The sequence below is a fragment of the Cupressus sempervirens genome, chromosome 8 (genome assembly GCF_028749045.1).
Source record: "Cupressus sempervirens isolate cs-2001-9-10 chromosome 8, ASM2874904v1, whole genome shotgun sequence".
Classification (NCBI taxonomy): domain Eukaryota; kingdom Viridiplantae; phylum Streptophyta; class Pinopsida; order Cupressales; family Cupressaceae; genus Cupressus; species Cupressus sempervirens.
This window is the reverse complement of record NC_143125.1, coordinates 484,753,185-484,825,273: the sequence shown is the minus strand read 5'-3', so window position 1 is coordinate 484,825,273 and position 72,089 is coordinate 484,753,185.

The window sequence follows — 72,089 nt, the reverse complement described above, 5'->3', positions numbered from 1 at the left end:
TGGGTCAAAGGGGGTCATAGGTCACCCTATGAGCCCCTTTGACCCATATAAATGATTCAAATATGTCCCTATGGGTCCTAGGACCCCTAGGGACATATGTCATCATTTAATGGGTCAAAGGGTGTCATAAGGCACCCTATGACCCCTTTTGACCCATATGAACGATTTGAATATGTCCCTAGGAGTCTGAGGACCCCTAGGGACATATGTCATCGTTTAATGTGTCAAAGAGGGTCGTAGGTCACCCTAAGACTCCCTTTGACCCATATGAACAATTCAAATATGTCCCTATGGGTTCTAGGACCTTTAGAGACATATGTCATCGTTTAATGAGTCAAAAGGGGTCATATGCCACCTTATGACCCCCTTTGACCCATATGACCCATTCAAATATGTTCCTAAAGGTCCGAGGACCCCTAGTGACATATGTTGTCATTTAATGGGTCAAAGAGAGTCATAGGTCACCCTATGACCCCCTTTGACCTATATTACACATTCGAATATGTCCCTGGGGGTCCTAGAACCCTTAGAGACATATTTCATCATTTAATAGGTCAAAGGGGGTCATAGGTCACCATATGACCCCCTTTGACTCATATGACACATTCGAATATGTCCCTAGGGGTTCTAGGACCCCTAGAGACATATGTTATCGTTTAATTGGTCAACGAGAGTCATAGGTCACCCTATGACCCTGTTTGACCCATATTACCCATTCAAATATGTTTCTAAGGGTCTTAGAACCCCTAGGGACATATGTCATCATTTAATGGGTTGAAGAGGGTCATAAGTCACCCTATGAGCCCTTTTGACCCATATGAACGATTCAAATATGTCTCTATGGGTCCTAGGACCCCTAGGGACATATGTCATCGTTTAATGGGTCAAAGAGGGTCGTAGGTCACCCTATGACCCCTTTTGATCCATATGACCCATTCGAATATGTTCCTAGGACCCTTAGGGACATATGTCATCGTTTAATGGGTCAAAGGGGGTCATAGGGCACCCTATGACCCCCTTTTACCCATATGAACAATTCAAATATGTTCTTAAGGGTCCTAGGACTCCTAAGGACATATGTCGTCGTTTAATGGGTCAAAGGGTGTCATAGGTCACCCTATGACCCCCTTTGACCCATTCGAACGATTCGTGTCATCGTTTAATGGGTCAAAAGGAGTCATAGGTCACCCTATGTCCCCCTTTGACCCATATGAATGATTCAAATATGTCCCTAGGGGTCCTAGGACCCCTAGGGACATATGTCATCGTTTAATGGGTCAAAGGGTGTCATAGGTCACCTTATGACCCCCTTTGACCCATATAAACGATTTGAAGATGTCCCTAGGGGTTATAGGGCCCCTAGAGACATATGTCATCATTTAATGAGTCAAAAGGGGTCATAGGTCACCCTATGACCCCCTTTGACCCATATGAAGAATTCAAATATGTCTCTAGGGGTTCTAGGACCCCTAGAGACATATGTCATCCTTTTGATGGGTCAAAGGGGGTCACAGGTCACCCTATGACCCCCTTTGACCCATATGACCCATTTGAATATGTTCCTAGGGGTCCGAGGACCTCTAGCGACATATGTCATCGTTTAATGGGTCAAACCTATGACCCCCTTTGAGCCATATGAACGATTTGAATATATCCCTAGGGGTCTTAGGACCACTAGGGACATATATCATCGTTTAATGGGTCAAAGAGGGTCATAGGTCACCCTATGACCCCCTTTGACCTATATGAACAATTCGAATATGTCCGTAGGGGTTATAGGACCCCTAGAGACATATGTCATTGTTTAATGGGTCAAACGGGGTCATAGGTCACCCTATGACCCCCTTTGACCCATGTGACCTATTCGAATATGTTCTTAGGGGTCCGAGGACCTCTAATGATCTATGTCATCGTTTAATTGGTCAAAGGGGGTCATAGGTCACCCTATTAGCCCCTTTGACCCATATGAACGATTCGAATATATCCCTAGGGTTCCTAGGATGCCTAGGGACATATGTCATCGTTTAATGGATCAAAGGGTGTCATAGGTCACCCTATGACCCCCTTTGACCTATATGAACAATTCGAATATGTTTCTAGGGGTTATAGGACCCCTAGAGATATATGTCATCGTTTAATGGGTCAAAGGGGGTCATAAGTCACCCTATGACCCCCTTTGACTCATATGATCCATTTGAATATGTCCTTAAGGGTCCTAGAACCCTTAGGGACATATGTCATCATTTAATGTGTCAAAGGGGGTCATAGGTCACCCTATGACCCCCTTTGACCCATATGACTCATTTGAATATGTTCCTAGAGTTTCGAGGACCCCTAGTGACATATGTCATCGTTTAATGGGTCAAAGAGAGTTATAGGTCGCCCTATGACCCCCTTGGACTCATATTATCTGTTCGAATATGTCCCTAAGGGTCCTAGAACCCCTAGGGACATATGTTGTTGTTTAATGGGTCAAAGGGGGTCATAGGTCACCCTATGACTCCCTTTGACCCATATGAATGATTCAAATATGTCTTTATTGGTCCTAGGACCCCTAGTGACATATGTCGTCGTTTAATGGGTCAAAGAGTGTCATAAGGCACCCTATGACCCGCTTTGATGCATATGAATGATTCAAATATGTTGTTAGGGGTCTTAGGACCCTTAGGGACATATGTCATCATTTAATAGGTCAAAGGGGGTCAGAGGGTGATCTATGACACCCTTTGACTGATATGGCTCATTCGAATATGTCCCTAGGACCCTTAGGGACATATGTTATCATTTAATGGGTCAAAGGGGCTCATAAGGCACCTTATGACCCCCTTTGACCCATATGAATGATTCGAATATGTCTTTAGGGGTCCCAAGACCCCTAAGGACATATGTCATCGTTTAATGGGTCAAAGGGCGTCATAGGTCACCCTTTGACCCCCTTTGACCCATATGAACGATTCGAATATTTCTCTAGGGCTCGTAGGACCCCTAGGGACATATTCGAATCGTTCATATGGGTCAAAGGGGTATGTCATCGTTTAATGGGTCAAAGGGGATCATAAGTCACCCTATGACCCCCTTTGACCCATATGAATGATTCGAATATGTCCTTGTCCTTCTTTAATTAGTTAAAGGGTGTCATAGGTCACCTTATGACCCTCTTTGACCCATACGAACGATTCGAATATGTTCCTAGGGTTTATAGGACCCTTAGAGACATATGTCATTGTTTAATGGGTCAAAAGGGTCATAGGTCACCCTATGACCCCCTTTGATCCATATGAACAATTCGAATATGTCCCTAGGGGTGCTAGGACCCCTAAAGACATATGTCATCATTTAATGGGTCAAAGGGCTTCATAGGTCACTTATGACCCCCCTGACCCATATAAACGATTCGAATATGTCCCTAGGGGCCCTAGGACCCCTAGTTACATATTTTAATTGTTCATATGGGTCAAAACCTCCTTTGACCCATATGACCCATTCAAATATGTTCCTAGGGGTCCGAGGACCCCTACCGACATATGTTGTCGTTTAATGGGTCAAAGAGGGTGACCTATGACCGCCTTTTGACCCATATTACCCATTCGAATATGTCCCTAGGGGTTCTAGGACCCCTAGAGACATATCTTATCATTTAATTAGTCAAAGTGAGTCATAGGTCACCCTATGACACCCTTTGACCCATATTACCCATTCGAATATGTCCCTAGGGGTTTCAGAACCCCTAGGGACATATGTCATCATTTAATGGGTCAAAGGGACCTATGACCCCCTTTGACCCATATTACCCATTTGAATATGTCTCCAAGGGTCCTAGGACCCCTAGAGACATATGTCATCGTTTATTGGGTCAAACGGGGTCATAGGTCACCCTATGACCCCCTTTGACCCATATGAACGATTCAAATATGTCTCTCGGGGTCCTAGGACCCGTAGGGACATATATCGTCATTTAATCGATCAAAAGGGGTCATAGGTCACCTTATGACCTCCTTTGACCCATATTAACCATTGTAATATGTCCCTAGGGCTCTTAGGACCCCTAAGGACATATGTTGTCGTTTAATGCATCAAAGGGAGTCAATGGTTGACCTATGACCCCCTTTGACTCATATATATTAATAATATACATATCTATTAATAACATACATATTAATATAATTATATATATATATATATATATATATATATATTACATTATTATATTTAATAAAAATATTACGTTATTATATATAGATTAATAACATATATATATGTATTACTTTATTATATTTAATGAAAATATTATGTTAATATATATATATATTAATAACATATATATTAATATAATAATATATAATACGTATTATATATATATAAATTACGTTATTATATTTAGTAAAAATAATAATAATATAAATTATATTTATAGATTGTAATAAGATTAACATAATATATTAGTATATATTGTTAGATTATATCTTATATCTTTACATTATGTTATTATATATATATATAATATATTAAAATACATCTTAACATAGTAATATAAGTGAAATAATTTAGAAATAATAAGTTGTGACGTTTAAACCCAATTTTCCCTCCAAAATGGGTTGAGATTTTAAATTTACCCACATCAACATATCGAATTTTTGATTTATAATCGAATATCCGATTTGCGATCAGATATCGATTAGGCTTGGTAAATTCCAAGCCTACCCGATCAACCCAAAAGACGTGTTTGAAGAGAGTTTTAGTGATACTCAGACTTCGGGTAGCCGTCTAACAATGTTATTTTGATCGAAATTGAATAAAACAAAAAGAGTTTTTTAATATTGATCTCTAGATTCCATAAATATAATTTTTTTCAAATTCTGAGTTCGATAAGTATTTATTAGTTAATTCGATAAGTATTTATTAGTTAATTATCAATGAAGATAATTGTAAAGTGCTGATTGACATACTGATTGAAAAATAGCTATAACTTTCAAACGGTCTAACATTTTTTAAATCTAAAAGTTGCATCACATTCTATACTTTGGCTAGTATAAGAAAAAAAATAAAATTTAAATTTGGTAAAATTTTCTATTACTTAGGGTGGTCAGACACGAGACTTTTTTTTTTCGAAAAAGTTTTGGTAGAAAATTCATAGTTAATTAATTATTCGGAATAAAAATACTAAAAAATATGCGTCACATCCGAGCATGAGTCTACTTTTCATATCTATAATTATATTAAAAAAATATTATGATTTGATTTTGATTAAGGTGGTCAGACATACACCTACTTTTTATTTTCGCCCTGAAATTTTTTTAGTACTGCATTAAAATTCAAACTTTTGACCAATTAATTATTTTTTTCTCCTGATAAGGCCTGGTAGTTTAGAAACTAAATTCAATTTCTTACAGATTATTTTCTTACAACTTTTTGATATAAAGTCCATAACCACTTCAAAATTATGTGTCAAGTTGACATAAACCTGATTTTTTGATTTTTCACTGCCACTTAAGGCCATAGTTTGGTACACCATGATCCTGCACATACCTCCTTCTTGATCCTTTTTGATATGATTTGACAATGTTGTATCCTTTTATTCTTTGTTCTCCTGCAACTGATTCTACAATTCACTCTCACTGCTAAGGCACCTTGAATGTTCTTTTCACAAATTCAATCATTTACCCCTTGTTACCTCTTGTAACATGCTCTTTTTCATACTCTCTTGATTTCTCTTAATTGTTGGGGCTTCGTCTTCCTTATAAAGAATTTGGTGGCTTAGGATTAGGTATGAATATATGGATGAGATTCATTCTTTTTGCCACTTAAATGTTCCTATTTTTTGATTGGTTACATATAAAAATATAGGGATTATGCAAATAGATTCATCCTTATCTTTAAAGAATCAAAATCTAACCTTATGTTAGCTTGAACATGGTTTACATAGTTGTTTGTGAAATTAGAAACAAATATGTCCAATTTGTGTTGCTCGACACTTGAAGTTACTGATGCTTGACACATACTGTAATTATGTTTCTGACTTGGCACCTGAACTGCTCGACATCTACTATTTTCTTGGTACTTGAATCACTTAGCATGGTCTATCTACTTGGCACTTGAGGTTACTTAGCACATGAGTACGTCAACACTCATTGCAACTCGACACAGTCTTTTAAATTTATGTTATACTCGACATGTATTACTAATTCGGCATAAACTAAGTAGATGTCTTAGCTGTGTTGACACTCGATTGTCAAAACTAATTTGAGATCAACAATCTCCCCCTTTGACATGAGTGTCAAAAAAACTTAACTGTACATTATTAATCTAATCTTCTCAAGTATAATCATATTCACATCTCGACTTATATACAAGACTTTAGAAAAATCAAAATTTGGTAATAACCTATGTACCTCAAAATTTATAACTCCCCCTGAGTTAATGTACCTGATCTGTATCAAAAATTGATTCTCCATTCTGAGTAGATTTGTCTCTTGCTGATACTCTTTATCTTTAATGTATTTTCAACTTATGCTTTGTCATCTAATATGTGCTTTGCTGTGTGTTTGTCTCTATATCTATATTCTTCAAAATGTGTATCACTGTGGTCAAAAACTAATTTAGCTCCCCCTTTCAATATTCTCTTCTTTATTTTTTGTTCCTTTCCCTCTTTGCTCCCCCTTTGGTTTATCTCCCCCTTACTCTTTTCTTTCTCTCTCCCCTTTTTTTTGTTTATCTCCCCCTTTTTTGTTTAGCTCCCCCTTTTTCTTTTATCTCCCCCTTTTTGACACTTATGTCAAAGGTCTATACACTTAGAGTGTATCTATCCAAAATGGATTTGTGGACCTCCATAATTATCTTTAGAGCTACATCCCAGTTGTCACATGCAACATCTAGTGACTTGAGTTGGATTACCAGCTCAGCTGCTAGGTGAACTAGTCCATTTGATGTAGAAAGCTAAGGATCTTTCTTTAACCAAGTTTCTGCATATCATAGCTCTTTATGGAGTATTTTCATATGTGGGGTGAGGGAGGCTTGAATTTGCATCAACTTGGCTCTTATAGTAGCTTCTTTTTCTGTTAACATAGCTAGTTGACTTTTTGATTGAAGAAATGCATGAAAATCCTTCTTACTATGAGCTGGGTTTTGTGGTAGTTGCATACCTGATACATTGAGATTTCTCTCTGGACTCATAATTCTATGTCTTGTTTCTTAAGTAAAGAGTGTTGGGTCACACAATTTAATTTATAATGAGAAAATATTCTCTAGTACTTTCTTCACATCTTCAACCTTTGTGGTTAGTGCAACTTGAGTGAGTGCAATCTCTCTAGATATTTTCTTGTTTAATTATGGAATTTCTTCTCTAACCACTCAAGAAGTTTTGCACTTGTGCCAATATCTTCATTATTGACCTTCTCAACAATGTCTGACAATTGTTCTAATAGAGGCTTTATTTCTTTAGGTATAGGTAGGTTGAATGCATCTAAGAAGATTTCCTTGATGTCTTGTAATGCTTGCCTTAGCCTAAATTCCTTTCTAAGTATTTCTTGATGTTTCTTCTTTTCCAAAGCTTGTTGTAAAAAGTTTATTTGTTCTAGTGTCATTGTTGCATAATCAAATTGAGGTAGCACTATTTCTTCATCTAGAGTTACATCACCAAAGAGAGTTACCTAGTTAATTTTTGTAGAGCTTGAGCCTAGAGCTGAAATCTGTAGTGGTATTGCCTCTGTGCTCAGCGTATGAAGGAATTTTGTAGGAGTGCTTGATGTTGGTAATGTCACCAATTCTTGAATAGTTTCTTGCTCCTTCTCCTTTGGTATATCCTTTCCTTCTTTAGATTTTCTTCCATCAATCACAATGATTTGAGATGCACCTAGTGATTGTGCTGTAGGTACATATGTGTCTTTCTATCTTGTTTGATATATTTTTGTTGTTTCCTTTTCCTCTTCTTTGGTAGTCGAACCCTACTCAACTATGTCTTCTTTGATTCTTGTGTCAACCTTGATAGATGTATCTTTAGTTGTTTGAATCAAGGGTTGATCACTAGTAGCTAAAGGGATGGCAAAGGGGGTTCTTTTGTGTTCACCTTATCCCTTGTGATGTCAGCTACTACCTTCTAAAGTTCATCAACATTAACCAATACTATATTTTTACATAATCTTTCTTGTAGTGTGGATTGGTCAAGAATCTTCTTTAGATCTTCTATAGTTAAGGGATTGATGTTATAAGCTGAGCTATCAGGAACATCCTTAATAGTTATGGTTTCTGTAGGTATACTGGTATCATGAGGAGGGCTCATAGTTGGCATTTGTGTGTCTTGCACACTCTATTCTTCCTACTACTCTTTAGTTGTAGCCATGTCTTCAACTTTCTTTTGTGTCTCCTCATCAGTAGTATCCTTTTCTTTATCTTCCTCCTCCTTATCATTGTTATCATCACCATTATTTCTTCCCTCAAAGGGATCTTCTTCTCCTTGTTTGATAGCTATCAATCCATAAATCAATTTTCACATTTGAGTGGATTTCTTCATAAAATCTTCAATATTTTTCCAAAGAATGTTGTCTGCCTTGTATTTTGGTGCAAACCTTCCACCATACTTCTTGTTGGTCTTGATAATCTACCCTTTTGACAATTCTAGCATTACTAGGGCTAGTGTGGATTCTCTAATTTGTTTCTCTAGGTTCAAACAATAATGCCATTTATTTTCAACAATAGTATATAATTATTTTGGCATAGTGTTATCTAATTCAAGTGGGGTGTTCTTGAACTTAGACATCATTGCATAAATTAATTCTTCAATATAGTTCTGCTCTTCTCTACCAAGTTTTTCAAAATCAATACTTTTCAATCCAAATAAATATGCATTGTTTCTAACATTTTCATAGAGATTCTCAAGATCAAATTTTGGTGGATGACTTACCACTCTAAATTGGCCTGTATCCTCTAATTCTATCCTCTCATCATCAGTTTCTAGTTGTGTAATGTATTTCCTTATTTTCTTCTTTTTCTCTTGCCCATCTTGTTTTGTAGCCTTGGCCTTTTTTTTGGCTTTTTCTCTGGCCTTTTGTGTGGTAGCTTGTGTGCTTGCCCTGGTTGTTAGTGTTGTAGGCTTTGCTTGACTTGGCTTAGGAATCTTCTTAGCCTTTTTCTTTACCATAGGCTGTACTTTGACCTTTCTCTTCTTTGGTTTTTCCTATACTAGTGCCTCCTCTACTTCCTCAACACCTTCTACTTCTTCTTCATCCTAATCTTCTCCCAATCCTTGAGTTAGTACTAGAGGTTCTTGAGTTTTTTCATGTTCATCCTCTTCATCCTCTTCATCATCTTCTTCTTCACCTGTACCTTCACTAAATTTTTCCTTTAATTTCTTCACTAATTTGTCTTTCTTCTTCAATGTGGAGGTTGTCTTCAATTCCATCTCAACTTTGGATTTCATAACATCATAGTGTCCAAGGATTTTAGTTGATTTATCAACTTCTTTAGCTAGAAGTGTAGTGATAGCAGTTGAGGCTTCATCAACATTAATTTCATAGCCTAGGGGTTTTAGCCATCTTACCCTAGGTATTGTAGCCTATACATATGTATAGTCAATATCAACAAGAAAGCATATGTCATTGTAATACTATTCAACCAAAGAAACTGGTATTCTCATCCTTTGTTTGGTAGACTTCCTAAAGTCTTCAAAATAGCTTGTCATGATAGTCTCAAAGTTATCTCCCATCTGCTCAATATACTCATTAACTTGAACTGCTATTGATCTATTTGTATTCCGACTTACCTTGCAAAGGATGGGAATGTGTTTTGAACATAGAAAATATGAAAATTAAGATTACTCCAAACTTACACTATGCACTCTTGGTTTTTCTAATGGCACCTAGGTTTTCTATTATTTATTGTAATTGTAGTTTAGTTAGATCATATGCATGATCCTTCTTTACAATTTTATAGCCCACATCTATTGCAATGCAGGGTACACTTCTTAACCTACTTGACTGATAAAACTTGTGAGAAATTACCCTTATGGCAAAGTCCGATAAAGGATATGTGATAGTATCAATAGTCATTCCATGTTTGTTCCATTTTGCTCCTATGTTTTTCTCAACAACTTCCTTTGAGTCATTTCACAGGGTCTTTGGCCAATCTAGGGTTGGAAAACTAGTTACCGTATAAACTATTCTTTTTGAAATTTTTAATGGGACCATCTTCCAGCCATAAGCATCCATCATGTATTCTACTTAGCACTATCTTGATCCATTATGTTTTAAACATTGTAGGGAAATCTAGGGCATGAGTCAAACCCTTTCTTTCAATAATCTTGAATTTTTCTTTTAGAATGTCATTTTCACACAATTTTTCATATGCTTGCCTTATTTCCATATCTCCTATTCCATGTATCTTGCAGTTATAGCATTTTATGACATCTTGGACCATTATGACCTTTGGAGGAATTGTGGAAAGTGCACTTGACAGGTCTTGTCAATATGCAATGTCTAGAATGGCTCTCAAGTATGGTTGCTTTACTTCATTGCTAACTAATTGAACATTCAAAAATTCTTTACCCTTTACATTCCTTGAATTGGGTGCCATTTGACAAACTAGGGTTTAACAAATTTTAAACTGCATGACTCAGATTATGAAGAATACCTTGGAAATTCAATGAGCTAGAGTTGGATTGTTGTTGTAATAAGTGCAATCACTTCAAACTTGGTTTTTTAGTCACCTTCTACTCTCCTTTTAATTGCTTGAGTTTGAAATGATGACCAATGAGTGAAAATTGACCTTATACTCTCCAAAACTTTGCATTTAATGCTTAATGCTTGTATATCTATAAACTCGACATCAACATGGTTTCAATTTAACTAGACATCTATTGTCATGACCATCACTCAAAAACTACTATAGGATTGACCTCAACTAATAGCTTGGCTCTAACTAGTATTTCACTTGGCATTCACAAAGAAATTTTCATTCTTGAAAACAACATGGGAACTTGAAGATTTAATCTTAAGTTTTCTACAACTTCTTGCATCTTTATTCATGCTAATGTAATCTTTTTAATGCTAATTTCTTTTGGAACTGATGTATGATATAATAGTTTTGAATATTACTCACACATACCTTCTATTGCTTAGTTTGATGAAGTGTGACCACTTGACCTATTAGGTGAAGTGATCCCTTCTCCATTTGATGTACTTCCTCCATCTTTCTTCTTCCATGTCTTGTTCATCTCATTCCTGATGTGTTCAACATCTACCTTGCCTTTACCTTTATCAAATTCATGACTTGGTGCCTTGGACCTAGTTGTACAATGTTTATTGATATGACCAGTCTTCAAGTAGTTGAAAAATGTAGTTTGAGTCAACCACCTCTTGTAATTACCATTCATTTGAGTCCTAATGCAGTTTTTAGGTACATGTTCATATTCCTAACAATAGTGACAGCTATAGCTTTTGTTGTAATCCCAATCATAAGAGATTCTATAGCTTCTTACCTTTGTTGGCTTGCTTGATGACCATGTGGACCTGGATCTACATTCAAAGGCTCTATGTCCATATTTTTGATAGTTGTAGTAATATCCTTCAAATTTTGGTGCATGCATGTTTCTAGTTCTGCATTCATATGCCTAATGACCTTGTTTATTGAACTTAGACCATGTCGTTAGGCCTAGCATTCTAATTTTTATTCTTGCTCCTGCACACATTAAAGGTATGCCCTTTCTTTCCATAATGATGACAAGTAGGTTTGGAGTTCTTACCTTTGTTGCTCCTTTCCTCAACCACTTTAGACGATTCTCCTTCTTCAGTGCTTGTGTAGCCCAATCCTGATGTATCTCTATTGGATTTAGGGGATTTTAGTAATTTCTCAAAGTACTTGATGGCTTCATTTCACTTGTTGAACCTTTCAACAAATTTCTTTTCTCTTTTTAGGTCATTTTATAGTTTTTAAATTCTGCAACTTTAATGTAGTTATCTCAATTTCCTTGACATTCAACTCATGATGAGCATTCATCATTTGGCTTAAGGTATCCAATTGCATGTTTGAGATTTTGGATAGCTCTATTGACTTTTCTTCCAATCTATTTTCCAAAATTCTTTTGTCTTCTTTAATCATGGCCTTGTGTTCTATACCTTTCTTCTTTTGTTTAGTCACCTCACATAGTAGTATAGCTTGTGATTCATACTCCAACTTGAGATTTCTAATTTCTTTAGCTTGTGCTCTATTCTTTTCCATTAGCTCTGCAATTTTTGCATCAAATTCACTAGAGTTACCATCTACAAATAGCTTTGTGGTGTCAATCTCTTTGTATTGTGTGTCATTTTCTACTATAGCAATCTCTTTCCTTCTTTTCAGAGAACTCTTCAAAGCATCTCTGGCTTCATTGAGTTGATGTAGTATGAGATTTATTTCAATCTCCTAGTTCTCAATGGTCTTACCCAATTTGTAGACTTCCATTTCAAGATCTTTCCTCTAAGTTGCAAAGATTCTTCTTCTAAGAAGTCAGCTCAAATACCAATTGTTGGAACTAAAAATGGGAAACATATACTTCTAAGAAGGCGGGGGCAGGGGGGGGGGGGGTGTGGGTGCTGAATCAAAAGTTCAAACTTCAGCTATTAAAACTTTCACCATTTATTAGATGCATGTAATATATGAACTTAAAATAACATGAAAACTAAATGCATCTAAAACATCAAAGGAATTGAACATACACAATTAACACCAGATATGATTACCCAAAAACTCTCCAAAGAGAAAGTAAAACTAGGGTGTGGATGAGACCGATGGGGACACAACAAGAAAGGGAAAATTTTATTAACTGTAAAAATATGCTAGTACACTAGCATAAATTTGGAGATAAATTCTTCTCCCAGTACCTTCTCCCAAACTCCACTCCTAACTGCCATTTACAATGCCAGAAATGTTCTTAAATAGACCCCAGAGGGTTAAGGATTAGAAATACATTCTAGAAAGTGCTAGTTGGCATCCACCAACCAAATAGAAGGCTCTAGAAGTTGCATTAGAAGTCAGCACAAAATTAGAAGAATCCAAAAACGGTAACCGAACTTCTGAGAGGCATAACTTTTGAACCGTAGCTCCAATTGACGAATCGTTTACATTTTTGAAAATCTCTCAAAGTGCTCTATAGCCCTATGGAGGAGCTTAGCTCGTCATTTATTTTTTGGCTCTATTTTATGTTATTTAATGCCCCTAACCTAACTTTGAACCATTCTCGGGATGTCTCCAAAAACTAAAAAATTGCGATAACTTTCAAACCGTGGGGCCTTTTGACCTAATTCTTTTTCTAAAATGCTCTAAATTACAATTACATTCATCCGATCAATTTACACCTTCTAGTTCAACAAAATGATGGCTCAATTACATACTCCTTTTTTTTTTGGCATTTACACGTATCCCAAGGTGATTAAAAACTCTAACCCAGAACACTAATAGTGGAACTGTGAGAGTTGGAACCTTTATTTGATCCAAATGGGTATCCAGAAATAAAAACACATGAAACATAAACTAAGTCTAAGTACATTTTTTTGGGTGACATAGGATTGCCCTTATACCTCTGGATGCTCCTGTATCAGACACCCAGGGTAGATTGAAAAGTGACCCTGTCACTTTATGAATGATAGAGGAAATCCCAAATGGGAAACCTCAGTTGCTGATATCCAAGTGGAGTCCTCTATCGTCCATCCCTTCCACTTGACCAGATACTCTTCATACTGCCAATTTTTGGTACTCCTACCCACACAACTATCCAGAATCTCTTCTATCTCCTCCTTCTTAGAAGTAGGAATTGAACATGGCTCTAACATCGGCTCCTCATCTGCACCATCATCATGATACTCTATTAAGTTTGCAATGTTGAAAATAGGGGAAATGTGAATTCCATCTGGCAACTCCACGTCATATGCATTTCTTGAGTCATGTTTCTTCAAAATTTTGCAGGGGCTAAATTTCTTCATTTTTAGCTTGTTGTAAGTACTAGATGGAAATCTTTCTTTTCATAAGTGTACCATGACTAGTTCCCCTACATGGAATTCCTTATGTCTTCTCCTTTAATCAGCCCTAGCTTTATACTCTTGATTCATCTTGGTAATGTGTGCCTGAACCTCCTCATGTAGACGCTTGATATGTTCAACAAATTCTTCAACTTTAGCACTTGTCCTCTCCCCTTGCTCTATCTTCCTCAATTCTGGTGCAGTCCTTGGGCTACTTCCATATACAATTTGGAATGGTGATCTACCAATACTCCTATTTATAGAGTTATTGTAAGAAAACTCTGCTTGTGGTAGAATCAAAATCCCACTCCTTGGGCTTATCCCCAACTAAACATCTCAGCACATTTCTTAGACTTTTGTTTACCACTTCTGTTTGGTCGTCAGTCTGTGGGTGATGTGTGGAACTGAATATCAAGTCTGTTCTCAACTTCTTCCACAATTTTCTCCAAAAATACCCCAAAAATTTAGTGTCTCTGTTAGAAACTATACTCCTTGGGAGACCATGTAGTCTTACCACCTCTCTGAAAAATAAGTCTACAATATGGACAACATCATGAGTTTTGTGGCATGGAATGAAATGTGCCATTTTGGAGAACCTATCAACCACCACAAATACTGAGTCATTACCCCTTTGTGTCCTCTACAATCCAAGAACAAAATCCATACTTATGTCTTCCCATGGCTTTGATGGAACATGCAATGGCTGATATAGTCCAGTATTGTGACTAAATCGCTTGGCAACTTGACAAATCTGACAACTTTGTACAAACTTCTTCACATCCTGTGAAATTTGGGGCCAAAAATAATGTTATCTAAGAATGGAAATGGTCTTATCTCCACCAAAATGTCCTGCCATCCCTCCACTGTGTTTCTCCTTAATCAAATTTTCCCTCATGGAACTCCTTGGAATGCATAATTGACTGCCCTTGAATAACATACCATCCTAAATTAGATAGTCTAACCACTTAGTTCTGTTTACAACAACAGGCTCTTTATAAGATTTCCATGCTTTAGCAAAATTAGGATCCTCAGGGTACATATTCTTGAGTTCATCAGACCCAACTACTTCAACCTGCATTACTGTAAGCAACAACTGTCTCCTACTTAGTGCATCTGCAACCCTGTTAGATTTTCCACTTCTATGCTTCAACACAAATGTATATCTCTGCAAGAACTCTACCCACTTCATATGCCTCTGATTTAATTTACCTTGGCTATTTAGGTACTGTAATGCCTAGTGATTAGTATATAAAACAAATTCCTTTGGCAATAAATAATGCCTCCATTTCTTTAAGGCCTGAACTATTGGATAGAACTCTTGATCATAAACAAAATACTTCTTTTTCCCATCATTTAAATTTTCACTAAAATACGCAATAGGTTTACCTTGTTGGCTTAATACAGCCCCAATAGCACTACCACTAGCATCACAATCCACCTGGAACATGTTTCTAAAATATGGAAGTGCCAACATAGGTTGTTCTGTCACCTTCTTCTTTAGCAATTCAAAACTTCTCGTAGCTGTCGCTATCCATTTGAACTCTTTTCTATCCCCTCTTATTTTCTCAGTTAGGGGTGCACATATGCCACTAAAATTCTTAATGAACTTCCTGTAAAAACTAACCAGACCATGAAATGATCTTACCTCAGTAGTAGACCTTGGAGTAGGCCAGTACAAGATGGCTTTTACCTTCTCTGGATCCATTTTGAGACCTTCAGATGATATAACAAACCCCAAGTAGACTACGAATATAACCCACTGATATAACGAGCAACCTTATCCTTATTTACTTCTGCATGCCCTGCTCTAATCAGAAGTCAGTAAAACTCCTCTATATATTCTTAGACTGATTTTCCTGCTTGCTTTAACCCATGCATCTTCTTAAACAAATCAGGCTCATAATCAACAGGAATGAATTGCTTCTTCAATTTGTCCACCAAATGATCCCACCTTGTGATCTTATCCTTTCCTCTTCTATTTCATTCCAATTGAACCTCTTTCCACCAAATTTTGGCATGGCCTTTTAGTTTGGCCTTTTAAAACTTAACCCTATCTAGATCCCTGATATCCTCATACTCAAAGTATTCTTCCAGTTCATTAATCCAGTTGAACAACTCATCTGGTTTTAGATTTCTTGAAAATACACCCACATCAATTGTAGGTCTTTTACCAAACTTAGTAATGGCCCTAAAAAGCCTTTCCTCTACCTGATTTAGAACTTCCCCATCAACTTCCCCTTCTAGTCCAATTTCTTCTTCTTCATTGTCATCCTCACTTTCGTTGCTTGCGACAATATTTGTTCCTCTACGAAGCTCCTCCTGTAATGCTTATACCTGTGTTTGGAGGGCTCTAACCTCTTCAAGATTAATAGCTTTGGTCCTTCCACCACACTCTCTTCATGGAGGCATCTTCTTAACTCAAACTCACAACCACACAGTCCTGGTGCAAACTGCCTCATAGCCGGCGCTCTGTCTACACACTCAGGAAAACCAGCTCTAATACCACTTGATGGGGACACAACCCAAGCACAGAATGGACACAATAGGAAAGGGAAAATTTTATCACCTATAAAAATATTCTAGTACACTTAGTGTAGAGAAATAGACTCCAAAACATGCCCTATGGGCTTACAATAGCATAAATCTACAGATAAATTCTTCTCCCAGTACCTTCTCTCAAACTCCACTCCTAACTCCCTTTTACAATGCCAGAAATGTTCTTAAATAGACCCCAGAGGGTTAAGGATTAGGAATACATTCTAGAAAGTGCTAGTTGACATCCACGAACCAAATAGAAGGCTCTAGAAGTCGCATTAGAAGTCGGTACAAATTAGAAGAATCCAAAAATGGTAACCAAACTTTCGGGAGGCATAACTTTTGAACCGTAGCTCTAATTGACGAACCGTTTACATTTTTGAAAAGCTCTCAAAGTCCTCTATAGCCTTATGGAGAGCTTTTCTCATCCCCCATTTTTTGGCCCTATTTGAGGTCATTTAATGCCCCTAACCTAACTTTGAAGCATTCTTAAGATGTCTCCAAAAATTGAAAAACTGTGATAACTTTCAAACCGTGGGGCCTTTTAACCTGATTCTTTTTTTGAAATGCTCTAAATTACAATTAAATTCATTCCACCAATTTACACCTTCTATTTCACCAAAATGATGGCTCAATTACATACTCTTATTTTTAGCATTTACACGTATCCCAAGGTGATTAAAAACTCTAACCCAGAACACTAATAGTGGAACTGTGAGAGTTGGAACCTTTATTTGACCCAAATGGGTATCTAGAAATTAAAACACATGAAATTGAAACTAAGTTTAAGTACATTTTATGGGGTGACATAGGATTGCCCTTATACCTCTGGATGGTCCTACATCAGACACCCACAAATCTTCACTACTATAGCCAATTAAGGTTACAACGATTTGACCATGAAGCATGATCTTCCCTGTGAAAGGCCTACCTTTTTAAAGGCTTACAAGGACTATTAATTCCCACCTTGTTAGAGGATTTCAACACCCTATTAGAAGTGTTCCTAGCTAAAGGAATTTAGAACATCCACTTGGAATGTCACTCTATTAAAGGATTTAGAATAGTTTGTTAGGACTACTCTGCCTAGGAGATTTAACTAAAATCATTTTTTAGGATGTTTTGGCATAGATCTTGTGATTGTCTCTGGTTGCCTGATTAAAGATCAAATCCATACAGAGTCCTTATTGATCCTCTTTGATTTGATTTGACAATGTTGTATCCTTCTATTCTTTCTTCTCCTCCAACTAATTCTATAATTCACTCTCACTACTAAGTCACCTTGAATGCTCTTTGAACAAATTTGTTAGGAATAAGGTGTCTCAACCTTGTACAATTCCAATTCTTATTATTTTTTTGTAAAATGTATTTCTTGCAAATAATGTTGATGTGTCGACATCTTGAATTGTGTGTAAGGAGATCATGACTAAAACGGTTATGACAGATTCCTATGACACGTAAGAGCTATGTTAGGAAGATTCAATGATAGGTGAAGACATGTGGCAACTAAGATATTTGAGTACCGTACACTCTAGGTTCCTATTTTCTCAGAGAATGGTAAAACCCTAATACGGTTTACCTTTGGGAGTAGCGCTAAAGTGAAGTGCATGTTATAAGCATTTTTAGGGTTGTGAAGAGATGTGATGCAAAAAACGTGTATTGTTGGTACTGCGAGTAGCTACTGGAGTCTTCTGTTGTCGATGTTGAACTTGCATTGCAAATGTATTGTAACCTTGTGTTGAAGATAATACATTGTGCAGGTTTTGAAGGGGTGGGGTTGTTTTATCGAAAGGTTTTCCCCCACCAGTAAATCCTTGTGTTATGTGTTGCTTTCTCTATCTATTTTTTGTATGCATGTTTGGCTACAATATTGTTGTTTACATGATATTGAATCTGTAAGTGTAGAAGATTTTAATAGGATTTGCATCATACTTTCCTTATGAGATTAGTGTAGGAAGCTATTTCCGCACCTGAGTTTCCTTACAAAATTCAATCATTCACCCCTTGTTACCTTTTATAACATGATCTTTTTCATACTCCTTCAATTCCTCTTAATTTTTTGGGCTTTGTCTTCCTTATAAAGACTTTGGTGGCTTAGGGTTAGGTATGAATCAATGGCTAAGATTCATTCTTTTTTCCACTTAAATCTTATTATTTTCTAATTTGTTCCATGTAAACACATAGGGATTACGCAAATAGATTCATCCTTATCTTTAAAGAATCAAAATCTGACCTTATGTTAGCTTATAAATAGTTTACATAGTTGTTTGTGCAATCACAAACAAATATGTCTAATCTGTGTTGCTTGGACTTGAAGTTATTGATGCTCGACGCATATGTATTTCTATTTCTGACTTGGCACTTGGCTCAGCATCTACTATTTGCTCAGCACTTGAATTATTCAATATGGTCTATTTTCTCAGCACTTGAGGCTACTCAACACATGAGTGACTTGGAACAATCATGTAGTTTCATGTTATACTCAGCACGTATTACTAGTTCAACATAAACTAAGTAAATGTCTTAAATGTGTTAGCACTCAATTGTCAAAACCAATCTGAGATCAACAATGAATTCCTTCTTAGTTTCATTTTTTAATGTACAGATTATAATTTGATTAATTAAAAGCCTTTTAATTTGATTTCTTAGCATGTAATAACTTGCATTCATAACCACTTGATTTATTATCTTTATCCCTTGAGAAAATAGCCGTTATATCTCTCATTAGTTTATGAACCCCAGATTGAAACTCTTAGGGCATTTTGATTTAATTATGTCCATAAATAATCCATTAAGATCGACTCCAATATTACCCAACAATTTGAATTATTTATGAAATATTTATGGAAGACTCATTGCAGGCCAGTATGTAGGGAACAATCTATTGATAATTAAGTTGTATCTCTTTGATGAGGTTCAAGCTTGTTCAATAGCCTTGGATTTTGGTTGAAGACATGTTCATGGTGATGTGGTTAAGGTATCTAAATCTAGTGATCATTCTTAGATGATTTCTATAAGATAACATGTGGGTTATTCCTTCGAAGCCAAGTTTTTCTTATATTCTTTTGGGATGTTGTAATTGTATTGTAACATGTAATGTAATATATTAATGATATTCTATACTATTCATTATACATTGGGGAAGCCTCAAGGTTAACTTTTTTAGTTTTTTAGGACTTTTTATAAAGGAAATATGTTTTCCTTTGTTATAACTATCTCATTATGTAATTGTTAATGTATAAGAAACTTTAAATGTGAATTTGATGAGATCAACACATTAGATGATGTCAATAATGTATGAAGATCTTTAAAGGAATTTCAATGGAAAGGAAATTCGTTGTATCAAAAATAGTTCACCCTTAGATATGTTATCTCAAGAGTTGATTTTGTGAAGAAATTTTTGAAGCGATTTGGACAGTGGGTTTAACCAACTTCCTATTATCTCCTAATAAGGTTGAAGTAGCTCTTAATAGTGTTCAAATCTTCTAGCAAGGATTAAAATTCTTTGAATAGGGATTGCATGTACTGATGTTATGTAATCTGGCTCTTAACAAAGTCTTACCATTTCACGAGGAATAGTTATAGTAGTACATAATCTTATGGGCATCATTGCTACCATGGTTTCTCCTCTAATCAATGGTTTCCTTAATTAACAAATATTGCGTCACTATGAATGGTTTGTTAGAAATAGGAATTAATGGGAGGGGGGGTGAATTAGTAATTTACAAACTTTAGTCACCAATTGAATATTATTTATTACTTTGAACTATACATAAGAAATTAAACAAGTAATATTGAATAGTAATAGTAACCATGCACAAAGATATCTCATAACACCATATTTTGTTAACTAGGGAAACCCAAGCCAAGGGAAAACCCTGGTGGGGATGATACCCACTAGATAATATACTGATATATATGTTTCTTGTTAGAGGATGGACCCTGTTAGGAGTTGATGAGAAAATTCAATATAGAGAGTCCCTGTTAGAAGACTTTGAATCCCTATTAGGAGATTCCAATTCTATTAGGAGTTGTAGTATAATAGATGCAAGATGAGACCATTTTCCAAACATGCACTTCCAATTACAAGAAGAGATCACTACCAAAACAAGTAATTAGTCTTTGAGTATATAGGTTTTGTAACTTCTTTCTTTATTTATCTCTAACCTCAGCTAGATTTTGGATCACAAAATCAACTTCACATATATCACTTCATAGATAGTTCACATATCACTATTACACACATTACTTCACATTTGAATTTGCAAGATGTCCTTTGGATAAATACTATGCCTTTTCACAAATTTATGCTAAGTTAGCTAAGACCATAATATACTTTTGTAACTTAGAGTAAACATCTAGGATGTCAGCTCTAAGAGGTCAAGTAATTATTTTGTAAACAAAATAATTGCTTTCCTTTAATTTTACTGTCTTGTTTCACTAGTAAAACATGAATATCTCTTTTTTTGTATAGTCTGTACTAATGTATGAGGTTGTAGAGATCATCATCAAAATGTATACTATCTCCATCTAACTTCACTAATCATAATATGATGTCATTAACAAATTACATACAAAACAATACACTGTTGTAAAGCAAATTCATACTTAGACAATTTTCTAAGTACCAAAAGCTAAGTATCTTTATTTTTGAGGTTTTCTACAAGCACGTACATCATGTGTAATGATAAATGAAACCAATTACATATCTTCATTAACCAATTTCCAACAATCTCCCCCTTTGGCATTGATGGCAACAAAATAGGGAAAATTGGGTAAGTATCAAAAACTTGTCAAAAACATTACAGTAACAATACACTAATCATCATTTACAACTTGTCCATCTTACATATGCTCCCCCTTTCAATATTATTTCATATCTTACCTTATTTACAATTTTCTTATGCATCTTCTCCCCCTTTGACATCAATGAAAAAGGTTAGAATGTAAAAAACTATCAAAAACTCTGTAGCCATCTGCCTTAAATTGATAATATCTTCATACAATCATCAAAACTGTCCTTAAGACTATTTAAACCTTTTATCCATGTGTCCTTGGCTATTTTAGTAGAGGTGAGAATTATACATAGTTCATATGATGCAATCTCAACTGCATTAAGATCGGAGTATGAAAGGTTCAAATAGGTGTCCTTGGGTTTGATACACTCCAACTATCTCTCAACAATAGATATTTTCAAAGCAATAGACTCTCTAAATTCTGATAATCTTTTCAAATTTTGTTCTTTCAAAAGTTCTAGTTTTCAAATATCATTATGAACACTGGTCACTTGTCCTTCAAAGTCATCAACTTTGTTAGAAGGTTGTTGTATTTGGCTTGATAGAGCTTCTAGCTCACTCAACTTTCCTTCAATCTTACTATTAAAATCATTGGTCAACTTATGAGATAATGTACACTTGATGTACAATACCTTTCCATCTTGTTGAAATTTTTGAAGTGACTTGATACAAGTATCAAGACTTAGCAAATCATTCTTGATGTTCTGGCAAATGGTGCTAAATAGATTAGCATCGTTTGAAATCTAGGCCTTTGACTCTGCAACATTCAACAAATTTTTAAATACTTCATCAAAATATTTCAACATTGCTTGTGTTCTTTGTTCAGGATCTACCTCTATATGCTTAACTACCAGAGTACTGTGTAATCTATCAAGAACCTTCATTAAGGCTCTTTGTAGGCTCTTCACTTTCCTTTTCTTCTTAATAAGTTTTTTTAGAGATGAGATCAATTTAGTTTGATCATCATCATCACTTGTTAGGTTACAAAACAAAAGTGAAGTAGATGAACTAGATGGTTTAGATTCATCTTCCCTTTTCTTCTTCTCTACTACCTCTTTCACTCTTCTCTCTTCTTTTTCTTTCTCTTCCTTTTCTTTTCTTTCTTTCTCTTTCTTTTCTTCCTCTATTTTCCTTTTCTTTTCTTGCTCAACTATTCTATTCATTTTTTCTTCAAGCAATTTCAGCTTGGCTTCTTCTATTTTCCTCTTTTCTACTTCTAATAGCCTCTTCTCCTCTTCAATTTGTTTCAGTTGGTCTTGAATATCCTTGGCCTAAGATTCAGGTCATTTGGAATTGTCAAAAGGGTTAGTATCATCAATGTTAACAGTAACATTAGTTTGATCAATCTACATTGTGTCACCACTTACTAACACATCCAAAGTTCTAGGAGCTAGTGAAGGTGCTGCCTTAGACTCTATCATCAGTTGATTGATAGTTGTGGCTATTTCACTTCTTATTTTATCCTTCCCAAGTAAGGTGCCAAACTATTTAGTAAATTCTTGACTTCTTCCTCACCATCAATCTTGCATATGGTCCTTATCAGAGAATTATGAAGTTCTATGTCCTCTTCTTGAGCTGGTGCCTTCTTTTCTATGAGTCTGCCATAGACTTTCTAATTTATCGTGCCTTTAATATCCTTAAGTTTCAAATTGTTAGCGATTATATATCTCATAGTAGATATATCAATATGATCTTTATACAAATCATAAAAAAAATTCATCTAAAAAAAGTTCCCTTCATTAGCAATGATTGAATTTATCTTTTCAATCTTTGGCTTCCAAGGTTGCCTTGATTTACTTGCTTTCTATTTAGAAATAGTTACTTTCTCTACCTGTTTTTGCTTCTTCTTCTTGTTCTTCTTCTTCACTAGATTCCACAATTGTCAACAATGTCTTTTTTCTCTTTCCTAGTCTATTAGCCTACTGCTTGATTCTTTTTTTCTTGGTAGTCATGACTTCCATTAATCTTTTTGATTTCCTCTTTGGCTCACATGGTTGTACATCTGGCACTGCAACATATGAAATGCTTTGTTCTAGAGATGTCTCTACAATAGACACTGATAAAGGTTACACATACATTATACCTTGTTTCATGGTCTATCTAACTACTTGTGACTCACTTTTTGTCATAGCAACCTTTGTTAAATATTTCTTCACTATTGTTTCTATCTTCTTGTGAGATGCTTTCTCTAAGGATGCTTGATGGGCTGATTGGGTAATTTCTTTATAAGTCCTAAATCTATACTCAACTTGGTCCTTCTTGGAGTTCAATAATAGATCAATGTATGCAATTGCTACATCATCACTTAACTCATAACCTAAGGGATAAAGGTTTGTTTCCTGAGGTTCTATTGCTTGAATGTGAGTTAAATATGTATCAACCATAACACATATATCATCTTTGAATCTTTCTACAATTGCAAGTGCAATTTTGAATATTTGTCTCATCTCATTCTAAAATATTTTCATTATCAAATTCCCACTATCCAAGATTTTATCTATTGGATGTCTTCTACATACATTGGTAATCTTCTCCACAGTACACTTCTCACTACTCATAATCTCAGTAATTGATAATAATGGAAATCTCTTAAGTACATGAAAAAACATATAATTGATTAATGATTGAAATCTAAACACACCATTCTTGGTCCTCTCGATTTTCTCCAAGTTTTCAAGAAGTTGCATTCTCAAAATTTCACTAAGGTTAACTTGTTCCTTCTCAACACAAATTTTATAGGCTACATAGATGAATCCTACTAACAATTCATCAATCTAGGAACTTACACAGATAGAGTAGGTAATGATTCTGCTCAAGAATCTTACATCATCTTGTTTAATGATGTTGATCACCATGGCCTTCCCATTATAAATAATTTTGTGTAGCTCTCAATCTTCTTCTTAAGAAGTTTATCACCTATAGGTAGACTACCTTATTTTCTAAGACTAGTTACCTCAGGAATAAAGGTCGGCTGAAATGTCAACTATATTATCTTCCATCCATAGTTTCCATCATGAATTCTACTTAGTATGATCTGATTCCATTCATCAGTGTCCAATTATTGGTAGAAGTGATATTTGAACAAGTCTATTTCTTTGAAATGTTCAAACCCTAGCTTCATAGTCATATCATGGTTAAAGACTAATTCCATATATGTGTTCATATACTCACTCCCAATAGTTCAAACTTGTTGTTAAGATAACTTCCTATATCTTCCAAATAAACTAAATTTTTTAGAGTAATGAATAATTCTAAATTAGGGTTTCCTTCTATAGGTTTCATGGAAACAACCTTCAATTTTGGTCTTTCCTCATTCTTAACATTATGAACTGCTGACATATGCATGCAAAAATACCTCTTTCCATAAATAGGGTTTACTTCAAAATCACCTTGTCAAGTCACTTTTGATTTCTCTACACTTTTGATGTAATTGCAATGAAGTGGTAATCAAATATGTACTCCATTTTATTTATCCAATTTGATCTTGCATTAATTGTGTACTTTGCAAACACAAAAGGTTGTCAATTACATTCAAAAATCAAATATCTGATCAATAATCTTTGTTCAATCTTCAAATACTACCTAGAGTTACCATAGTTTCCTTCCATCATGAAAATGCTCCAAGAATCTTTGCTCCACAAAATTCTATGTAAAAACATATTTTTCATCTTCTGCTATAGAATTAACTTTCTTTGTAATAATAGTATTTCTCAATTCCTTTGTAACAAGTTTTGATAAACTCTAAATTTCAAGCAAGCTTAGATACTATCTAAACTTATCTCAATACACCTTTTCCAAACTTCGCTACCCATAATTCAATCTCTGAATGAAGTTTCAAATTCTAGTGCTATGAACAAGATTAATTCAATTTAGTTGAATCAAACTCGATTACTAACTTTAATCTTCCTATCTCACCATCTTGTAACTTTTCTTTTGGCATGTCTAATCCTTTTATGAAAGCCTCTTTGAGTTCTTCTTGAAGTTTATTGACTACATTTCTTTGTTCCTCATTGTCTTTCTTAGTTCTAGAGTTTCTTTCATGATTCCTTCTATCATTTTTGACGTTTCTTCCATCATTCCTTCTATTTTCAAGGTTTCTTCCATTGTTCCTTCTATCTCTGAATTTTCTATCCATTCTACAATACTTTGATATATGTCTATAGTTGTTGCATAACTGACATAGTGGAGTTCTACTTCTAGGATTTTGTTGATCAACTAGTGCATGAAAATTCTGATCTATGTGTCCAAAGTTGTTACACTTATAACACACGATCTGCCTTCTATCTTCATAAGGTCTTCTTTCTCTTGATGTCCTCTCATTAGATCTTCTTCTATCTATGGGCTTAGTATTTCCATACATTCTATTATTCCTTCTATCACTATCATATTTAGGTTTCCTACAATAAATTACTTTATGACTCATACCATGACAATTATGATAATAAAAATTCTTAACATGACTAAATGACTTATTTGTACAATCTCTTTTCATGTGACCTATTTCATTACATGAAAAATACTTACCTCTAAATTCATACCTAGTTTCTTTAGGAGATTCCACTTGCTTTGGCTTATCCAAACTCTCAACTTCCTTGTCTTGTCCAACTTCTTTAGGTTTATTAGAAGATTGACTAGATTCAATCTTATCATCAGATTTTTCTTTTTCTTTCAGATTTGATCTATTTCTAGCCTTCTTTGCTAACATGGTAAATAGATAACCAAGACTAGTCTTACCACAGGTAGGTCTCTATATTGATATAGGAACATCAAGCTTTTCTCTACTAGAATAAATCTTCTCAAGTTGATTCTTGCATTGAGTTAGTTCACCTTTCACAATAGTATTGTACTTATGAAGTTCTTCATGATATTCTTTTAATGTTTCAAATTCATATGTCTTCTTTTCTAGACTTTTTGTAAGATATGTATTCTCAATGTTCAAATCAAATTCAACTTTCCAAGGATCATTCTTCAAAGTCAAATTTAGATTGGTAATCTTTAATTCAATCTTCAAGATCTTATAATATGTCATCAGCTTTAAATAATCATCATCACTAGTTTCAAATTTAATAGATTCTAGCTTGGATTTGAGATATTCAGTCTTGTCCTTCAATTGTTTAATATGTACTTTGAAGTCTTCATATCTATCCTTCAACTTATCTCTTTCTTCAATAAGGAGATCAATTTGTTCAAGGGCCTCTTCAGGGTTCTTCATCAACTGTTCCATATCCATAGGGATCTTACTTGAGCTATTAAGCCTCTTCTAAGTAACTGTGATCTGATACCAATTGTTAGAAATTGGAATTATTGGGGGAAGGGGTGTGGGTGAATCAGTAATTTACAAACTTTAGTTGCCAACTAAATATTATTTATTACTTTGAACCATACATAAGAAAGTAAACAATAATGTTGAACATTAATAGTAACCATGCACAAAGATAACTAATAACACCATATTTTGATAACTAGAGAAACCCTAGTGGGGATGATACTCACTAGATAATATACTGATATATATGTTTCTTGTTAGAGGATGGACCCTATTAGGAGTCAATGAGAAAATTCAATATTGAGAGTCCCTGTTAAGAGACTTTGAATCCCTATTAGGAGTTGTAGTACAATAGATGCAAGATAAGCCCACTGGCCAAACATGCACTTCCAATAACAAGAAGAGCTCACTACCCAAATAAGTAATTAGTATTCAACTATATAGGTGTTGTAACTTCTTTCTTGATTGATCTTTATCCTTAGCTAGATCTTGGATCACAAAATCAACTTTTCATATATTGCTTCACAAATAGTTTGCATATCACTACACATATTACTTTACATTTGAATTCACAAGATGTCTTTTTCATAAATACTATGCCTTTTCACAAATTGTTGCTAGGTTAGCTAAGAGCATAATATAGTTTTGCAACATAGAGTAAACATCTAGGATGTTGGCCCTAATTGGTCAAGTAATTATTTTGTAAATAAAATAATTCTTTTTATTTAATTTTGCTATCCTATTTCAGTGGTAAAACACAAATATCTCTTTTCTGTACAGTCTGTATTGATGTTCGAGGTTATACACATCATCAACAACATGTAAACCATATCCATCTAACTTTGTGAATCATAATATGATGTCTGTAACAAGTTATGTACAAAAAAATACACTGTTGTAAACCAAATTCATAATTAGATAATTTTCTGAGTACCAAAAGATATCTTTATTTCTGAGGTTTTCTACAAGCATGTACATTGTGTGTTACAATAATTGACAACAATTAGACATCTTCATTAGCCAATTGTTAAAATGGTTGTTATCTTATGGCTGAAATATTGTAAAAGCGATTGACCCCCCACCCCCTCCATGTGTTGTGGACTTTATTTTCTAATAATTGATATTAGAGAATTAGTTCCTTGAACAAGAAGTTTAACAAGTTAAGGAGATCCATGAATACATTTAGGAAATAAAATTCTAAATTTGATGGACAAAACTATGATAGTTGGAAGGAGAAAATGAAAACTCATTTTCTATGCAATATGGGAATTGATTGACTACTTGATGATTACTAGTAAAAAATATAGTGATGGATGAAAATATTAGAATGATTTAGAATAACCAAGAGGGGGTGAACCTATTATCCTCAAGTCCAGATGTACCAATTCAACTTTCAAGTGTCTAAAAAAACTTAATCAGTCACATAAAATAACTCTTTCCATTTAGCATATCATTAGCAATTCATTTTTTCATTCAATTACTTAACTCTCTATTTCTCATATGTGCCGACTGCTGATAAAATAAAGAACTATTAAAATAAAACACATAAAGAAAAATCCACACATGAAAATAACACTTTGACACTAGGATTTCACATGGAAACCCAATTTGGGATTAACCCCCAAGTAACATGCTATCAATTTTTCACTCTTTTGAAGTGAGCTCAGTTAAGAGCCAACCTTGTAAAAGGTTATACAATACATGTTTAAATGTGAACCTGTTAGGATTTTCCTTGTTAGAGGACTTTGGATCATTCCATTATAATGTCACCTTGATTAAAGGAGTTGCAAAATGACTATTAGGTCAACCTTGATTAAAGGATTTTGACTTCCATAATGGTTAGAATGTAACAGTAAGTTTGATCTATAGAATACAACTCACTTTGTAAAATCAAATATTCATTCACTCATCTATTGGTTCATTAACCAACATTCATTCACATCTCTATTACTGATCTTCTTGGCACCTCTTCAAGCAATCATACTTCAAACTATTCACACTTCTCCTCATTACTTCTTCTTAAGATCCCTCTATGACAACAATGAAAAAGACATCAACCATTCACATGCATCATCATGTCACTATTCTAACTAATATAGAAATTTCACTTCAACATTAACTCTTTGCAACCTCATTTATCATAGTTCAACATCTTTCTTTTCACACATTTAGATGACTCCTAAAGTGTGACCTCCTGCATCAATTTGTAAGATATTCAGATCATAACATTTTATGCAAAGTAGTATCACTTCTCAGTTTTCTTCAAGTAGGGGAATGACCCCTAAATTACCTCTTAGATATTGAAAATCATCCTTAGGTAGCACCTTAGTGAATATGTTAGCTAACTATTCTTTTGTATTTACATATTCCAATCTCGCTTCTTTGTGTTGTACCATCTCTCTCGAGTAATTATACTTGCTCTCAATATATTTATTTATTGTATGCATCAAATGGTTCTTTCATATTTATAGCACATATGTTATTACAATATATCACAACAATTTTAGTGATATCTTTCTTTATTCCTTTCAAAAATTATTTAATGCACACAATATTTAAGCAATTCACTATTGTAGTAACATATTTAGCCTCTATTGTAGATTGTGAAATATGGTTTTGTTTCTTGTTTGTCCATGAAATTAATCTTCTTCCTAAAAAGAAATCTTATCCACTTGTACATTTTCTATCATCAATATTTCATTGCCAATTAACATCTACATAAACCTTTAATTCAAATTTGTCACTTTATTTTACCATAGTCCATAGTCTTTTGTTCATTTCAGGTATGTCAATATACTTTTCACTTACATCATATGATTGTGTCTAGGATTAGCAGAGAATCTAGCAATAAATCTAATAGCTAATGTAATATTAGGTCTACTATGTACTACATATTGTAGTTTTCGAATCAATTTTTTGTATAATGTCAATTCACCTCAATATAATCATTATTCTTTGATAATTTATGTCCAATCACCATAGGTGTTCCAACTGGTCTTGAGTCTTCCATTCTAAAAGTATTCAATATCTTCTCCACATACTTAGATTGAGTAAAGTATATGAAACCTTTCATTTGATAGACTTGAAACCCCACAAAGAATTTTATCTCTCAAAATATTAACATCTAAAATTGCTTTTTCATTTGACCAACACAAGATTTTCTCAATGAGTCTTTTCCTCCAAATATGATATCATCAACAAAAATTTCAGCTAGCAATATATTTCTTTAAGTTTCACTTTTCAAATATAGATTGGTATTGTCATTAGTTCTTGCAAAACCAATTTTCACTAAATAATTATGCAACCAAAGCTTTGGGTAACTTACATACCATATTCTTTTTCTTGGATAAAAAAATCTTTCAAGTCCTTCAATATACACTTGTTCATCCAAAATTCCATTTAGAGATATAGATTTGACATCCATTTGGTACACTTTGAATCCTTTGTAAGCAATAAATGCAAGCAAAGTTATCACTCCTTCTAACCTTAGAATTGGGGAAAAAGTTTCACCATAGTCAACTTCTTCTTTGCATACCCCTTACAAACTAGTCTTGTCTTGTTCCTTTTGACTTCACTTTTCTCATTTAGCTTGTTTCTAAAAACCCACTTAGTTTCAATTACATTTTTGTCTTTTGGTCTTGATACTAATGTCAATGTCTTATTTTTCTCAATTTTCTCAATTTCTTCATTCATTTCCTTGATCTAATCTTTATTCTCCAAAGTTTCTTTGACTGATTTAGGTTTAAACTTGCACAATAAGAATATGCCATTTTCAGTCTTCTTCTTATCATGAGTCCTAAATATTTGTCTCCAATGATTTGATCAGGTGCATGATGTCTTCTCACATTCTTTTGGAAAATAGGTTTAGATCTTATTTATTCTTACTATTGTTCACTGGATTGAACTTACTCTTCTTCTTCAATCATCTCTGGTTATAACTCATTTTCATCTGTCTGTGACTTGGCTCCTATAGTTGGATGCTGAACAGTCTATTTTGAAAAACCTTGGTAGTGTCTAGCTGCTAATTCTCAGGAGCCACCTTCTCTAGTTTAAGTAAGGTTCTAGGTTCACCTTCAAAGATATAGACAAATTTTCTATAATCTTTAGGTTCTTTCTTGCATTCTTCTTCATTCTTCTTTGCAAGTTCATCAACTCTAACATTTTCACTTTCCATAGTCAAATTAGTGTTAGAATTCAAACACTTATTAGCTTTTCTCTTAGTGGAATAACCTTGGAATATTACTTCAACACTTTTTGCATCAAGTTTACCTTTTCTTGCAACTTTCAATAAGTAACACTTGCTTGCTAGAATTTCTTTAGAATAAGTGAGAGGGGGAGGGGGGGGCGGGGGTGAATCAGTTATTCAAGGTCCAAATGTCTTATTCAAAATTTTCACTAAGTGAAGTGAACCCATTCAACCATTCATTCATCCAAGCATTAACTTATCTAATCAACAAGTTACTATAAATCAACATGTAAGTATAACACATAAGAAATCAACACATGACACAATGATTTAAATGGAAACCCAATATGGGAAAAACCATCAATAACATGATACTCAATTTTCACTCTTCTAAAGTGATGCCCTATGAAAGGTCTACCCTATTAAAGGCTTACAAAACACTGTTAAATGTGACCTTGTTAGAGGATTTAACCACCCTGTTAGAAGTGGGCCTAGTTAGAGGACTTTAGAACATTCACATGGAATGCCACTTTGTTAAAGGATTTATAAATGTCTATTAGGCCAACCTAAGTCCATAGGATTTTTAGATCTAATACAATTGCTAGAGAGTATAAGAAAATCTTGAGTTGACTACAACATACAACTTATCTTGTAGATCTCAGATCACTTCTTAGCTCATACCCTTGCTTGGCCTTCAATCTCTGCAACTCTTAATCGCTTGCCCTCCTTTCAAGCTTTGTCTCCTTGAGTCTCCATGCTAAATGTACCAGTGCAATCATCTCTTCATGACAACTCATAGAAGTAGAGCCTTTGTGCTCTTCCTTCTCCTGGATGTCTCCTCCTTAACACCCTTCTAACCACTTTGCAGATTTGGCTCTTCAGCAACAACAGTATCAGTAACTCTTTGCTTCTTGGTCTATGACTTCTTAAATAGAAGTCTTGGATTACCTTTTCTCACTTGATTCTTCCATTTTTCAATTTCAATTCACATGGATTAGGTAGGATTCATTGCATCTAACCCATATTCTATTTCCTCTGGAAACTTCTTGAATACTCCTTTAGAATTTGCCCAAAAATGGCTTACATAGGATTCTGTACCAAAAACTCATTATCCTTATCCTCCAACTCATTCAAAAAATTCAATGTAACCACTAGGTCAGCTTAGGTTTGGCGAATATTTGTCATTTGAAATAATATGGTAGCTCGACACTATTGAAATACTAGTGCTCGACACATACTATGTTACTCGACATCAAATTTGTTTTTCTTGATGCTCGACACTTGAAAATCAATTGGCACCTGATCTTCACTCAACACATGAAGATCACTCGGCACACACTAGAAATTTCTATTATTTGACTTCTACTGAGAATGTTCTCAGCTTCAACTAACTTGCTTGGCACCCACTTATGATCTTTGTTTAAGCTTTGCAGTCAACCTTGTTACAACTTCTTCATGCAATAATTCTAAGTGTGAACAACCTTTGTATCCTTGAGTATGTCATCAATACATTACTTAACCATTGTCTTAACTAATCCTTTCACTTCATTACAACATCATAACTCAACCTTTCCCTTAGGTGCTCTTGTTACATCTTGTTGATCAAATCCTTTTCATCAATCAACTAAGTGATAGTACTTGGATTTTATAAGAAAATATCATCCCTACAAATAGTAGGTTTGACATCAATGACAAAACAATGATTTAAAACATTCTTTTACAACAATCTCCCTCTTTGATCTTCAACAACAATGAGCTTTTCAATTAGATTTCCAACATTGCTTCCAAAATCTTTAAAATAATTCACATTTGGTGCATAACGATACCAAGGTTCAAAAGGTATATTTTTTGTACCTTTCTTCACTTGAAATTAGTTGAGAGTATAGACTAAAGTGCTTACAACTTTTATCTCTAGTACTTCTATGAAACATTCTTCTCTATCATCAAATTTCTTCTCCATGATCTATTTATTCTTTTAGCTATACCATTCTATGGTGGAGTCCTTGGGGCACCCATTTGTCTCTTGATTACTTTTTCATTAAAGAATATGTTGAACTCATTTAAGATGAATTCACCACCTCTATTTGATTTCAAACACTTTAGACTATTTCCTATTTCTTTTTCAACTCTATCCAAACACCACTTAAATATTTAAAATGCATCAAATTTTTCTTTATGAAACATCACACTCATCATTATAGAAAAGTCATGAACAAAAAAATAAAATATTTATCACCATAATATCTTTGTACTCCAATAGGACCACACAAGTAAGTATGATGCAACTCCTAAATGTCATCAGAAGAATAAGTCTTGCTCTTGAAACTAGACTTTGTCATTTTACCAATTTGAAATTGTTTGCACATTACCTTATCGGGTTTTCTTAGTCTTAGTGATTATTTAAGTCTTTTCATCTTACTAATTCTTACCAAGTTATAAAATCTCACATGACATAGCCTTTTATTCCATTACCAAAAATCCTCACATTGTGCAAATAGAGAAGTATCTTCAAATAGGTCTAGATAGAACAAGTTACCTCATGTTTGTTCTCCACTTCCAACTAGTTCACTAGTAGCATCATAGATCTTTGTTTTTCTATTCTAGAAATCAACTTTGTAGCCTAAAGTTATTAACCGTGCCACACTCAACAAGTTAAATTTCAAACCATGAACTTGATATGCATTGTCACATTTGATCTTATCATTCAGTTTAATTGGTCATTTACCTTTCACATAACATGGTGCATCATTATAAAACTTAACATTGCTTCCCTTATAATGTTTTAACTTATCAAAAAAATTTGTACAACTATTCATACGATGAGAGAAACCACTATTAATTATCCATCTATCACTCTTCCTCATATGTGAAATCAATGTAGTTTTCTCATCTTCATCAAAATAATCTTTCATTGTAACATAAATAACTTCTTCATCAAAATTACTATCAAAATCATCTTCTTCAATAGTATAGAAAGATTTTACATTTCATGCAACCAAAATTGTGCAACTACAAATTTTCATTTCTTAGTTTTAATAAAATATTTTTTTTAAAGTTTCGATAGAAACACATTAGTTTCTATCGAAACTTTTCATGCCACATAGTTCCGATCAAAACTACAAAAATAATCTCGATCAAAATGTTCTATGTAGTTTTGATCAAAACTATGAAGCCTAATTGGGGTTTGTTAACCCCATTGTTGGGCTTGCTAGTTTGAAATAGTTTTGATCGAAACTAACAAAAAATGGAAATGTGCAAATAGTCATTGTGCAACCCCACATGTCACTTTTTACAGTGGGCTGAGAGTTTTTATCGAAAGCATAGAGAACAAAGACACATTTGAATTTAGTATCCTTTGAAAAAAGTATGATTTTCCTTATTTTTCCTATTTAATATGTTTTTAGTTTCATTTTATACATTTTTAGTTTCATTTTATATGTGTTTAGTATCATTTTGTATTTATTTTTTGTATGTCTGTATATATATCATATATATCATGTATGTATCTATAACTATCATGTATGTATACATATATATCTTGTATATATGTATATATATCATGTATATATGCATATATATACCATGTTTATATACATGCATATATATATATATGTATATGTATATGTATATGCACATGTGTATACATGTATATATATACATATATATATATATATATGTTATATACGTATCATGTACACACACACACATATATATATATGCATATGTATGTATATATACATGTGTGCACATATACATGTACATGTATATGTGTATATACAAATATATACATGTGTATGTATACATACATATTGTGGATATGTACACATACATTTAAATTTTTAATGTACACATGTAAACTTGTAATATATAAAATTTTAAGTTCATATATACATGTGTGTGTGTGTTTGTGTGTTTAAATCTTCACCTTACCCCTAATAATTTAATTTCAATGAACTTTAACCCTAACCCTAATGTAAACTTCACCTTGACCTCCTCACCCTAACCTTATGTCTAATTAAACCTTGACTATTAAAACCTAATCTAAGAAATAAATATAATCGTGCAATCCTAACCGTAAATGTCATGCAACACAATTCTAACCCTCATGTGAATTTAATCCTAATCTTAACTCTAAACATTATATATTTACCCTGGAATTGACCCTGATTCTAACCATAACCATAAAATATAAACTCTAAACATAAACCTTTAAACCTAAAGTTATATCATTTTAACCCAAAATTTATCCCTAAACATAACCATGATGTGAAGACTAACTATAAATTTTTACAACATGATCCTCACTTCTTAACCCTAAAAAACCCTAAAATGAATCCTATCCAAAAACCTTAATCTAGATTTACACTAACGCTAAATATTTAATCCTAAAGATCCTTAGACATTATATTAGTTCCTATATGTATTGATCATGATTGTAATGATATAGCTCTAAATCGTAACCACAATCCTAACTCTAAGCCAAACCACGTAACTATAACCATAACATAAACCTTAATCCTAGGTAATACTAAACCCTAACTAGATAATTATATTAACTTACTCAACATTTTACACTACATCCTAAACCTAATCATAATTATACTCGTAACACTAAAGTAAGTCTCACATTAATATTGAACACTAATGATCTAACTAGATATAAATACAATTATAACACTAACCCTAACTCTAACCATAATAGCTTACTCAACATAGAAGACAATTATGAACACACACTCCTTTAACCCTACTCCTAAATACTTTCCTAACCCTAACTTAATGAAAATTTACCATGATTAAACACTAATAATGATCCTTAACTCAATATTAATACTAAACTAGGTAACCCTAAAATTAACCCTAGAACCATAATATAAACCATAATCATGACATAACATTAACCTTGAATGCGAACTCTAATCAAATTAATTTATGCACTATGTGGTACATGTAGCAAGAACAATATGTACTACTAATTTTATAACTCTAAACCTAACCCTAATATTTTAACTTTTAGCCTAGTCCTAAAATTAACTCTAAACCTAACACTAACTCTAATTCTAACCATAGTCCTACTTCTTTCCCTAGTAACCTTAGCAATGATCTATTGATCTCATATTGGTTTTGACAATTGAGTGTTAACATACTTAAGCCATTTACTTAGTTCATGCCAAACTAGTAATGGATGTTGAGTACATGTAAATATTAGACCATGCTAAGTTGCAATAAGTGCTGAGTCACTCAAGTGCTGAACAGATAGACCATGCTGAGTGATTCAAGTGTTGAGTAAATAGTAGATGCCAAGTAGTTTAGGTGCCAAGTCAGAACAATGTATGCCAAGCATCAGAGACTACATATGTCAAATGACACAGATTGGACATATTTTTTTGCTATGGCACAAAAAACTATGTAAACCATTTTTTAGCTGACCTAAGGATAAATTTTGATCTTTTAGACATAAGGACAAATCTATATGTAGATTCCCTATGCAATTATATGCAACCAATCAAAAAATGGGAAGGTTTAAGTGGAAAAAGGGATGAATCTTATTTGTAGACTCATACCTAACCCTAAGCCACCTTAGTCTTCTTAAGGAGGATGAAGCCCTAAATTATTAATGATGTTGAGAGAATTGCAAAGGGGTGAATGATCAAATTGGAGGAATGAACAAGATAGTTTGCAGAGCATTCAAGGTGACCTAGTAGTAAGAGTGAATTACATAATCAATTAAGTGAAGAATAGAGGATAAATGATACAAAATTGATACATCAAATCATGAAGGATTAATTAGAGTTTGGATAGAGGTGATTTGTTATTGGGCAAGCAAGTTCCAATCGCAAGATCTATGCTTAGACATTATGATAGGTGATTTTAGTTAAATCTCTTAATAGAGTAGTCTTAACAAGCTATATAAAATCCTTTAATAGGATGCTTACTTAATTGTAAGTTGAAGTCTTTAACAAGGCACACTTCTAATAGGGTGTTGAAATCCTCTAATAAGGTGGGACTTAATAGTCTTTGTAAGCCTTTAATAAGGTAGGCCTTTCATAGAGCAGATCATGATTCATGGTCAAACCATTGTAACCTTATTTGGATAAACTTTATTGTTGTAGTAGTGAAGATTTGTGGGTGTTATCCCCAACCCAATTTTACCTTCTCATTTGGAGGGTTTTTGGATAATCATATCTGGTGTTATGTGTGTGTGTGTTTTGATTACATGTTTACATGATTGATGTATATGCTTTATATGTTATTTTAGCTTATTATGCATGTGATGTATGAAAGGTGAAAGTTTATGGGTCCAAGTTTAAACTCCTGATTCAACACCCCCCCCTCTCTTAGAAGTTTACTCCTTTCCCACTTGTAATTCCAAAAATTGGTATCATAGCCCAGTTCTCTAAAAGTGAAGCTTTATACCTTAGAGGAAAGATCTTGAAATGGAAGTCTACAAATTGGGAAAAACTATTGAAAACCAGGAGATTGAAATACATCTTATACTACATCAACTGAATGAAGCTAGAGATGCTTTAAAGAGTTCCGTGAAGAGAAGGAAAGAAATTGCTATTTCAGAGAATGACACACTATACAAAGAGATAGACACCACCAAGATATTTTTAGATGGTAACTCCAATGAATTTGATGCACTATTTGTAGATCTAATGGAGAAAAATAGAGTCCAAGCTATAGAAATTAGAAATCTCAAGTTGAAGCAAGAATCACAAGCTATACTACTTGTGAGGTGGCTGAACAAAAGAAGAAAGCCATGGAAGACAAAGCCATGATTGAAGAAGACAAAAGAATTTTCTAAAATAGATTGGAGGAAAAGTCAATTGAGCTAACCAAGATCTCCAACATGCAATTGGATACTCTAAAATGATGAATGCCAACTATGAATTGAATGTCAAGGATAGTGAGATAACCACATTGAAGTTGTGGAATGAACAACTATAGAATGACCTAAAAAGAGAAAAGGGATTTTTTGAAAGTTTCAACAAGCCAAATGAAGCCATCAAATACTTTGAGCAATTACTGAGTTACCTTGGATCTAACAAAGATACATCAGGATTGGGCTACACAAGCACTGAAGAAAGAGAATCATCCAAAGTTGCTAAAGAAAGGAACAAAATAGGTAAGAATTCAAAACCTACTTGTCATATTTTTTGAAAGAAAGGAAATATTACTAATGTGTGTAGGAGCAACAATAAAAATTAGAATTTCAAGCCTAAGGACATGGTTCATTTTCATAAGTGCAACAAACAAGATCATCAAGCACATGAATGCAGTACTAGGACCATGCATAAAATTTTTTTTGAAAGATATTCCTACAACTATCAGAAGTATGGACATAGAGTCTTTGAATGAAGATCCAAGTCCATGTGGTCATCAAATAAGTTCGCAAAAGTAGGAAACTATGGAAACTCTTATAATTGAGATTACAATACAAGATATAGCTATCACTATTGTCAAGAATGTGGACATATTCTTGAGAATTGTATCAAGACACACTTCAATGGTAACTACAAAAGGTGGTTGAGTCAAACCACATGCTTTAGCTGTTTGAAGACTGGTCATATTAGTAAGCATTTTCCAACTAGCTCAAAGGCACCAAGCTATGAATTTGATAAAGGAAAAGGCAAGGCAAATGTTGAATACACTAGAGATGAGATGAAAAAGATATGGAAAAGGAAAGATGCTTGCAATACATCAAATGCAAAAGGGATCACTTTACCCAATGGGTCAAGTGATCACACCTCATCAATTTGAACAATCAAGAGGTATTTGGGACTAATATTTAGTGAATTATATCATACATCAGTTCCAAAAGAAGTTAGTACTGAAAAGACTACATTAGCATGAATGAAGATGCAAGATGTTGAAAATACAAGATTAATTTTTTAAATTTTCATGTTGTTGCTGAGGAAGGAAAGTTTTCAATGGATGCCGAGTGGAATGCTAGTTGATGCCAAGTCTATAGTAGCTTTTGAGTAATGATAATATTAGTGGATGCCAAATGACTATGAAATCAAGTTAGTGCCAAGTTTACAATTGTACAAGCACTAAGCATTAAATGCAAGGTTTTTTGAAGGGTATATGGTCATTTTTCACTCATTTTTCATCATTTTGAATTTGAAAAAAAGAAAATAGAGTAGAAGGTGATTCAAAAAATTCTTTGAAGCAATTGGAAAGATTTTAGTGATGATCTCACACTAGCATATAGGTTTTACAAGGTATTTATCATAAGCCAAGTTACATAGTTTTTATTGTACACAAACCCTAGTTTTAGAGAATGGCATCTAGTTCAAGGAATGTGGAAGTGAAAGAGGTTTTAAATGTTTAGCTAGTTAGTAATGAGGTTAAAAAACCCAAATTCAAGGCCATCCCTAACATAACATACAAACAAGATCCCTCTGACACACTTTCAATGATCCTGTCGAATGTTATTATGGTTCAAGATGTTAGGAAATGTTACAATTATAAGATTGGTAGCATTAGAGACCTAGAAATAAGAGAAGCGTATGATAGATTATTTGATAATGGTGTTCTGAAAGAAGAATATAAATTTTTTGAGAGAAAGGTTTTGACCTATGCTATAGATTTTCCTACCGTTTTCAAGACTAAATGGATCAGAATTATCTTAAGTTGAATACATGATGGATCCCTATGGCTAGAAGGAGGATGGATTAAGATATCAAAGGGGATAATTCATAGGGTGAATGGCTACCCAACCCTAGATTGGCCCAAGATTCTAAGGAGTGACTCCAAAGAAGTGATAGAGAGGAACATAGGGGCAAAGTGGAACAAATGAGGAATGAAAATAGACATTATCACTGATCCATTGCTGAACTTTTCCATTAGAGTAATTTCACACAAATTCTATCAATCTAGCAAATTGAATAGTGTACCCTATATTGCAATAGATGTTGGCTAAAAAATTGTGAAGAAAGATCATACTTATGATCTGACTATACTACAGTTGCAACAATTGATGGAGAACTTAGGAGCTATAAGGAAAACCAAAAGTGCATAATACAAGTTTTGTTCAATACTTATATGTATATCCTTTTATGTAAAAAATACATTTCCCTCATTTTGTATAGTTAGATGGAAGATCAATAGGTCAATAACAGTGTAGATCAATGAGTATATTGCATAGATTGGAGAAATTTTTGAAACATTGATGACTAGCTACTTTGAGGACTTTAAGAAGTCAATGAAACAAAGAATAAGGATACCTATTTCATTAGTTGAGTGACACTATAATGAATTATACTTTCTAGTTGATATTGATTACACATTATATAGGCTACTACACCATGCATTAGATGGTTAAGACCACTTGGATATGAGATCAATGTTGATGAAGCATCAATAACAATATCTGCACTACTAGTAGAGGAAGTTGACAAGACTACAAAAATCTTTTGAAACTATGATGTGATGAAATCAAATATTGAAATGGAATTGAAAACTACCTCCACACTTAAAAAGAAATATAAACTAGTAAAGATGCTAAAGACCAAATTTGGTGAAGGTGCAAGTGAGGAAGAAGAGGAAAATGATGAAGAGGATGAAGAAGAAGATCAAGAACAAACATAAGGACCTCTTGCATTGACCGAAGGTATGGGAGAGGAAAAGGAAGAAGAAAAACTAGAAGGTGTCGAGGGAGAAGAAGCCAAGGAAGCACCTACACAAGCTGAGCCAAAGAAGAAAAAGGCTAAGGCATAGCCTATGGCCAAGGCAAAAAAAGTTGTCAAACAAAACCCAGCAAAGCCTACTGCTCCTACCACTAGAGCTAGCACATGTGCAAACACGCAAAAGGCCAAGGAAAAGACTAGGGAGACAAAACAAGGAGGCCAAGTGCATAAGAAATAGAGAAGAAAGTATGTTGCACAGCCCACCTTAGATGAAGAGAAGACTGAATCAAATGATTTGAGTCAATTAAAAGTGGTAAGTCACAAACCACTTTTTGATATTGAAAATGTGTATGAAAATGTCAAAAATAATGTAGATTTTTCTAGATTTAAGCATATTGATTTTGAGAAACTTGAGAAAGAAAAACAAAAGCTAGTAGAAGATTCCCTATATGTTATGATGTCTAAATTTAAGACTATGAATTTGGAATTTTCTAACTTAGTATCTAAGAAATTATATGATTTAGTTGAGCAAAAATGGCATTATTGTTTAAATTTGGAAAAACAAATAAGGGAAACTATATTGGCCCAAGTAATGCCAAAACTGACAATAGGGTAGATTGCTAAGGCTACTAAGAAATATGGAGACAGGTTTACACCTAAGTATAGAGCCTTCAACATACTTCAAAAAAACATTGAAGATGTGGTCAAGAAATCTACCCAAATATGGAAACTAATCTATGGGTTGACCACTATAAAGCAAGGAGAAGTTGATCATGCTGAGGATGAAAATGATGATAAAGATGAAAATGGCATAAAGATGATGAAAATAAATAATATGATAAGGAAGATGAGAATTAAGATAATATAATTGTTGAAGAAACACAAAAGCAATATGATGACATGGCTACAAATGAACAACAAAAAGATGAATAGAGTGTGTAGGACACACAAGTGCCGAGCGTTAGTTTCCCACATGACACAATCAAGTCAACAAAAACTATTATTGTCAAGGATGTTCCTAATACATCAACTTAGAACATCAATCCATTGACTGCAGATGACATGAAGAAAATATTGGGCCAATCTACACTTTATGCTAAGTTGTGTGATAATCCAGTCTTGGTGAATGTAGATGGGTTCCAAAAGGCAATAAATGACATCAGAAGGGACAAGTTGAATCCATAAGAACCACCTTCTACCATCCCTTTAGTTACTCAAGTGCAACCTTTAATTCAAACTATAGTAGATACACCCTCTAAGGTTGATACACTTGTTAAAGTTGTTACTCTTGAGAAGAAGTAGAAAGAAGAAAAAGGTACAAATGGACAACAAGAAGCAAGACAGATAGTTTCTCTATACCTAAAGCACAAAGACAAAGTGCTATTCATGTCATTATATTAGACAAGAGCCAATCTAAAGAAGGTGAGCAAACACCTAAGGTAAAGGAGCAAGAATCCATTAAAGCACTAGTACCAATACCAACATCTAGCACTTCTCCTACAAAAATTCTTTAGAAGTCGAGGACAAAAGCTATACCATTGCAAATCTTAGTACCAAGCTCAAGCTCCTTAATAGTTGATAAGGTAACTCACTATGGTGATATTACTTTAGATGAAGAGATCGTTATTCCTAAATTTGACTATGACATAATGATAATAGATCAAATAAACATTTTACAAGATTTAGAGAAGAAGAAACATCAAGAAATGCTTAGGAAAGAATATAGGAAAAAGAAAGCACTGCAAGAAATTAAAGATATCTTCTTAGATGCATTCAACTTTCCTACTTTTGAAGAAATAAATACATTATTAGAAAAATTATCAAACATAGTGGAAAAGTTCAACAATGAAGACAATTATACAAGTGCAAAACTTTTAGAGTGGTCAGAAAAGAAATTCTATAATAAGGTCAATGAGAAGATATCTGGTGAGACAACACTAACTCATGTTACACTGGCAAAAAAGGTTGATGATTTGTAGAACGTACTTGAGAATATATTCTCATTGTACACCAAATTGTGTGATCCATTACTCTTTATCCAAGAGACTAGACATCATATTTTGAGCCTGGAGAGGAATCTCAACATATCAGGTACCAGACTACCTCTAAACCTAGCTCAAAGTGAGAAGCACTTTTATACATTACTTCAAACACAAAGTCAATTAGTTGTGTTAACAAAAAAGAGGCTAACATAAGAGCCAAATTGACAAATATACAGGCATCTCTCACACCTCACATGGAAATACTACAGAAAGAATTAGGCTATGTAGAAACTCTATTGAAGAAAGACTGCAATCTTTCTACTCTATATGGCCTAGTACACCTTGTTTTTGAGCTTTCTATCCAAATAAAGTCACTAGATGTTGCATGTGACAATTGGGATGCAGCTCTAAAAATCATAATGCAGGTCCACAAATCATTTTTGGACAAACACACTATCCGTGTATAGACCATTTGACATAAGTGTCAAAAAGGGGGAGATAGAATATAAGGGGGAGAATATCCTATGGGGAGATGGATAAAAAGGGGGAGACAAAAAAAAGGATGAGAATATCCTATGAGGAAGAATAAAGAAAGGGGGAGTTATACATTTTTGAGAAATACAATGCAGAGATAGAAACATAGCAGAATAGAGAATGTAAGAGTAAAAGTGCATTGAAGTCAAAGAGTAATAGTCAGTAGAGACAAATCTACTCAGAATAGAGAACATATTTTTTATATAGAATAGACATATTAACTTAGGGGTAGTTTTAAATTTTGAGGTATAAAGGTTATTACAAAATTTTGAAAATTTTGAAATTATGTTAAGTTAAGTCATGGATATTTTATACTCGAGAAGATTAGATTTATTATATATATTCAAGTGTTTTTGACACTCATGTCAAAGGGGGAGATTGTTGATCTCAGATTGGTTTTGACAATTGAGTGTCAACACACTTAAGTCATTTACTTAGTTTATGTTGAACTAGTAATGCATGCCAAGTATACTAGGTAAATATTAGACTATGTCGAGTTGTAATGAGCTCCAAGTCACTTATGTGCTGAGTCACTCAAGTGCCAAACAGATAGACCAAGCCGAGTGATTCAAGTGCTAAGTAAATAGTAGATGCCAAGTAATTTAGGTGTTGAATCAAAATAATGTATCCTGAGCATCAAATACTACATATGTTGAGTGACACAAATTGGACGTATTTGTTTGTTATGGAACAAACAACTATGTAAACCATTTTTCAGCTGATCTAAGGATGGATTTTGATCTTTTAGAGATAAGGATGAATCTATATGTAGATTCCCTATGCAATTACATGCAACTAGTCAAAAAATGAGAAGGTTTAAGTAGAAAAATGGATGAATCTTAGCTGTAGATTCATACCTAACCCTAAGAAACCTTAGTCTTCTTAAGGAGGATGAAGCCCTAAATTTTTAAAAATGTTGAGAGCATTGGAAAGGGGTGAATGATAAAATTAGAGGAATGAACAAGATAGTTTGTAGAGCATTCAAGGTGACTTAACAGTAAGAGTGAATTGTAGAATCAGTTAAGTGAAGAATAGGGTATAAAGGATACAACATTGATCCATCAAATCATGAAGGATTAATCAAAGATTGGATAGAGGTGATTTTTTATCAGGCAAGCAAGTGCCAACCGCAAGATCTATGTTGAGACATTTTGACAAGTGATTTTAGTTAAATCTCTTAACAGAGTAGTCTTAACAGGCTATATGAAATCCTTTAACATGGTGCTTACTTAATTATAAGTTGAAGTCCTCTAACAAGGGAAAATTCTAATAGGGTGTTGAAATCCTCTAACAAGGTGGGACTTAATAGTCTTTGTAAGCCTTTAACAAGACAGGCCTTTCACAAGGAAAATCATGATTCATGGTCAAATCATTGTAACCTTAATTAGATACACTTTATTGTTGTTGTAGTGAAGATTTGTGGGTGTTATCCCTACCCTAGTTTTACCTTCTCATTTGGAGAGTATCTAGGTAATCATATCTAGTGTTAATTGTGTGTGTTTGATTAGATGTTTACATGATTGATGTATATGCTTTATATGTTATTTTAGTTTAATATGCATGTGATGTATGAAAGGTGAAGGTTTATGGGTCCAAGTTTAAACTCCTGATTCACAGCCCCCCCCAACCCCCCCCTCCCACCAAAAGTTTACTCCTTTCTCACTTGTAATTCTGACATGATCATGACAAAATACCTTTTAAATTATATAGTGAATCTAGTTCTATATTTAACCTAATTATGTGTTAGATAGTCGATGCATGTGATCTAGACTCTATCTAGATTTAATTGAAACAATTTTATGAAGTTGTCACACACTACAATGTACACATGTACATGTTATGTTTGTTTCATGTTTACAAAATTCTATGTAGATGTGCATAACATATGTTTGTTTCATGTTTAAACACATATTATTTAAATTTCACGTGTTTACAAAATTCTAGTTTCTTAAATTTCATCAAGTACAATAAATTTCAAGTTTATTAAATGTTATATTTTAATTTAGGATGTACAGAACACACATGTAGTGTACTATATTTGTTATGTTTGATTCATGTTTACAAAGTTCTAGTTTCTTAAAATGTCATTGTACTTGATAAATTTCAATTTTATTAAAAAAATCATATTTAAATTTAAATTTTAGGTTTACACATTATATACATGCACGTATACTACATACATTGATCTTCACATGGTAGATCAGTAAAATCATATCCCCCCTCAAGCAATAGCCTCCTATTCCCCTTGACCCTCGAGCAACAACCTCCTATCCCCCTTGAGAAATGATAACCTCCTATCCATCCCTAAGAAATAGCATTTCCCCTCGAACAATGACCTATTCCTACAAATCAACAACCTAATCCACCTGACATGATTTAGAGACCTCATGAATCCTTGGCTAGTATCACATGCTCTAGTGTGTATAGTAGTACATTCCAGAGCATCTTATAGAGCCTCACATTTATTAGAGATGGGATTCATGGTGTTGCTCCATATTCTATGTGTACTATATAGATTGTCCTTGATAGTAAGAAATGAGAGGTCTCTTCAATTCTTTCACTACATTAGGTATAAGGCTTAGTTCCCAAAGAGACATTGAAGAGGGAATTTTTCCCTCATTATGTGAAGGGGTATTATCCACTTAAGTGTACAGATCCATAGATAATTGCATTTATATACCCATGCTTCCTTGCTACTCATGGTCATTATCCAAATAACAACCAAATTCCACTCTATTTTGCATGATAACTTTATGATAAGGTTCACTTAGGCAGGGTGGTGAACTACACTAATTTACAGTCACATTTAGGAAAGGGGTGAGGTAGACTAGTTGATAGGTAGCTAGGTCATCCACCACTGACACATAGGTCCATTATTAAAGAGAGGACACCTATTATTTCCCCTATATTAGATTCTGCAGCTGATGAGGCCATGTTAGCAGCCACTTGCTATTGTGATTTAGGGAGTTGGAGAGATTGTCACAACTATCAAATCTATTTTGAGTGACGAGGTTGGCTAGTATTTGATATCTCATTGGCATTTCAGATCACCATATGGTCCTTCATCTTTAGGAGACTTGTACAGTGTACTAGGAACCCCTTCACTGACTTGCTTAGAGGTTCTCACTGGAGTGTTGGCACGAGATACTATAAGAATTCTTGCTGATCTATTATATGCATATAGATTCATATCAAAGCATCTTGGCATACCCATATGTAATGTTTGACATCATGTCGATGGTGGTATTGGGACATATCCTTGGCCACATTCCTCTCATTGATCAGGTAGTGGTCATGGTGGTAGTAAACATCATGATCCACCTCCTTACCACTCTTTTTCTACAGAGGGACATATACATACTAGTACAGACCCTTCAGCTAATGCAAGGTATGGTTAGAGCTTAGATGTGAGCCTTGATAATGTTAACTTCAGCTTGTCAACCATAGGATGGATGGACTTGTTGACTCGTGATGATTCTACTATTATTCCATCTCATCTAGTTAGTCCACTTGGCTGGTCATTATTAGGACATGTGTCATCCACTAGACATGCAAAGATTGTGCTAGATGAGGCCCAAGAAAATATAGATAAATTGGTGGACATGATCGATGGTAGGAAGTCTGAGTATTATCAGATGCCAACATCTACATAGGCAAATCTATAGTTTTTTACAGTCATGTAAAAATTTCAATTATTTGTTCAAATAATAATATATGCACATATACATATCATGCCTTTGTAATTAAATAAATGTTTTCATTTGACTTGTTGCACACATGTATGTATGTATTATAGGGGGAAATTCCTCTTTTTACTCCATCTTTGATGCCAGATCATGTGTGTCATCGAGACTCATTTGATGATGTCAGTAGTGGACAAATGAGTTTTATTTTTTTTGAATTAGACACATGCAAGTTTTAATTAAATATGAAATTATGCACATTTATTTCACTTTCTCTTAAATATATATAGTGGTCAGCACATCCTAGTGAGCATCCTGATAGTCATTCTTTAGACCATTCTATGAGGAGGCATCAAGATGATAGTCCTACACTTGATGATCTATAGTATTTTAATATTATAGATTATTTGATCTTAGACTTTCATTTAGAGAGATTATTTGATCTATAATTTCATCTAGATTATACATGTTTTTGTTTTTTGTTATTTGATCTATACTTTCACCCAAATTATACATGTTTGATGGTTGACATACATATATACATTCTCTAGACATTTCTTTTACATGCTAGATTATGTTGGATTATGTTCTATTATGTAAGATTATGTTAGACTATGCTCTTTTACATGTTGGATTATGTTCTTTTACATGTTAAACTATGTTGGATAATGTTAGATTATATTCTTTTACATGTTAGATTATGTTGGACTATGTTATATTACATGTTCTTTTACATGTTATATTATGTTGGTCTATGAAATTGATGTATACATATGAAATTGGTTAGAGTTAGGGTTAGGTATTTAACTTTACATAATTCCTATTTAGTTACATAATTACTAGTTCAAAATAATGCAAGTGATATTTAGATATGATTAAAATCTAGCTCTAATTTCATCCCCTTAAGACATGTCCTAATTAGTTGCATACAAGTTCCTAATTTCTATAATTAGTTACAAATCACAATTTAAACTTCACAAGTTAAATGAAAGAGTAAAAGTAATATATAATTAGTCACAAGTCCTAATTTCATCCCCTTCAATCACAAGTCGTATTTCATCCCCTTAAGACAAGTGTTCAAATATTTTCCCCTCACGGCACATGTCCTAATTAGTTGCATACAAGATCCTAATTTCTATATTTAGTTACAAATCACAATTTAAACTTCACAAGTTAAATGAAAGAGTAAACGTAATATATAATTAGTTACAAGTCCTAATTTCACCCCCTTAAGGCACAAGTCCTAATTTCATCCTCTTAAAACAAGTGCTCAAATTTATTCTTCTCAAGGAACATGTCCTAATTAGTTACATACAAGTTCCTAATTTCTATAATTAGTTACAAATCACAATTTAAACTTCACAAGTTAAATGAAAGAGTAAAAGTAATATATAATTTATTACAAGTCCTAATTTCATCCCCTTAAGACACAAGTCCTAATTTCATCCCCTTAAGATAAGTGTTCAAATTTCTTCCCCTCAAGGCACATGTCCTAATTAGTTGCATACAAGTTCCTAATTTGTATAATTAGTTACAAATCACAATTTAAACTTCACAAGTTAAATGAAAAATTAAAAGTAATATATAATTAGTTCAACCAAATTTCAAATTGTTGAACCAAATTTCATTTCAAATAATCCAACCAAATTTCAAAATATTCAATTTGTTTCTATCTCATATCAAGTGGGTCATCTTATTGCTAGATAAAATTTAATATTTTCCCTTGATCATCAATATCAAGCCTCCACTTATGTATTTTAGGTTCTTTGACTGGATAAAGAGTTAGACTAGTGGAAATAACATGGTTACTATACTGATATACCTTACTATTAGGTTGATAATCAATGAAATGATTCCTATTCTTAAGTACTCTATTTTGTTTCAAATATGTTCCCTGTACAACAATAGAACCTACATACAGGTCAATCAAATAAGTTAATAAATTTGAATTCATAGATGTACATACACGTACATGATTCAACTATATGCTAACCAATGGGAAACATAATTCCATTAGTTATTTCAGTCTTTTTTAGCTTCTCTCTTTGTATGGTGAAATACAATAAATAATAGCTAACACCTTCTACATTTCTAGACTCTGCCATGATTGCAAAAACATTGCCTACACAAAGTATATGTATATAAATTCCATGTGTCATATACATGAGTGTATATATATTAAATAAATTAACCAGAATTATGAAACAAATACACTTGTATGTATATACAACCAACTTTGATCAATCCTAAAATATGGTCATAATCACTAGAAATCAATGGAATATCATCATAGTTTTCATCCTCAAACACTTTCATATTGATAACATCTAGTGGCATCAAATTGCATTCACCTAAATATCCACATTCTTGATTAATGCAACCATCATAGTTTTCATCAATGCAATTAGGAGAAGAACATGAATATTCTATTATGTACAATGACCATACATTACTATTTATGCTCATAATTGAATGCAAAGATCATGTCTTCTCTACCCAATTGCTTGCATGCATTGATCTTCTATCAACACCCGAATGTAAGGTCCATACATACATATAAAAAAGGAGTTTTAAACATGTGTGTACTATAATTTAGTTATCACATAATGTATTAAATACAATATAAATTTGATTCAATCATAATATTCAAATTAATTTATACTTGGTACCTCCCAAAACACTCTGAATGGTATGACTCGATCGTCTTGTGATGACGTGTTATCTATATTTGATGTCACCGTAAAATGTGTTTTGCACAACTCAACCACATCATGAGCATTACTAATGCAATATCCTTTATAGTCCATTTGATACTTTCTTAAAGCACATTTGATACAAGCTCCTGCACCATCATGCTCACACTTTCCATGTCCACTCTTGAAAAATTCCAAATGCGTTGTATATTAAGGTATCGATGATATCTACATAATGCATACAATGGTCTAGTTGATTTAAATTGTGTTGCACATCCATCTGACCATACAAAATATTTTTCCATTTTTATGTCTTTTTTTTTCAAATAATCAAAAAATGTCTAAAAAAAATGTTCCACAAAATATGTGTTGTGTTCTTTGTCATCACTAATGTAAAAGTGGTACTCTTTTTTAATGACTCGTGCTTGATCTGTAATTTCCACACCATCCAAATGAATTTGTACATGTCAATAAGAAACTTGAATCATAATAGTAACCTACTTTGTATAGTAGTATTCCACTTGAAGTTATTTTTGAGAAATGAAGGACTAATTCTCTGCAAAGTCAACAATAGATAAAATTGTCTTGAGTTAGAAAGTTTCTCTTAGTGTTTGAAACTATTATGCTTGCCACTTGGAAAAAAAAGCATGACATATATATGGTTGAATAAATTTATGAAAATTTGACATAAATTCTCCAATAGGTGTGTAATTTTCTACATATTCCAACCTTGTTTATTCTTTTTGAACTTTTGTTTCTGATTTTATGTACTTATATCTCTTACATTTTACCATCCTTGTCATATCAATATCTTCATCTTTCAAAAGAAATTTGTTTAGGTTAACACATGTTTCACATGTTCCTCTTATTATATCTATTTCACCTATTGCATGATCATTTAGTTTGTTAGATAAGATTGGCGTTATTAATTGGCTTCGTCATTTATGAAAAGTATTTTGAGAACCACCACTTTCTTCTATCATCTTTCAGAACCCTTGATAGTATAAATCAAATTCAACATGATATTGAAAACAACATGGTTCAAAAGATCTATTTATCTTCACAAAATAGGGTTTTAGTCTTTCAAACATTGTTTGTCAAAATTTTTGTGTCAAGATTTAAATTACAAAATGACAGATACAATTCATGTTGTATGACATCCAACCAATGTTTTGCGTGTTGAAGATACTCCTTAGGCCCAATCCTCTACTTTTTGATATCTCTTCTATTTGGTGAAGGATGAGTATTATCAATCCAATATTGAATGACTAAGTTCTTAATTATTTCCACAATCCTATCAGATCAAGGAACTCTACACATTATGCCCAATTTCCTTCTAATGTACTATTATTCAAATTGTTTCTAATTTTTAGATAATGTAATATCATCTTTCAACTATAAAAAATATGAGATGATAGTGAAGAGATCTATCTTTTTTTCCATAATTTCTTATTGAAAACTGATGGGGACACATCCCAAGCACATAATGGACACAACAGGAAAAGGGAAATTCTATTAACTGTGAAAATAAGCTAGTAAATTTAGTACAGAGAAAATAGACTTCAAAACATGCCCTAAGGGCTTACAATAGCACAAAACTGGAGATAATTTCTCCTTTTGGTACCTCCTCTCAAATTGCACTCCGAACTGCCTTTTACAATGCCAAAAATGTCCTTAAATAGACCCCAGAGGGTTAAGGACTAGGAGTACATTCTAGAAAGTGCTAGTAGGCATCCACCGACCAAGTAGAAGGCTCCAGAAGCCGCGTTAGAAGTTGGTGCAAATCTAGAAGAATCCAAAAACGATAACCAAATTTTCAGGAGGCATAACTTTTGAACCGTAGCTCTGATTGACGAACTGTTTACATTTTTGGAAAGCTCTCGAAGCGCTCTATAGCCCTATGGACCAGCTTTGCTCATCCCCCATTTTTTGGCCCTTTTTGAGGTCATTTAATGCCCCTAACCTGACTTTGAAGCATTCTTAAGAGTTCTCCAAAAATCAAAAAACTGCAATAACTTTCAAACTGTGGGGCCTTTTGACCTGATTCTTTTTTTGGAATGCTCTAAATTGCAATTACATTTGTTTGGCCAATTTACACCTCCTAGTTTGCCAAAATGATGGCTCAATTACATACTCCTATTTTTTTAGCATTTACACATATCCCAAGGTGTTCAAATACTTTATCCTAGAACACTGATAGTGGAACTGTGAGAGTTGGGACCTTTATTTGACCCAAATGGGTATCCTGAAATGAAAACACATGCAACAAAAACTAAGTCTCAGTACATTTTTATTTGGGTCACACAAGATTGCCCTTATACCTCTGGATGCTCCTGCATCAGACACCCACGGTAGATTGAAAAGTGACCCTATCACTTTATGAATGGTAGAGGACATCCCAAATGGGAAACCTTAGCTACTGAAATCCAAGTTGAGTCCTCTATCGGCCATCCTTTCCACTTGACCAAATACTCTTCATACTGCCTATTTTTGGTGCTCCTATCCACATGATGATCTAGAATTTCTTCTATCTCCTCCTTCTTAGAAGCCGAAATTGGACATGGCTCTAACATTAGTTCCTCATCTACACCATCATCATGATACTTTGTTAAGTCTGCAATGTTGAAAATAGGAGAAATGTGAATACCATCTGGCAACTCCACCTCATATGCATTTCCTGAGTCATTTTTCTTCAAAATTTTGCAGGGGCTAAATTTCTTCATTTTTAGCTTGTTGTAAGTACTGGCTGGAAATCTTTCTTTTCATAAGTGTAACATGACTAGATGCCCTACTTGGAATTCCTTATGTCTTCTCCTTTGATCAGCCCTAGCTTTATACTCTTGATTCATCTTGGTAATGTGTGCTTGAACCTCCTCATGTAGACGCTTGATATGTTCAGCAAATTCTTCAGCTTTAGCACTTGTCCTTTCCCGTTGCTCTATCTTCCTCAATTCTGGTGCAGTCCTTGGGCTACTTCTATATACAATGTGGAATGGTGATCTACCAGTACTCCTATTTATAGAGTTATTGTAAGCAAACTCGGCTTGTGGTATAATCAAATCCCACCTTTTGGGCTTATCCCCAACTAAGCATCTCAGCAAATTGCCCAGACTTTTGTTTACCACTTCTGTTTGGCCGTTAGTCTGTGGGTGATGTGTGGAACTGAATTTCAAGTCTATTCTCAACTTTTTCCACAATGTTCTCCAGAATTACCCCACAAATTTAGTGTCTCTGTCAGAAACTATACTCCATGGAAGACCATGAGTCTTATCACTTCTCTGAAAAACAAGTCTGCAATATGGACAACATCATGAGTTTTGTGGCATGGAATGAAATGTGCCATTTTGGAGAACCTATCAACCACCACAAATACTGAGTCATTACTCCTTGGTGTCCTCGGCAATCCAAGAACAAAATCCATACTTATGTCCTCCCATGGCTTTGATGGAACAAGTAATGGCTCATATAGTCCAGTATTGTGGCTAAATCCCTTGGCAACTTGACAAACCTGGCAACTCTGTACAAACTTCTTCACATCTTGTGAAATCTGAGGCCAAAAATAATGTTCTCTAAGAATGGAAATGGTCTTATCTCAACCAAAATGTCTTGCCATCCCTCCACCGTGTTTCTCTTTAATTAGATTTTCCCTCATGGAACTCCTTGGAATGCACAATTGGCTGCCCTTGAATAACATACCATCCTAAATTAGATAGTCTAACCACTTAGTTCTATCTACAGCAACAGGCTCTTTACAAGCTTTCCACGCTTTAGCAAAATCAAGATCTTCAGGGTATAGATTCTTGAGTTCATCAAACCCAACTACTTCAACCAACATTACTATAAGCAACAACTGTCTCCTGCTTAGTGCATCTACAACCCTGTTGGATTTTCCACTTCTATGTTTCAACACTAATGTATAGCTCTACAAGAACTCTACCCACTTCATATGCCTCTAATTCAATTTACCTTGGCTATTTAGGTATTGTAATGCCTGGTGATCAGTATACAAAACAAATTCCTTTGGAAATAAATAATGCATCCATTTCTTTAAGGCTTGAACTATTGCATAGAACTATTGATCATAAACAGAATACTTCTTTGCATCATTCAATTTTTCACTAAAATATGCAATAGGCTTACCTTCTTGGCTCAATACAACCCTAATAGCACTGCCACTAGCATCACAATCCACCTGGAACACCTTTCTAAAATTTGGAAGTGCCAACATAGGTTGTTCTGTCACCTTCTTCCCCTCTTATTGTGCTAGTTAGGGGTGCACATATGCCACTAAAATTCTTAATAAACTTCCTGTAATAACTAACTAGACCATGAAATGATCTTACCTTAGTAGCAAACCTTGGAGTAGGCCATTCCAAGATGGCTTTTACCTTCTCTGGATCCAGTTTGAGACCTTCAGGTGATATAACAAACCCAAAATAGACTAACTCCCTTTTTGCAAAGATACACTTCTTCAAATTAATTAACAATTTCTCTTCCCTTAACCTTTCAAGGACACTATGAATATGCAATAAATGTTCTTCCAAAGTCTTGCTGAAAATTAAAATATCATCCAAATAAACAATAACAAATTTTCCCAAGAACTTCTTAAGTACCTCATTCATAAGCCGCATGAAGGTGCTTGGGGCATTCGTCAATCGAAAGGGCATGATTAACCACTCATAAATACCCTCCTTGGTCTTGAAGGCCATTTTCCACTCATCTCCTTCTCGAATCCATATCTGGTGATAACCACTCTTGAGATCTATCTTTGTGAAGTATTGAGCTCCACTCAAGTAGTCCATAAGATCATCCATTCTTGGCAAAGGAAACTAATATTTGATGGTTATCCTATTTATAGCTTGAGAGTCTGTACACATCCTCCACTCTCCATCCTTCTTTGGTGCTAATACTACAGGTACTACACATGGAATCAGGCTCTCCCAAATCAAGCCCTTCCTCAATAGCTCCTGAACCTATCTATTTAGCTCCTCTATTTCAGTAAGAGTCACCCTGTGAGCAACCTTGTTAGGCAAACTAGCTCCTGGAATTAGATCTATCTGATGATTGATTTGCCTTATGGGTGGCAATCCTTTTGGAACATTATCAGAGATAATATCTCCAAACTCACCTAGTAAATTTGAAACTTCAAGTGGTATTTCACTACTACCTTCTTTATCTTTCCTAGGACTCAAAGCATAGCACATACGCTGATATTTCATTCCATCTAAAAAATTTCCTCCATCAACATGACAAATACTAGCACTGCTACATACCTTTTCACCTTCCTTTTTCATGGGCTTCAGTTTGTGGTGAACTCCATCCTTTGTTAGAGAGTATGTGTTTGCATGACCATCATGTACTGCATGTCTATCAAACTACCATGGTCTACCCAACAATAGATGGCAAACATCCATTGGAATAACATCACAGAGAACTTCATCATGGTAACTCCCAATTTTGAATTTCACAAGACATTGTTCACTTACTAGGACCTTATGATCATCTTTCACCCAAGAAATTTGATAGGGTTGGGGATGTTTCTCCCTCTTGAGTTTCAACTTAGAGACCATCTCCTTTGACACCAAGTGTTCAGTGCTACCACCATCAATGATCACATCACAACATTTTTCCTCACATTTGCACCTGGTACGAAACAAACTCCTCATTTTTCCTGGTTCAATCTCACCACTTAATAGGACCCTTTCATTTACCAAGTTCTCTCCTCTTTTTGCATGCTCTGAATGTGATGACTGTGCATCCTCATCCACATGAGCAACCCTAGCTTGACCCTCAACTCTCCTATCCATCCTTCCTTGTCATTGAGGGCATTCAAAGGCATGATGACCTTCTTCATTGCAATAGAAATAGGTACTATAGAAGCCTCCTCTTCCTTGTTTGTGTCCTCTACCTCTTCCTCTTTGATTTACAAAGTTTTGATCACGGGAGCGGTTGAAACCCTCATTCCTTTGGTTCTTGCTAGTACCCACATCTTCATTTTTCTTTTGGGTTTCATTTCAACCTCCAGATGACCTACCACTTCCCCTTCTTCCTTGACCACACCCTCTTTGTCTCCCTTCAAACCTCTTATTTAGCTTCTCTTCAACTCGTAGGGAAAACTGGTATGCCTCTTCAACGCTGGTCATTCTTACTAGACTAAATTGCTCTTGGATGCTAGGTCGCAACCCACTAATATAACGAGCAACCTTCTCCTTATTTGCTTTTGCATGCTCTACTCTGATCAAAAGTCGATAAAACTCCTCTATATATTCTTGGACTAATCTTCCTGCTTGCTTTAGCCCATGCATCTTCTTAAACAAATCAAGCTCATAGTCCATAGGAATGAACTGCTTCTTTAATTTGTCCACCATGCGATCCCACCTTGTGATCTTCTCCTTTCCTCTTCTGTTTCTTTCTAATTGCACCTCTTGCCATAAGATTTTGGCATGGCCTTTCAGTTTGGCCTTTGCAAACTTAACCCTCTCTGGGTCCCTGATATCCTCATACTCAAAATATTCTTCCAGTTCATTGATCCAGTCGATCAACTCATTTGGTTTCAGATTTCTTGAAAATACACCCACATCAAGTGTAGGTCTTTTCCCAAATTTTTTAATGGCCCTAAAAAGTCTTTCCTTTGCCTGATTTAGATCTTCCCCATCAAATTCCCCTTCTGGTCCAATTTATTCTTCTTTATTGTCATCCTCACTATTGTCACCTGCGGCAACATTTGTTCCTTTATAGAGCTCCTCCTGCAATGCTTGTACCTACCTTTGGAGGGCTCTAACGTCCTCAGGATTAATAGCCCTAGCCCTTCAACCATTCTCTCTTCATGGAGGCATCTTCTTAACTCAAACAAACAACCACACAGTCCTGGTGCAAACTGCCTCACAGTTGGTGCTCTGTCTACACACTCAGGAAAACTAGCTCTGATACCACTTGATGGGGACACAACCCAAGCACAGAATGGACACAACAGGAAAAGGAAAATTGTATTAACTATGAAAATAAGCTAGTACATTCAATATAGAGAAAATAGACTTCAAAACATGCCCTAAGGGCTTACAATAGCACAAAATTGGAGATAATTTCTCCTTTTGGTACCTCCTCTCAAATTCCACTCCGAACTGCCTTTTACAATGCCAAAAATGTCCTTAAATAGAAACTGGAGGGTTAAGGACTAGAAGTACATTCTAGAAAGTGCTACTAGGCATCCACCGACCAAGTAGAAGGCTCCAGAAGCTGTGTTAGAAGTTGGTACAAATCTAGAAGAATCCAAAAATGGTAACTGAACTTCCGGGAGGCATAACTTTTGAACCGTAGCTCCGATTGATGAAACATTTACATTTTTGGAAAGCTCTCGAAGCGCTCTATAGCCCTATGGATGAGAATTTCTCATCCCCAATTTTTTGGCCCTTTTTGAGGTCATTTAATGCCCCTAACCTGACTTTGAAGCATTCTTAGGAGGTCTCCAAAAATTGAAAAACTGCGATAACTTTCAAACTGTGAGGCCTTTTGACCTGATTCTTCTTCTGGAATGCTCTAAATTGCAATTACATTTATTTGGCCATTTTACACCTCCTAGTTCACCAAAATGATGGCTCAATTACATACTCCTATTTTTTTAGCATTTACACGTATCCCAAGGTGTTCAAATACTCTATCCTAGAACACTGATAGTGGAACTGTGAGAGTTGGGACCTTTATTTGACCCAAATGGGTATCCGAAAATGAAAACACATGAAACAGAAACTAAGTCTAAGTACATTTTTTTTTGGGTCACACAGGATTGCCCTTATACCTCTGGATGCTCCTACATCAAAAACAAATGTCAGTATCACTCTTCATGCAATAGATTTATCTACAAATCTAGTTTGTTTCCTAATGGAATGTAACCCTTCCTTCACATTTTCAACAATATATTTTTCTAGCTTAGAAGTCTTCCTCTTTTGTATATTTGTATATATACCCAATAGTTTCAAATACTCTTTTAATTCATCTTTAAGAAGTGGAATTGATAATAGTTGAGCTTTCTCCACTGTATCAAGATTCTCAAATTGTGCAATAATTTCTTTAGACTTTTTATTCAATTTCCTCTTTGTAGTATGTGTAGGTTGACTAGCATATTCTCTCAATTTTTGCACATCCATTTCAATTAAGTGATCTATGTTTCTATGATTAATTTTTCTCTTCAAACTTTGAGCTAGATTAACATTCTCATTTTTTATTTGATCTCGAGCTGCAAGAAAAATAAAAATAAATACTTAAGATAAAACTTATCTTTGGGGTCTACTTATGTGTATATACATAAAAAATGAAATATTAAATATAATTTTATGTAACCTTCAGATGATCCTTCTTTGATATCCAATGCTTCATCTTCAATTTCCTCATGTCCAACATTTTAATCATCTACTACTGCATGTGCATAATATAAAAAATACAATAAAGCAAGTTTATAGGGGGATTTGTCTGTAAAATTAAAAATCAAAGATCTAAAGTTTTCCTCTAGACCTATAAATCTAGAGAGAGATTGTACTTGTGAGAGATGTGTGCACACATTTATATGTTTAGACTTGGGATGAACATTCTCCAACCTCAGTAGGTTGTCTTGGTTCACTATGTCCTAAATAAATTCACAATTTAAAACACCATTGTTGAGCTATTATTTTGCATGATGCTTAATGGCAAGAATCCTTTTGAACTCCTCCCTTGAAAAGGTAAACTGGGATCAACTCCAAGGTTATGGGAGATCTTATAACCTACTAGAATCTACTCAATTGAAGATAAATTTATTTGTTCATAGGGAGGCCTTTATTGGTTATGACCAATTTTGGATAAGATTTTGAATCTGCTTGCTATTTAAAAAGAGTAACTATACAAAAAAGAAATCACCCAGAACCAGCAAAGGCCTCCCTATGAACAAATACATTTAACTTCAACTAAGTAAATTCCAATAGGTCACAAGATCACCTTGAACCTTGGAGTTGATCCCATATTACCTTCACAACTAAATGGGGAACTTTTGCTTATAGAAGAATGCCTTTTGGGTTGATTAATGTAGGGGGCTAAATTTAAATGAGCCATTAAAAAAGCTTTTAAGGGATTAATAAATAAGTGTATAGTCATCTACATAGATGACTTAACTATCTTTTCAAAGGATCAAAGCACTCACATTGCTGATTTAAGACAAGTATTCAATAGATGTCATAAATATGGCATATAACTCAAACCCAAGAAATGTTTGTTTGGGGTTACTAAAGGAAAGCTCCTAGGTCATATCAATCTCTGAAGCTGAAATCTCTATTGATCTTGATAGAATTGAAGCTATTCTAAAGTTGTCATCTCCTCAGAGTAAAAAAGAATCTAGGTCTTCCTTTGGAAAGACAAATTTTGTGTAGAAGTTTATCAGAAAATTTATAGAAATAGTTCATCCCCTTAATGATTTACTTAAAAAGGGAGCAAAAATACAATGGGTTTTGGAGATTAAGAAATCATTTGAGGATATCAAAATGGCCATCTCTATGGCCCCAGTTATGTTGAAGCTAGATTATGGACTACCTTTCAAAACATACTTTTTTGCATTAGAATATTCATGTGTTGGGATCCTAACACAAAAGAAGGAGAAAGAAAATGAAAGGCCCATTGCCTTTATGAGCTGCCCTCTAAAAAATATATAGTTAAACTATTCCAACCCTTATCAACAATAATTTTCTTTAATCAAAGTGGTAAACAAATTCTAACATTATATACTAAGAAGCAAGGTATATGCGGTTGTACATGATCCTATAGTTAAGACATTACTGATGCAAAATGGACTTGGTGAAAGGCAAGGAAAATGGATGGAAATCCTTCAAGAATTTGATTTGGAGATTCAACCCATGAGGTTGGTAAGAGGCCAAGGATTTTTAAAAATGATAGCATATAACCAAATCAAGGATGAAAAGAAATTTCAATTTGATGGTGAAACAAATATGGAAGATTAGATGAGGATTGTAGTATCACAAGTTGATATTGACGAAGGTATAATGACAAATTTTTGGTACTAGGATATTGTTTACTATATTTTACAAAATTAGTACCCCAATTGGATGAATAGTTTATAGCGTAGAGGACTCAAAATAAATTGTGAATCCTACATGCTACATGATAGAAAATTATACAAAAGGAACTATGAAGGGATTTACCTAAAGTGCTTAGGATGTAAAGAAGTAAAAGAAGTTTTGGAACACTTTCATGATAATTATGGTATAGGACATGGTTCGGCAGAGGCTATAGCCCATATGATTTTAAGATTAGGTTATTTTTGGCCCACAATCTTCAAAGATACTTTTGAACATATGAAAACTTTCCATATTTGTCATACTAGTTCTAATAGAGGAAGACATCCTGTAATGCCATTACGACCAGTGTTTGAGGTATACCCCTTTGCAATGTGGAGGCTAGATTTTATTGGTCTAGTGAACCCACCATTGTTAATAGGACATGCTTTGATTTTCATAGCTATGGATTATTGTACGAGTTGGATAGAAGCTTAGACTTTAAAAAATTGAACAGCTAAGGTGGTTATAAACTTCTTGGAAGAACAAATTGTTACCAAATTTGGGATGTTGTTGTTTCTAGTGTGCGATAATGGATCAGCTTTTGCATTGGTATTCCTTACTTAATGGGCACTAGAAAATTGGGTTATTATCAAGTTCTCTTCAAATTATTATCCACAAGGAAATGGTGTGGCTGAATCTACAAATAAGAACTTGATCATGGTAATAAAATGTTTGTTAAAGGAAAATCCTAATCATTGGCATGCTCAAATCAAATATGCACTATGGACAAGTTAAGTCAGGTTCAAGAATGCTTTGGGGACATCTCCATATCTTCTTGTCTATGAATAAGAGCCAAAATTCCCACTAAACCTCAAGATTCCTATTTTGAAATTCATGAGTAGGTACACTGAAGATGTTGGTAGGGTACAAATTAGACTAATAAATCTTTTGGAGATGGATGAAAGAAAAACAACCACTTTGGAGCATATGGTGAAACATTAGGCTATCATCAAGTGGTGGTTTCACAAGAGGGCCATGATGAATTGTTTTAGAATATATGACCTTATTTTTCTCTAGGACAAAGCAAGAGAAAAGTTGTGCAACCACACTAAGTTTCAACGCTTGTGGATTGGTCCTTATCAGATCGTAGAAATTCTAGGAGAAAATACTTTTAGGTTAAGTTACTTATAGGGGAATAGGTTCCATTTCCAATTAATTTGAAATTCTTGAAAAATTACTTTGAGGCCTAAAATAGTCGCAAAAAATAATTCCTTTTGGCAAGTGTGTTTATTTCTACAATTGTGTTTGTTTTCGGTTGTGTATTTGCTTTTAAAGTTACGTTAGTCCAAGGGTTAGGTGCACTCAAGATTTTATCTTCACATATCTCATTAAACCACTTTTTTTGTTTTAATTTTTGGTAAGAGGTATTTCTTTATCAAAACATTTTAATGATTTTATTTCTTACACCAATTGAGGAACAAATGTTACTTGCAGTAATAGGGGACTTTCAATCTTGAATTCAGAATTGCAAATCGACAAGTTTTCAACACTTTGTAAATTAAAAGATTGACTTTCTTAGGTGTTTTCAAACCAAGGTTGAAGGAACCAAGGGCTAGTCGAAACCCAATTGGTTCAAATAGAAGGGTCTACTCAAAGGAATTGCTAAGATTGTTGTTTGGCATGAGAGTTTCTAGAAAATTATTAAAAGAGGAACACGACGGATGTTCACTAAAGATTGAATCTAAGAAATGACACCAATGTCTTGGCCACACAGTCTAAGCATGGTTAGGGTACAAAAAAAAAAAGGTGTTAAGAACGAAAGATTCTACAAAGTTTGAGAAAGGTAATCTGACTATATGGGTGTGCACTCCAAATAGGCTATCTAGTATCAAAAAAATTGCTTCATTAAAGAATCAAATGGTGACATGTGAGCTTCATGAAGAAAGTATTTAGAAGATTACCTAGGACTTTAAATGAAATGTGATAACCCATTAAGATCCCTCAGACTTGATTCTCTCATTTGGTCAGACAAGGGATTGACAAATAACTTTTTTGAGGATTCCCAATGAATGGACCTGAAGGGGTGGAAGATTATTTCCAAGTTGTTAGAAATTTTTGATAGATTGCATTCTAAGATGTTGAAGGAAATGGATGTAGTACACACACAATAAACTTGGAGATTCAAGATTTTGAGGTTGTGACTGAAGAGTGACTCAAAATACAGTTGGAGTATTTAGGACTTAGTTGGTGTTTGATACATATCAAAGGAATGTTTGTTGATGAAGAAATGCATTTGTCATTTCTTCCTTTTTATCAAGCCTATTTTTTATGGTTTCATAATGCACACCCCATTTCACCTAGAAATGGGGACCCCCTACTTTATTTTTTATCTTTCCAAATCCCTAGTTTGGTGTCTAAGACTTTTTAGGGTTTTTCCTAGTGTCTTTTGCAAATTTGGGTCTCTCCTTAAAAACCTAGATTCCAAAAATTATGTTGCTGAGAGAGAAAATCAAATTTGAATGAGGAAGAGGCACACTAGTGCCCCTAACACACCTCACCAGGTGCACTAGTGAACTAAGTTATTCAAGGAAAAGACACTTCCCTCTTGGAAGTGTGTAGTTGTGCACCTATGCACCTCCAAGAGGTGTATTGACTCTTATGCCTATAAAACCTAGGAGTCTAGCCACTTTCCTTACCATTCTTCCTGTTGGTGTTTTAAATGGTACTAAAACTACTAAGCGACAAAAAACTTAATACCAGAATGACAGTACATACACAATCTAAAGACTAGCCTATTCTTATCGACAATTGCATATGTAAGGTATTCGGACCCAACTTCAACAAAACCACAAATGGTTTTCTACTCTTTTGGCTCTGCACAACTAGGGTGGGTATACCCAGGGATGGTTCAAATATGAAACTACTGTATGAGGATTATTCTTAGTTTCATTCTGATTCTCATTTCAAAATCCTCAAACATATACATAATTCTTACTAACTTGCCAAAACACATCCCACAAACAGATATGGCCAAGAAATCTTCTATAGATCTGCAGACATTTTTAACAACAATGGCTAACTGAAGCTAAAAAGATTTCATGCAGACAAGTGCTGGCCAACTTTGAAGATCTATAGGAAATAAAAGTAAAATTTGATTTGATGATGTATTTGAACAACCATTTGTAAGGTACTTCTCTTTCATCTGAAATAACTTGATCAGTGCCTAATCCATTGGGGTTTCAGAGTCTATAGCAAAATCTAAGATCTAATTTGTTGCCTTACAACAAATTGTATCAACAATTCTTATCAAAATTTATCATTCAAAATCCTTTTCAATACTTAAGGAATCTTATCACATTCATCAAAGCTTTTACTTAATCCATTGAATTACCAGCAATGATAGATGGATATACAACCCAACTAGATTGCATTCAATCACACAGGCTTTTACTCATACAACATCAAGGTAACTAAGTATTGAGTAGGAGACAAAATTCAGAAAGAACTGATATGGGGATAGTTCATAGTTTGTATTCATTTCCTTTGAAAACGGTACATCTTTTACAATAAACTCAGAATAGCCTTCAAAAATAGACACAGTTCATTCTATCTTCATGTATTTTCAGAAAATTTGACAGAGAAACACATTACAAACTTGCCTTCAAAATTTGGACCAAAAACTAGACTAAGCACAATACTTAGAAGAAAAAGAATTTGGACCCTTCTTTAGCCTTGGGATCTCACTTAAATAGTGTGAGATGCAACAAGCTTTAGGCTAAACAAATGACAGGTGTCCTTCTAAAGACAAGAACAAAATAACAGAAAGGTTAATTACAACAAACATTTCTTGGTGGGTCCCTTTCTATTATGCTTCTTATTTGTTGAGATACGAATAAAAACAATCCGATCTTACAATCAATCTTCATCCTTGGAGTAAGTAGCCATGAGGTTTGAAAGTGATGTGTTGTCTTCAGTTATCTGTAAATTTACTTCAGCCTAGGGAGTTTCTGTGTCCTCAGTATTAACTTCGGGGGTGATTGTTACTTTTTCACCTTCTTCCTCATCATCTTCTGATATTTGTTCTAGAAACTGATTCTTCCATTGATTAAAAGCATCATCATCTAGCCAATCAAAGCTTAGAACTTCTCTTTGTATCATTATTAAAGAATTTGCTTTTTCTTCTAAAACATCAAATTCTTTCCCCTTATCAGTATAAAATAACTGTACTTTTACTAATTCCTCATTAGTCTTAGCCCAGAACCAGTGGCCAGTCTCACTCATGATGTTTATCATTCTTTCATTTAATAATTCATCCATCTCCCTTTTCCACTTTTCTTTTTCTTTTAGCATATCCACAGACTCTAAAGCACAAGGAAAAAGAGTGAAATTTTCAGCGATGTATTGGGAAAAGTAGAGTGTTAATCTTCTTTGTAAAGAATCCCTTTCATCATCAAAATTCTCCAGCTTATTTAATAAATCAAAAATCTTCTCGACTTGATGATAGGGCATTTGAACTACAGATATACATATGATTATAATATCATTATTTCTCTCCCTCCATTTCTATGCAAGAAGAGTCAGCTTATCCTTATCCCTATTCAATTCATCCATGACGGCTGCAATTCTGGCCAACTGATCAAAGAATTTTGACCATTGTATTTTATCCCTCAAATATATTATACCCTGTTTCAACTTTTCTTCATATTGATTTCTCAATTCTATCTGCAACTCATGCAATTTTGTTTTTTCTGCTTCAAAGTCCTCTGCAGTATAGAATTGGGGCCTTTTAGGGGTGTCAGGTATTTCAATGATAGGGGTTGATCCAACAAATGATAGTGAAGGGTATGCAATTCTAAGTGTGCTAGATTCTCCCACCTTTCTTTTCCCAAGTATCTTCTCCAATTGAGATACCCTGTTTTCCAACTCAATTCTCTTTTTTACTTCTTGATTGTAGGCATCCACCACTATTTCATACTTATTCTGCAAATTAGTCATTTCCTTTTCTTCTCTTTCTGCAGTGGCCAAGGCAAACTTTGAATAGTCCACATTCATGTAGGCTGCCTGTACATTTGAAGTATCAGTGACCCTCCTCACAATGATATTCCCTGTTAGTCCTGAATCATCAGGCTATAATGGAGTAGTCCTAGATCCTCTTCTTAGTGACCACATAACAAGGGAAGCTTGATCATTACTGAATGCTGTCCCTAAGAAGTCCTTTTTATCTGGATCTTGTAATCCTAAATTATTTGAAACAGAATTAAAAATTAAGGCATCAGCAATATCCCAATTGGGCAATAATAAAATATTTTCATTTTTCACCATCTGTCTACCCTCTTCAGGGGTTATATTTTGGAATTCCTGTATCATTTGTTCTTTTATTTGATTCTGAATGGAGGCTTCATCCATTTCTGGATGCTCTGCTTTCATATCCCTACACCTTTGTTCAAAAATGTGCATGTTTGCCCTCCATGCAAACTGATCGAAAGCCCTAGATTTAACAAAACTGTTATCAAACAAAAGTTGCTGACTGGCCTGCTCCAAAATAGGGTCTAATTCCCTTCCTCTGAAATCTACTACAGTCAATTCAAAACTTGTCACAGGAGGCTCCTGGGGGTTCCCTTCATCAATTTCTACTTAAGTAACAAAAACTCCTCCTTGCGACCCCATTTGTTCAATTTGCTCATTGGTGAGCTGCTCTTCCTCAATTCTCATTGGAGTTTGGGAAGGTGAGTAACCTTCATCATGGGATTCTTCTTCCCTTATTATTTTTCTTCTTTTGGGAGAAGGTTCAAGGGGTCTTTCTTCAAGGACAGTACTAGTAGATTCAATTACCTATTTTTCTTTGTTTACAATGGGCATCTGCTCCCGAATAACAGTATATCCTGTCATTTTTCGAACAACCAGTGGACCTATTCCTATGTTAGGGGTGAAACCCAATTTCCTCATAACTTCTCTGGCTTTATCTGGAAAAGAATCAATAAAATTTTGTTTCTTTTCATTCATTACCTCCATTATTTCTGAAAATGTACTCATGAGTTTATTTATCCTATCTGCATTATTTGCAGCATTACTAAGAGGACTGTAATCTTTGTCAAAACAATTAATGAATTCCAAAACTTTTGAATAGACTCTCCATTTTTCTTTCTTTGTTTCTTGTTCCTGGAGAGAATATTCATTCCTTATTATATCTTCAGGGAAATAAAATTCATGCTGACTTGGACGAAGCTTGATTCTATGTCTGAGAGCAGAATTAAATAAGTCTTCTGTGTCACAAAAACGAGCATGAGATACTGCCATCTTATACTGATCCAAAAATTTGTAGAGGAAGATCCACCCTTCTTTAGTGATTACAAACTGGTGAGCTATAGTGCAAGTAGGAAAAATTGATCCTATTCCTCTTTTGTGCAAAAAGGTTTCCTCCACTCCTCCCAACTGCCATAAAAATTCAGCTACCCCTACTTTTAAAGGTACCTGATAGGGTAGTACATGGGGTGTCCCTTTGAAACCATAGACCCTAATGATAGTTGAGACTAGATATGGGATGATATCTCCCCAATTATGTGACACTTTTAAATGGTGGGGTCTGTCCATAGGCCTAACAAGATGCATTAGTGCCTTAGGAATTCTAGGATTGTCACTTAATATGAGGTATCTTAGTTTAGAAGCAAAATGCCTATCAAATCTGACAAAACTAGCATTTTCTGCCTCCCAAGTCATGTCTACACTCCATAATTGAACTAGTAGTGCCTCCCCCTCTTGTTCCCTATTTAAAACCATTTCTTTAGCGAAATATGTAGCCCCTTTAAAAAGAAACATATGCATCAATAGGGAGTACTGACCCCAAACCTTTTCCACCTTGCCCTTTGCAATCCTACTAATCCATTGTGAATCTCATTCGCCAGGTAAGATGCAAAATCAAAAAAACATTCTACACCGAAAGAAGAGATTTGGGTGATCATATACATGAAGCTCACTGGAATAAAGTCTTCTTCACCCTCTCTGAAGACTCTGCACAGGGTCCTATATATTTCTACTGCCCTGGCATTAAAGCATGATTTCTTGAAAGGTTCTTTAGAAGATGATGTTATTGTTGGTAGATTTCCAATCTTGCCTATGTGGGCTTTCAATGCACCTTGTCTAACTATATCCCTTTTGGACATATATTCTTTTTCTAACTCTATCAATTTAATGGGCACATGATACATGGTGAGAGGTCCCAAACTAAAAACCTTCCTAATTTCTTCTGGACTGATGGTAATTAAAACCTCACCATCCCTTCTTCTTACTACCTTAGTGGCTGGATCATAGCTTTTTGCTACAATTTCAAGGAGGTCATAATCCATAAACACACTAGGAACAACAAGCTTCCCAAGGTCAAAATTCCATATATTGGCATGAGGGGCATATAATTTCCTCTCTGCGAACCATTTTTTGAACAGACTCAAACTAGTTTGAGAAGTCTGAGCATCTTGAACCCAATTACCCTTATCATACAGTCTATCAACTATCCTTAGCCTAGGGTTCAATGAGGTTAACCTCTTAACTTGTGCTGTCTCTACAGTAGACTCAGGAAGCAACTCAAGCAAATCATCATGCACATTCCCATCCAAATAATTTACTGCACCTGAAAATCCCTTCTTTGGAGGCATCTTGGACTTATTTTTCATAGAACTGAAAAGCCTAGGAGGATTATGGTAGTATTACTTACTTAAATTTTGTCTTTGTTTTCCTCTATATTTCCGCAAACTTTTCGCGAACAGACAACTTCACAATTTCTACCAGGATTTGGCACACTTTCCTTCAGTAATTACTTCTGCACAAGAATTGCTTCAAATCTTTGCTCGCATAAGATGAAACTGATGAAATCTCTCTTTATTATACTCTATTTTTTCTCAGGGACGATGCTTTCATGTCTAATTAATACAAGGAGTGGCACTACATTTTGTGTTTAAAACTACACCGTCGATCTTTAAAGATCCTACGATCATGTGATACGGAGAGAACAACTAGGAGTTGCATTTGACATATCAGTCACTTTACCCAATGAGAACTTACCATGTATATCATTCTTTCCTTGATGGCACTTGTATCTGGACCCACTGACATTTGAGGACATGTGTCAGCATGTCGCTACTTTGTTATGCATAAAAAACAAGCATCTTGCCATAGCGAAGCAGCGACAATCGTTGATCTGATTCAGAATCAATCAAATGATATGCTACTAGGTTTGCTCAGAAAGAAAGCGGTGGGCCCTATTCGCTATGTCACCATAATTATCTCCCTTGCAACTCTTCATAGCGAGAAAGCGACAACCATTGATCACATACTCAATCAAGGGTGAGGAAACTGCGCGGGGTCTTCTAATTCATACTCGCTATGTCGCATGGCTTAAAAAACATGCAATTTTGCATAGCGAGGTAGTGAGGGCCGTTGATTGCATTCCAAGCTGACGTTCAGGATCTCTTTGCACATTTGGTCAGAAAAGCATTAATGAAAATAAAGATCTCTGCATAGTTGGCGCCTGACAAAAATTTTCTGTAGTCCTAATTATCATTCCACATCACCAAAGGTCACCGCCGATCTTTCTTTTTTATGGGGCCTCGCTACTTCGCTAATGGTGAAGTATCTGATTTTTTTGATAGCGAGGTAGCGAGGTCCGACGTTTTAATGAATTTTGTACCGAAAAATGCAAGGGGCAGAAGATAATAATTTTTGTTACTTAAACTGCTTCTGACAATGGCATTTATGACTTGTCACGCCACCTGGTGAAGTTGAGGCACCGAAAAAATGCAACATCGCCGCCCCTTCAGACTTTACGGGGCCTCGCTACTTCGCTAACAGTGAAGTGTCTGATTTTTCTGATAACGAGGTGGCAAAGCGTCAGAAAAATCATCATTCCGGCTCTTGTTTCAGATATCCTGTTGGGTCCCCTTTCCTGTTTGGATGGTAGTTGCAACGTGTACCTACACAATAAATCATTCAGAAAATAAAGTTTCGACCGCCGTATCTTCACTTTGCGGTCCCGCCTCGTAAAATACTCAGCATTCGCTACCTCGCATGGCTTAAAAAGCATGCAATTCTTCATAGCGAGGTAACGATAGCGGTAGATCTACTTGGATCTGATGGTTAGAAAGATTGAGAAAAAAGGGGATCTCGGGGAAACAAAAAATAAAAGGGACAGAATATTCGTCTCACTTGAAAATTCAAAAGTTTCATGCCCGACAGTTTATGAAAATATAGAACATAGGGTTTTCATGAGTTTTTTCTTGTGGATGGATTATCCAGAAACCCTATGTTTCACTTAGAAATAAAAATTTTGACTTTTCTATAATTTAACAAAAACCTCTGTTGCACAAAAAGTCAGACCAACAGTGGCTCTATCTGGGGATGATAGACTACTTGAGTCTATGCAAGAATTCAGAATCTATGGGAGAGTAGACCACACATTTGGCAAGATGACAACTTCTTCAGAGAGCACAAAGCACACACAAAAAACAAGGAACCAAACTGCACAAGGATACTTACAAGGATTTATAGAGAAAGCAAAATGACAGGAACCCTAAAACTATTGTTCATGGAAGAAAATAAGTATTTTTCAAGAAAAATACCTCTTCAAGAACTGTCCATGAAGTGGCAATTCAAGAATATTTTTAGATATATCTTTGATTATATAAGAATCTTCACCCCAAGTATTCTCAATGAGATATGGGCCTAACCAAATAGGATCAAATTTGCCATGTTTTCCTTTATCTTCAATTCTGGCATTCCACATCAAGACTAGGTCTCCATTTTTAAATTTTTTGCTTACAGTTCTTTTGTCATAAAGTGTTTTGACTTGCAATTGCAACTTTTGGTTCCTCAAAGGTGCTTCTCTTCTGGTTTCGGTCAATCCTACCAATTCATCCATTCTTTCTTGCATTTCATCTGTAGTATCTTCATCATATAACTGGATGTAATTGTATAGTCCCATCAAGTTGTTCTGAGGCATTCTGACTTGAATTCCATACACTAAATCAAATGGAGCTACACCAATTGCTTTCTTTACAGTTACTCTGTCAGCCCATATTGCCAACTGTAACTTGGAATCCCATGCCTTTTTATTATCATCCAAGGTTCTCTTAATGACCTTCAATAGGCTCTTATTTGTGGACTTAGCTTGTCCATTCCCTTGTGGATGATATGGAGTAGATGATGATCTTGTCATTCCATATTTATGACAAAATTTGATGAACTCCTCAGATCTAAAACACATAGCATTATCTGTGATAATTTTCTGTGGACATCCAAACCTAGAAATAATATTATTCAATAGGAAATTATTTACCACCTTACTTGTCACATTTCTTGTGGGGATAGCCTCCACCCACTTTGTAAAGTAGTCAGTAGCAACCAGAATCCAAGAATAGCCAATGCTAGACTTGGGAAAAATCTCTCCTATGAAGTCCAGACCCCATTGTTGAAAAGGTGTTTGAGTCTCAACTGGTCTCAATGGAGTATTTACTGAGAATTTAAGCTTTCCAACAAACCTCTGACAAGGATCACATTTTCTAACCATAACTTGAGCATCCTTGAATAAAGAAGGCCACCAGAATCCAGCCCTCATTATCTTATGTGCAGTAGTTTTGGGCATGTAGTGTCCTCCACATACTCCAGCATGCATTTCTTTCAAAACCTCCTTTCCCTTTTCTTCATCCACACATTTCAATAGGATTCCCTCAAAATTTCTCCACCATAAGTTATTTTGGACAATTATGTACCTGATGGCTTGCAATTTAGTATTCCTTTTTTCATTGTCAGGCAGATGGGTAGGAGCTTCCATATGTTGCAAATAATATATGACATTGGTGTACCAATCACATTGGTCCATGTCGCATAAGTCAGTTCTGAGATCATCATTTACCAAATTTATCTGATTTGCCTCTAGATTAGTTTGATCCATGAGTTTGGCCAAACCTTGACCTCTTACTAATTTTGTTATTTGTATATCAATGTTAAATTCTTGGATTCTATTGATCCATCTACACCTCCTGCCTGACACTTCCTGCTGAGAGAATATATCCTTGACTGCAGCACTAGGTACAAAAGCGACAACAATAGCACCTACCAAATAACTTCTGAAAGCTTTTACAGCCTTTACCAAAGCATATGCTTGCTTTTCATTTATTTCATACTTCAGTTCAGTAGGCTGCAGGGACTTGCTGAAAAATGCAATAGGTTGCTCATATCCTTTTTAATTTTTCTATAATAAGACTGCAGCTACAGTATGGAATGATGCAAAAGAGAAAATATGCATGGGCTTTGCATAATCTGGGGTCCTCAATACTGGAGCATTCTTTATTGCAGTTTTTATATCTTGGAATGCTTGTGAGGGTTCACCATTCCAATCTATAACAGCTCCTTTTTTAAGCATCTTTGAGATGGGTCTACTAATTTCAGCAAAATTGGTAACAAATCTCCTCAAAAAATTGACCTAGCCAAAAAAGGACTGAATTCCTTTCACATTTTTTGGTTTGGGAACTTTGTAAATAGCTACTACCCTCTCAGGATCTATTTTTACCCCATCCTTAGACACTGTGTCTGAAAAATTTTCCTTCTGTGACCTCGAATGTGCATTTCTTTGGGTTCAAAGATACCCCATATTGCAGGGCTTTTATAAAGATTTTTTCCAAGTGTTTGCAGTGATCTTCAACCTTGTTAGAATACGTTGTAAGATCATCCTGGTACACAACCATAAATTTGTCAATATACTCATGAAATGCTACATCCATGGCTCTTTGGAAAGTAGCTTCTGCATTAATCAAGCCAAAAGGCATCCTCACATACACATATGTTCTCCAAGGGGTTGTGAAGGCTGTCTTAAACTATTCTCTTTCTTTTACTAGAACTTGATTATATCTAGAAAAGCCATCCATCATTGACATCAATTCAGAGCCAGTCACTTGTTGTAACATGGCTTCCATATTAGGTAAGCCATAATTGTCCTTCAGAGATGCAATGTTTAAATTTCTAAAATCAACACAAAGCCTAATATCTCCATTCTTCTTCCTAATAGGAACCAAATTTGAAACCCAGGTGGAATGCCTAATTGGTTTGATTATTCCACCCTCTCTCAGTTTTGTTAGTTCTTCTTGCATTTTTGGGGCAAGGGTAGGATTTATTGGTCTTTGTTTTTGCCTAAACGGTCTTACATTTTCTTTCAATGGTATTACATGCTAGAAAAGATCCTCCCTGTAAGCCTTAAGGTCATCATATGACCAAGCAAAAACATGTCTGTATTTTCTAAGTAGGTCAATCAATATTTTCCTGATTTCAACAGGAAAATGTTGGCCAATATAAACCCTTTTAGGAACTTCATCAGTACCCAAGTTTATTTCTTCTAACTCCTGGGGTTTGGGGTCATTTACTCTGAATTTTACTCTGTCTTGATTATCAAAAATATTTTCCAAGACTACTAACCCCTTTGGCATCTTATTTGTTTTTAATTGCATTATTTCTTGACCAAAAATGGTTTCCTTCAGGTATGGAAGGCCTGTTTTGCACCTCAATCTGGGAGATTCCTGAAAATGATATTTCTTTTGGCTTGATGGCTACATTTGCCAACAGATCAGCCATCTTATTTTGTGTTCTATCTCTCCATGCGATCCCAAATGCATCAAAGAATTCTATTTGATCCCAGACTACATTTCTATATTGTTTCCGTCTCCTACTTTTTGATGAATAGGTTCCTTTGATCTGAGAGATAATTAGTTCTGAATCCCCTATG